Consider the following 70,382-nt stretch of genomic DNA (forward strand, 5'->3'; position numbering starts at 1 on the left):
TCAGATAAAAAAAAAACAGATAAAAACAACAGAAGAAATATAAAAACCACATCAATAAATACCACAAAAAACCAAAAATACAAACCATAAGGGAAGGGAGAATACAAATGGCCCCCTCAGCAATGCAGCCATCCAAGTAGGTCTCTGGTTCCCTGGGAGCCCCAGGCCTGATTACATAACCGGGTCTTGAGGGTCTTTCGGAATAGCAAAAGGGATGGCATTAATCTAATCTTGGGAGGAAAGATGCGCCATAAGGCAGGTGCCACAGCAGAGAAGGCACGTCTCCTGGGACCCACCAAATGCTGGTCCCTAGCCAATGGTACCCACAGCATGCCTTCTCTTTGAGATCTGATGGGGTGGGCTGATATAACTGGGGAGAGGCAGTCCCTCAAATAGCCCGGTCCCTTGCCATGAAGGGCTTTAAAGGTTAAAACCAGCACTTGAATTGGACCTGGAAGCAAACTGGTAGCCAATGCAGCTCATGGAGCAGAGCTGTAAAATATGCTGTTCTAGGTGAACACATAACTGCTCATGCCACTGCATTCTGAACCAGCTGAAGCTTCCAGATACTCTTCAAGGGCAGCCCCATGTAGAGCACATTGCAGTAGTCCAATCTGGAGGTGACTAGGGCGTGACTGTAAGTACAGCCTGCTGATCCAGGAATGGGCACAACTGGTGCACAAGACAGAGCTGTGCAAAGGCCCTCCTAGCCATGACTGCCACCTGCTCAAGGAGGAGTCGTGAGAGTAGGAGGGCCCCCAGATTGTGCACTGGGTCTGCTGGGGCACTGCAACCCCATCCAGCACCAAAGATAGCATGGTCCCAGAACCAGTAGGCCCCAAAATCCAGAGCCACTCAGTCTTGCCAGGGTTCAGCTGAAGCCTGTTGTTCTCCATCCAGACCCCCACAGCTTCCAGATACTGAGATAAGACATTCATGGTGTCGCTTAATTTGCCAGGGGTGGAGATACGTAATTAAGAATCATCAGCATACTGATAATACGTCACCCCATGGTGATGGATGAGCAAACCCAGTGGCCTCATGTAGATGTTAAAAAGGAGAGGAGAAAGCACTGGTCCTTGTGGTACCCCCCATAGTAGGGGCCAATGGCGCCCCCCCCCCCCCAAATCATATAGCAAAGCTTCAGTCAGGAGAAGATGGAAAAAGCAACTTGAACATCCAATCAGATAAATATGAAATTAGGTAGCCTCAGTTTTGGGCTGGGGCTGAAACAAAGGCTGTGTCATGAGGACTTGTTCAAGAGTGGTTAGCAAAGTATCTCAAGGTACTGATAAGAGGATCACTAGGAAAAACTAGGGGGTCCAAATCTCTCTTGGCCATGCAGATCATGTGACATGCTTGATCTAATTCCGAATGATAGTGACAAAGCAGAGGCAAATCCAGTATATTAATCTGAGCTCCTTTGAAAAGGATGGGATAAAAATATAATAATGAACTTCAAGAGTTTGAAGAGGGCTAATAGGGAGGAAAGCAGCAGAGAGGACTATCTTATATGTCCCCAGTCATTAATGATTAAGACTGGAATGCTGGGCACAAGGTCAGGGCATCAAATCCCAGAGGGCTCCCATATCATTCAAGTTAAATCATCATCATCATCATCATCATCATCATCATCATCATCATCATCATCATCACCACCACCACGGGTGCAATCCCAAAACATCTGGAGCACCATTTGAACGCCATCGGCACTGACAAAACTACCATCAGTCAATTGCAAAAGGGAGCTTTACTTGGAAGAGCTTCCATCCTGCAACAATACCTCTAACAACATCAAACAACATCTGCCTATCCCAGGTCCTTGGGAAGGACTCAATAGGTGGATAAAAATGCCAAACCCAGTCTAAACATCTGGCTGACTGTGCGACCAACAACAATAATAAAAATCTTATCCTGCCTCATTTCTGATCCTCCTCTTTCCTCCCCTAGAGCAGGGTTACAAAAATGTGGTGCAGTAAATCTCATTTCTGCCTTTTTTAAAAAAAAAAAATTGGGGGAGGGGGGAATTAAAGGTCTAATAGGTGTCTTAATCTCAGCAGGCCTTAAAATTCTGGCTCGCTACTTTTGGAGTGTAGCTCTTGGCAAGTTCTGCATGTTCACAATCTGATGGGAACTACACCTTCCTGCCTTAGCAGAAGGGAGATGGCTTTCTTCTAAGGCTCCCCCAAACTGCTCAAAAAGTTAAAGGAACGAGAGGCCCTTCTCAGCCACAAAACCTTGCAACGTAGCAGCTTCTTGCCAGTGAATCCTTCCTTTTCCAGATTCTTTCATTAGTTTTCTTTCCATTAGTTTTGTTTTTCTTTCTCAAAATCATTCAATATTCCAATACTCCTAACTCTCATTGAAGTGAGCAAATGAATACTTCATTATGAACAAAGGCATGGGGCAAATGCTGGAATTTTCCCCAGCCAACAGATAGAACTCAGCGTATGTGAATGGTTCAGTTCTATTTAAATAAGATTCTATAGTCAGAGAAGTGTGTGTGTGTGTGTGCATGTGTTTGTGTGTGTAAATATAGAGAACTGAACATGACTATATCTGCAAATACTTGAACAATCAAACTATGTGCCAAATACAAGTCAGCCTTTACTAAGAGAAATTAGATGATGAAGCAGATATACTAATCAATGGCTGCACTGGAAAAGGCATATAATGAAAAATCTTGCCGTAGCAAATAGTTTCGATGGAATGGAAATGTTTACCCTTGTGAAATGGGCTTCACACACACGAGCATAAGCATTATCTTTTCTCCTCCACACATTAGGATTTCAGAATTGTTAGAGGATCATTCATTGCGATAGCATTCATTGTTCATTCAAGAGCCTATCTGGAGAACATATTTATCTACAAGATAGATGCAAAGCAAACAAAACCTGCTCTGAGCTTGTATTTGGCACATTCAGACAGCCTGCTTGCAGGTGGGAACAATCCGGCCATACTCTTTTCTCCTTTAGGGCACATATATTTGCATGTGAAGCCAGAGCAGCACAAAATAATTCTATAACAAGTAATATTCTGCTCCCCTTTGTAAATGTAAGAAATGCCAATAAATACCTGCTGGTTTGTCACTGGCATGTCACTGTTTGACATACAATGCACAACCAGTATTTTCCAAGTTATGTTTAAAGCCTGAATGTACGAAAGGTGTATGGAAAAACAAGGATATTTAAGCTATTCTGTGAGCTTTCTATGATGATTCAGGATTGTACAACAGAAACAGGAAAATATATATAGTAGACGGATTTTGCACATTCCTGATAATAATTATGTGATAAATATAGACAAGAGATCATTAAGAAGATTTGAGTGGGAGCTTGTTACATACCTATATTATCATGAAATATTTGCAGCTACACAAAGTCTCCTATAAATTTGTTACCAAAAAATTATTCAGCACAGGAAATTACAGTAGGTGACCACATACTGGAAAAGAGGCACTTGGTGGCTAGATCCATGAACTGAGGCACTAAGTACAGTCCGGGTCTGCTCCTTCACTAATATTCTAACATTTGGACTTCTGAGGAAGTAATGGCAAACTGAAAATGGCTCCGCTGAGAGTGGAGCTGACAACAGTGGCAGAACAAGGAGCCGGCAAATGGATCAGTTTCTTGGAATTCCTCTCTGGACAAGGAGAGAACTTGGGATCGCCCACAAGCACTCCAGGCAATAGCTCTCCATGATGAGACTGTAAGACAGCAGTCTCTGGTGGGTTTAGAGCTCTGGGAGCCGAGGGATTGATATCTTTGCTGAAGCTGCAGTCAACGCCTTTATGGACACAGAGTTTGCATATGTCCTTTCTTAATCACTTCTGGAAATTACTTGTTATTGGTTTTTTGGATATTAAGAACCTTCAGAATGGCAAGTTTCATTATACGAGGTGAGTCTCCTTCATTCCTTGGCAAAAGAAGTTTAATGCAAGTTTAAAGACTTAAAAAATTCTTATTCTGGAATAAACAGCAAAAGGGTGATTAGAACATTGATTTTGGAAAGTTATAAATGGACTAAGGGGCCAGATGTATTTGAAATAAGGTTTTGAAATTAATTACAAGAATCCTTCCTGTGGGTTGTTTAGAATTCTATAAATATATATATGAGTATTTTGAAATTAAGTGTAAGAAACCTTCCTGTGGGAAAATGCTGTTGATTAGAAAAAAAACATGGTAAGATGGGTCTTTGAAGGTTGGACACTAGAGGGAACCAGAAAGAATTAAAGATTATAATTAAAGGAGAAGAGACCTACTAATACAAAATGGAGCAAAATAACTTTGGAAGAATTTAAAGATATTTGGGAACAATGCACTAAGAAGTTACTCTTATGATTGTCTGCTATCATAAAAATGGATTTAAAAGAGGTTATAGAAGAACAGGTTTTACTGGACAAGACTGAGGCTGAGGCTGATTTGAATGTGGATTTAAAAATGACAGGTTAAAAGAATCATTTCGAAAAAGATGTTATATTGGATTTACAAATGAAACTGGCTGATGTCTTAATAGTTAAAAGGAATATACAAATAACAAACCAGAAGGGTGACTTGGATAACTTTCTTATTTTGTATTGATAAAAAAGATGTGTTAAAGTTTTGGAGGAGTTTCTGAGAAGAAACAAAGAGAAAATGAAAAGAAATCAAGTTCTGGGACACTATTTGAAGGGATTAAAGATCAAGATTGTTAAAAGCAAAGGGAAGGAATATAAAATTGACTTTTTGATCAAGGTTAAAATATACATGTTGTTTCTGGTAACTCTTAATGGATTTTTGCTGACCAGGACCAAATGATGAGGCTTTAAAGATTTGTTTCTAGACAAGAGATGAGATGTGGGAAGAAGAGATCTTTTATTGTATTTTCAGAGAAAGTGATAAGTTACTGTGTTTAAAGTAAAGTAAAGGAATATGAAGTTGGTTTATTTGGTTAAGGTTAAAATATATATTTATTATTTCTGGTAATTCTTAATGGACTTTTGCAGATTAGGGCTGAATAATGAGGCTTTAAGAATTTGTTTATAGATACAAGATGAGATATAGGAAGAGATCTTTTGTTGTATTATCAGAGAAGGTGATAAATTACTGAAATTGTGTTTGTCATGAAGGGGAAAGTCATTTCTTTATATATCTTTTCTTTTTTCTTTGCTATATTTTTTCTTTTCTTTCTTTTTAAATTTTTTTCTCTGCACTTTTTCCTTCTTTTTATGTTTTTCTTTGGTTTTATTAGTTTTTTATCTTTGTATCTGTAAACTTCAATAAAAATTATTATATACATATTTAAAAAATTAATATTATAACATTTGATTCAACCATCTCATGAATGTCCTTTGGGTGGAAAGACAGGGTATATGTTGAATTATGGTAATCATTCAGGTTCAACTCTCATAAAAGGCCCCAAAGCGCACCTTGGGAACTGCAATTTAGTCCAGTGTAATAGTGCTCCTATTCTTTATCTAGGGTGTAAGACAGAACACAAGAACATAGATGCTCCATGAAAATAAGCCACAATAGAAGTTCAAAATGAAATGAAAATGAAAGGATCTCTAAGCTTTGGGTAGGCTTAGCTTTCATATCAAATATGTCATTTTATTTTATAGCTTTAGGCATGTGCTTTGAACTCGAGGAATGTCAGCTCTGAAAGGCATTCATAGCATGAAAGGATTGAACAAAGATTACCCTTAAATTGATGGGATCACCTGAATGGAATTTAAGAAGATAGATCATAAGTTGTAACACAGAACAATATTGGTGGATGACACATGAAATCATCAGGGAGGGATCACCAAGCACTAGTATAGCTAAATAATTTTAAATTTCTGGGCTTAATAGTTTTATTTGGGTTTTTTTTGTGGGGAGGGGGTTGCAAATATGCTTGGACGGTGGTGATGATGATGATGATGATGATATGTAATTATATTATTTAGCTAAGAAAGATTTGGATTCAGAATCTTTGAAAAATAAACAGTAGCGTCTAACTTCTGCAAAGTTGCTTGTATCTTATTCTTAAGATGTTTTAGGGAGATTAAGAGAGAGAAAGCTGGAAGAATCCTAGATGTGAGAACCCTGGTTTGTTCTATGATCCAAATCTCTGCAATGCTTCATATTGGTTTATTTATTCATAAGTGCATCTGCCAAGGTTTTTTCATAGAATATCTCTATATTCTCTGTCATTGCAAGAGACTAAAGAGGCTGGTGCTCATTACATGTATTTCAGTATAGTTATGGAACATTGTAGAGCTGAAGCCAACACAATTATCTTCCGAAGAATTTACCTCTTTATAAAGAGCACCTTTCAACATCTTTTCCCCACCCTCTTGAACAGAATAAACAAAATGTCAAACTGAGATTCTGAGACATCACTCTGATTAGATATGGTATTTTCAAAAGCTGTAAATCTGTCATACTTGTTAACGTTGCCCAAAATGTTGTTAATGCAGTATAATGCAAATGTAAAATACTTCCTCACATTTTAAGTACTGCTGGGAAGTGAGTTAACCTTCCGTGTGTATTTCTTTCCCCTTGAAATGTTTCCAGTCAAGTCTTACGCCACATTTCCAGGATCACAGGCACAAGGAAGTGGGCAGATGCTGAAGGGAGAAACCTCTTGATGTCTTTAGGGCTATTTTCCTCCATTTCTGTGGTACTCCTAAGCCTTCCTTTCACTAGCTTGCAACAGTTTGGCAGTTATACTAGCCCAATCCTTATGTCTGCCACTTCTACTTAAAGTAGAATTTGAAAGTGTTCTAGCAAAGAATAATCACAGATGCAACTCAGTAAGTAAAAATAACTTCCAATCAAGGTAGACCATTAGAATGGAAAACAGGGAAATATTTGAGGATGGCTATTCAGTTTATCAATTATAAATGTAGGAGGTCAAAAGCTGATTGAGTTCGAAAGAGCCAATCTACTTACACCACTGAGGGAAGATTTTTTGCTCAGCCCAGGCACTGATGCAGAAATGGAGAGAAGACCATACTCACAAGTAAACAAGGTCAATGACATCAGTAACCACATTACTTATTAATTAGAAATATTTATATACTCTTCCCCATAAATGAACTCAAAGTGAGTTGACAACTAATACAAAATATATACATTAAAATGGATGGGAGGAAAGACAAAGATTAATCTTCCTCTCCCATTTGCACAGGATGGAAGGATAGGTTTTCAGTGAGGGCCTGAATGATGTAATAGTAAGCAATGTCAGAGAGAAAAGATTTCTTGGTGAATCACTTAGAATCCATTGGTTGTGAACAAAAATGTTGAACTGATTTATGGTGTGATCATGCAAGGCATTTTATTTTTCAGTTCATAGACAGATGTGCATTCTCAGAATCATGAAATTCAGTTTAGTTAGTTCTTCATTAAGAGATCTTAGAATATTATATTGTACTGTAGTATTATATATAAAGAATTCACTAGTACAATACAGTATTATAAAGTACTGTAGTACAATATATAAAGAATACACAAAGATGGTTCTTTCAGTGTTCACACTTCATTAAACAGTTTTGGGAGTCCCTCACACTTATTGGAAGTTTCCCTCTATTTTTGCAGATCTTGGTATTCCTATAAACCTACTGGTAATCCAGCTTCATGTACGGATGTTACTTTGTCTATGCAAGAATAGTCACTCAGATACTCGAAGTTGTTATTAGATGTAAGGAACTAAATAAAACATTTCAGTATGATGTTCTACGGGTCATGATCTTCCATTCCACTGCATTGCCCTTTATTTGGAAATCTCTCTCTTTCCTCCATAGATATTCAGAATTTTGTATCTATTGAGCATGCTGAATCCTCTTAACTAGGTTGCAGATCCAAGAGAGCTCTGATTGTGGCCTTATTTCAAAATAACTAGGCATCTCACATCTTTATTTCTAAGCAGGGAGCAATTCACACAACTGTTGATCCATAGGCTGTAGCTGAAAATTCACATAATTCAGACACTGTGATTGTTAACTGGTCATATGCAAGTGCAATCACCACTATGCAAACATCACTGATTGGATGTTTGTATTGCCTTGTTTTGTATCATTAAAAAAAAATCCCTGAAGTAATTCACTGTTTTCAGATACTCAACAGCAATCTTGCTGTGTGTCATATTCATACTGCACATACTTAAGCCTGATCCATTCAAGAGGGACTTCAAACTTTTGGAGAAACTTTTGATCATATATGAGTAGAGGAAAGGGAGGAAGGTGTAGAACAGTGTTTTTCAAACTTGGCAACTTTAAGACATATAGACTTCAACTCCCAGAATTCTGTTGCCAAGGTTGAAAAACACTGATGTAGATCTTCCTTGGGTGATGTCAGATCTTATAGCCCACAACTGCATTTTTTCAAAGAATACTTAATAAGTCGATAGAGCGATCTCTGTTTAAACTTTCAAACAAATGTCCATAAAAGCAGATAAAGCTAATGTAAAAACCAACCATGTATCTACAACTTCAAAATGTCAGGCTGACCCCCCAGTACCCTCTTTTCTGTAAGACCTATCTCTATCAGTAACAGGAAAACTACAGCAGTTATCACTGTCTTCCAGGAACTTGCTTCAAGTTTTCACCAAAGAGTGAAATGTTCAAGGCTGAATTGAAAGAGAGAAACCTACTAATTTCTAAGGATGCCTAATGTGTTGATGTCAGACGTCTGAGTCATTTCCTGATTCACTTATCCCCATTGTTTTTCTTGTCTTTTCCCCTGCTGTAAGGATTCCACTTAGCAACTTCATTGGGTTGTCAATGAAAAAGGGAAGGTCGCCTTCTTAACTGCAAATAAGTCAATCAGCATCTTGGTAAATTTCAACAGGATAATCTGTGTTTGAATGTCAGTCCTTGCACATTCTTCAGAAACCAAATTAGGATCTTGCCCTCCTTCATAAAACTATTTCCCAAAATATATACAATAAAATGCACAGGATGTATGTCAGAAGGAAATACTCAAATGGGAACATGCCCTATCTGATCTTACAGTGAATTTTGAAAGTTCTTTACAATATAGTTGGTTCATTTTATAAAGGACTTCATATATATCATAAAGTTAATAGATTAATAAGCTTTCAGAAAATCCTGGACAAACTGATACTGAGATCAATACTGGTACTGCATGAGTCAATAAGTGTTATCAATCGTATACATTTCACAGCTGGAATAATACAAGGAAAAATCCCTGTATTAGCCTAGCTGTGAAATTTAATCTTTCACAAATTAAAGATGAATTTAATGGCAGTCACATGAACTGGGAAAGTGAGAGTAGGGTGGTCCTTACTACAATATTGACACCTCACTTAACAGTTATTTGAAGGAAAGACAGACAGACTGCAAGGAGTGCTCTCCTCAAAACTGCTTACTTAAGGAGACAAAATAGTATAGGTAAAGTTCTAGATTTCTCTGTAAAACTCTACCATCTTACAGATAAAAATAGCGAGTAGGCTGTCCAAATCTGGATCCTTATGTAGACATCAGATAGTAGTACTAGCAGCCTGGGAGGGGTCCAAGGTTTGTCAAAGTGCTAAGAAGAAGAAGAATATGGCTATAGCTAATGTTCTTGGTTGGAAAGGGAGAGAGGAAAAAAACAAGTACATTTTATAAAATAACATAAGTTACTTGTAACTGAAATCATTTCAAATGTATATATACTTTTACTGTCCTTATGGGCCATACATGGGCCTGATCACCTGAAGAAGGAGGGTTGTGTGGTGTAGAGCATTACTAAAACTATAGTACATTTGAAAATAAGGGGAAAAAGATAACTCAGTGAAAAATAAATGTTTTTCTTTAATACTCAAGTGAACATCAAAGTTCTGTAAACATTTTTACTTAACTAGTTTCCATCGATCGTTTATCAAAATTGTAAGTCAAAAACTAAATTTTAAAAGATTCTAATGACAAATGCATCTCAGTTAGAGGTTCCCTGGATTTGAGAGTGTGTTGAAATGTATCTTCCAATTTCCCCAAAGTTTTCTTCCCAGAAAGCTTGTTTTTTGCTCTTGCATTTTGCTTGCAAAATTCTTTTGAATTTTTTTTTTTTTGTGCTTTTGAACCAATTTTACTTTTGAACAGAAAGCGCAATTTTTTTCTGTTGCACATCATTCAACAGTAGGGATGAACAATTTGCAGCCCAAGGCTTCCACAACTTCCAAAGGTATCCACTGAAATTCAATGCCAAAATAGCAATTTTTGATGGCAAGGTTTTTTCCCATTTTCAATTTAAAGATAAAATTAATGTAAGCTTTACATTTTTTTATTTAAAGCTTTAAAATGGATGTTAAGCTTCTGGGAGACAATCCAGAGGGCTGAAGATTTCAGCCCCAATCTCTCCTATGTCAACACAGCCTTTTGTAATCCTTAAAAGTTGACCTTCAAATGGTTACCATTTTTTCGTGCTGGCTGCCCATGCTTCTGATATAAAAAAAGCCCTTTAAAAGATCTTCCATCATAATTTAAGTGCAATGTGGGAAGTGTGGGATGCTACGAACTGCTGTAAAGCTCTCTGCTAAATGAACATTTCACCAAATTTTTCTTCTTTGGAAATTATGAAAGTAATAAATTTTCTGAAAGTGATGAGAATGGTTGAAAAAAAAAATTTTTTTTTTCAGCCTAGCCCCATTAAACAGCTCACTAGAAACATGCACCAACTGACTGGATCCAAATTACCAAAGTAAGCATGGACTCTATTGAAATCAAGGGGAAAGTCCTGTTGATTTCAAAGGGAAACAAATTCAACTAATTCCATCAAGTTCAATTTAATTTCACCTGATTTTCAGAAATGTATATTTCTGCCTTTAACTTGGGCCTCTACTATAAATGTTCCATTTTATTTTTGAATGAAGAGTTATTAAAGGTTCTTACTTTAAAAATATTTAGTAACTCCCCATCCCAAAATAAATTCAATGTCTGTCTTGAACTGAAACAGAAGATACACAAGTTTCATATGGACTTAAATGAGTATGTGTGTAAATAAACATGACACGTTTCAATAATGAAAACTACATGAAGAAAACAAGGTATCAAAATCTATTTCTAAATGGGAAGGCAGGAAATGATATTTTGCATATGGATTTCCTCCTCCTGAGCACTGAAGGATAGCTCCATATTTCTGTATCTTGTTTTTATTCTCTTCCAGATGATCAGGAGTTGTACCCATTAGATAACAGCAACTGCAGAATCCCTGAGAAGATGATGCACTGTTTTTCTGGGTGGTATCACTAGCATTTGATAAATATCCAATCTTACCAAAAAATATTTTCTTGGTGGTTCAGCTGGAGTTGAACGTGCTGCTGCAGAGAAGAGCAGAAGAAACGTTGGGGAAAGGTTGAAAAGAGAGCTTGTCAAGCCCAGTTAAACCAGTTGAAGGCCAGAAATACAGAAAATAAGACAAAGCAAAAAGGACAGCCATTAGTCAACTGGAAATGTGGTAATTCCGGTATTTTGAGCTGCTTATCTTTCTTAGCAGCAAAATCTGTCATATATTTAATAGGTTTTGTTGACAGATATATCATCTGTGTGAATCTCTTATAAAATGGTAGAATATAATATTTCCAATGATAACGTTTTATGAGATTCACACGTAATACGTTTGAAAATTAAAACATATAGGCAGATCTTATTAAAAGAATTCCACATGTATACATCAACTTTTATAATATACTAGAAAAAACATAAATAGGTAAATGTTTACAAAGTTAATAGATTTTTATATTGCTCTTCAGTATATAATCAGAGTAGTCATAAAATAAAGCATTAGCAACATTTACAAACATATTGAAAATGGTAGATAAAAGAGGCAGCAAAATCCAAGACAGTTAAGGGCTTGAAGAAATGGAATAAAACCTACTTGTTTGTGACCACAAAAGATATCATGTGGGTGAGGTTTAGCAGGGAGAACAAAGATGGCCCTCATTTCAGAGGGAAAGGGATCCACAGAAGAGTATCTGAAGATCGGTTCAGAAGCAAACTGCACTTGACATCAACTCTTCCCAACCTGCTATCCTCCAGATGCATTAGGACTGCCACACACAGAATTCCCAATATATCTGGAGGGCACCCAGTTGGGAAATGCATTACATTTCTTGTTACAGGCAACTGATGCTACACTTTTTACTTTAAGACAAAAAATGTGTGGGATCTATAACTGGAATGGGAGTTTTGCATGCAAACGGAGATACCTTAAATATTTCCTTTCAAACTCTTTCCAAATTCCCCTACCCACATCCATTGGCATCAATAACCCAACCTGGATATAGGAGAGGATTGAAAAGTTTTTTTTTTAAAGTCCAGTATAAAAAAGCATACTTTCCAGTAATTCCATTGTTGAATAGCAGGCAAAAAAGTATTAAAGCTTTCCAGTCTCCTTCCTTTCCCCAACTTTTCCCTAGATATATTCTTCTTGCTTGAAATGTCAGGTCAATTCTACTGTGTTCCTCTCTTACTACAGCATTAAGTTTATTGTTTATTTGTATCATCAATAATAACCACAGAACCCTTAAAATTATAAATTCAACTAAAAATCTACTTAGAAGTCTCACATTGGGTAATTTTTATTAAAGATTATATAGTCAACATCCTGTATCTCTTTTCTGCACAATTATCATTTCATCTTGGAAGGTTTGCTTTGGGATTTAGAACCAGCTAAATGGAAACATGGATTAGCCCTATTAACTCTGTGTGGAAATGCTCAGACTTATGTAAAGTGAAAAAAGGAAAGCTTTTGCCTTCTCTTTTAAACAAAGTATACGTTTTCCTTATGTCTAACTTCAGAAATAGGTGAATTGTTTAAACTGTGGTTTATTGGAGCAAGTCAGATTCTGCAGAGTTTGATCCCATTCAAACAAGTGGTTCTCACTGTGCTTGATCGCTCTTGTGTGGCCCCTCTTTCTAACTGGAGCAGCAAAATAAAGGAGAGCTCTGCCCATAATTTATTTAGGTAATGTGTAAAGCAGAAACTCCAGCTTGTTTCTATTCTGAAAAGCTACAGCCATAAGCCATAAGTAAATCAGGTTTATGATTTTAGTTGGCACTAAATGCTAAACAAACCATGCAGGAAGAGGCGAGGAGCATCCAAGAATATTCTTTAAATAAGGAATATTTGGACAAGTATACAAGGGAGATGCTTGCCCAAGTTCAGGAAACAATGTATCATTAACTCTGAATTGATCTACAATGATTAAAGTAAATTCTAAACATTCTTAATCTTGAAAATAAAAAAGATAATTTCTCTTTGTTGTCTGAAACTATTGCCTTTTTAAGGGATTTTTTTTTTTTTAACCTTTGAGTCAGCCTTAACTCTTGGCAACTACATAGACCAGTCCATGTGGTTTTCTTGGCGGCATTTTCAGAAGTGGTTTGCCTTTGCCTTCTTTGTGGGGCTTTGAGAGTGAGTGACTGGCCCAAAGTCACCCAGCTGGCTTCATGACTGAAGCAGGACTAGAACTTACAATCTCCCAGTTTCTAGCCCGGTACCTTAACACTTTAGGCACTACAGCAAACAGGCTCTTGATAGTGCTACCGCGCTCGCTCGCTCGCTCTCTCTCTTTCTTTCCTTTCTTTCTCTCTCTCTCTCTCTCACACACATACACACACATTTTCTTTATTTTGCAGCAAGGAGACTTGGTAAGCTGTAAATTGTTCTGCAGTCTTTCAGCCTAAGTCTTTTTTCTTTTTAATAATTTGGGTGAGGAAAAGCATCAGTGACATTGCCAAGATACTACCTACTCCCTGGAACAGTAAAATATAAAGATCTGTTTTGGGATACAGGTCATTTGTCTGATAAAGCAGCGAAGTGGACACACACTGTGGGAAGCAGCCATGTACCAGAGGATTTAGTCTGATGGTTTTTCCCTGGGACCAGCCTTTGAATTTTTTTTGTTAACATGGTTAAAGGTTAACACTAAAAGATTATGTATTAAAAAAGATGGTACCAAATATCCCCAAGCGGCGATAAGTATACCACTGCTAGAAAAAATTATTTCTATATATCATTTATTGTTTTTCTGATAGAGTGTATTGTGAAAGGGATAGCTGGTCTTTGACCTTAAATAAAGTATAATTTCAAGTATGTCGCTGTTTCTCAGGTCAGATATTTAGCTTGCTCCTTTGTACAAACCTCACTCTAGCAGATGGATGAACATTACAAAAGTAAATACTTAATGATACCTACCATCCTAGGCAGAGTAACAATAAAAAGATGGAACCAGTAGCAGTAACTGAGCCTAAAATAACGATAGTCAAATGCTGCAGGGGGAATGATATATCTGAAAGAAAAAAAATTAAACAGCACTTACCATATGTAAAAACATGTAATAATGGAGCTCAGCAAATAACAGTCTGTAGCAATTTTATTTATATATATATAAACACACACACATATACACACTCTCTCTCTACAGTTATTGTTTTACTTTTCCCACGTTTTGCAGTGGGAATTGCCCTTTATCCTGCAATTTGCAGGGAGCCCTCTCACGCTGAACAAGCTGCAGAAGTCAAATGTAAGCAAGAGAATATTATCTGTACTGTATGTAACTCTTTACTCATCACTAAAAAAATAGGAAGAATATCAGAGGTGGTGGTGAAGCTAAACTGACAAGCAACATGCACAGAGATGTTGCTCTTTGCTCTGATACGCAGGACATCCGTTATGCACAGGATTAGATGCAACTACCTCCAAAAACAAAGAAATAACAACAACAGTGAGTCAAAGAACCTGAATAGTTTCTGAGGGACAGGAAAGTTCAGGAAGAGATAAGCAAATGAAGTTCAGGATCTGTAACCACCACCAAATTACAACTTGTACAAACTGTCCTCCATACAGAAAATGTATTCCAGCAATCCACAAAACACCTTTCCACTAACAATTTCATCCTCATCCCAATTTCAATCCTACATCAGTTGAGCTACTCCATTGCTTCTTACAACGTATGCTGTGCCTCTTAATAACATTTGTTAGTTGGAAAAGGCACCATCAGACTCCTACTGATTTCACGACACAACAGACTAACACATCTCTCCTCCTACAGTGTTCATTAAATGTGACACACCCTGGTCCATATTTAGTCAACTGAGAGGAAAACACTTGAGGATGAGGGGAACTGGTTTACAGAACAGAGTTCAGTTGACTGGGCTCACTCAACATATTCAACCACAAAACATCATTTGCAAACACTCAGGTTTATGCAACACTACACCCTAAATTAGAAAACCACATTTTCATTTAATGTGTTGTGTGGACCCAGCCTGTTGGTTAGTTTTGTGTCTGTACCCCAAAATGGACTAATTCAGTAACCAAGTTAAATGTGTTTGTGATCTCAACCACTGTCTTGCAAATAAACTTGGATTAGATAAGCAAATGATCAAACAGATAACTAAACCTAAATTAGTAAACAATAAAATACAAGATACTTTTGCATGCAAAAAAGGAAAGGGTATATATAGGTTATTCTCTTGCATATGTGCTTACATGTGGGGTTAAGAGTGCTAGGCACCAGATTTGTCTTTTGGTAGCAATGGAAAATAAACATCAGTAAATATAGAGGAAAACCTAGAAATGCTATGCAGGTTACATACTCAAAAGTTAAATCCTTTTAAAATTAAAATTGTTTTTAATTTTTTGAAATTAATTTCTAATTAATTAATTAAAATTAAAAGATAAACCCTTGTGCTCCCTTTTCAGGAGAAAGCCATCTTACTTCCCAGAAAACACTTTTTATTTACACTGCACAGATGGGCACCAAATCATGAGAAGTCTGTCACAGCTCTATGTAGTATTCAACTCAGAGGTGCAAAGTTGTGAAGTCAAAGAAGAAGGTGGAGGATTTTCCAGTTGAAAATAAAACAAACTTTAGGAACACTGACCTGAATGCAGGATTTACTTTCTTAATAAACTTAAATTTTGTTCATTACTTTAAGAACATGCAATGTATTTTGTACAACTGGGACTGTAGTCCTATGGTTCCTGTTGGGGCATCTTGGCATTTCTCTCCTCTGGATGCACACAGTACACTCCAGTTTGGAAGGCGGAGTGTATGAATCTGGAGATCCCTTTTCCAGGCTCTGCAAAGCTTCTGAGGCTGATTCATAGTTTTGGAAAGCGGGAAAAGAAGGCATGCTTGTGTGAGACTAGGCTGAAGCTGCCGTAACTAAAAATGAAGTAGGCACATAAGCAAAGAGGACAAAAATCCAGGAATCTTGTCTAAAAGATTCCTTCGGGGAGGTGGATAAAAAGGAAACAAGTTGTTAATGAAACAAAGGAAAAAACATCACCTGAACCAAAGGAAGTTGGGCATGAGCACATGGAAAAAAACCCAATCCCAGCTCATCAACAAAGCAAGAACTTTTGGGGATAAAAAGGGGTTCTGAAACCCACCCACTCCTTGAGTCGTCTTTGGATCCAGACTTGGCAGCTTCTGTCCCTCTAGCTGGTGCCTGGCAGCCTAGCTGAGAAGGATGTGGGTAAGTGTGGAATGTGCACATATACATGTGAGACAGAGCAAATGTAGAGTGTAACTAGTAAAGTTTTGCTCTTACTTTAAATTCACTGGGTTTCCGTGTATTTCAAAAAACCTGATGTGCCTCAGTGTTTGGTTGAAAGTGATTTGCGTGTGTCCCTAATTATTTCCCGGCTGTTGACCAGGGCTGTGTGCTTGTCTGCTCCAGCCGCACCTATCTGGAAAACTCAGGCAGAAAGCAAGGGGGCTTACAAGATCTGCGTGCCTCAACGTGTAAGTGCATGAGTGAGTGACCGTAAGCTGAATCTGGGACGTGTGTAACACCTGAAGCATGGCGGGGGGGCTTTTGATCCAATGCTACCTGGTTTCCCCAACAAGCCTTTCAACCAGCATTTAATCCAAAGAGTCAGCCTCACTGCATGCTAACAATGAGTGGGGCTGAAGAAAGCAAGGGTAAGGATAGAAGCAGGAATAGATGGTTCTTCCTTTCATCCTGACACTTTTTTCTCCCTTCCTCTACTTGCTTGAAGAGGTTTTTGAATTTAGGCTGAGCAGCACGTGAGCTTGCCCTTTGTCTAATCTATGTATTGAAAATGCTTCGTATTCTGCAGCTTTTGGAGGTGTTTTACCAGTATCAAATCATAGGAGTATAACTTGTTTAGAAATCTGTAACAGTGTTATTGTTGCTAATGCTTCTATCTCCTAAATCTAGATTTGCAACAGTGTGGAATGAAAATAAACTGCTATTCAAAGTACTACAGTTGACATTTTAGAAGAGAAAATATTTCATAAAAGAGCTGCTCCTGTCTTATTTACGCTTGTGTGTATCCTTGTGGAACTTTCTTTTTTTCCTATAATTTTGTCTCCCTGCCCCAACAGCCCAGCACTGGTTTTTCAAGTGAAAACCTACCTCTGATATGGGCCCATATTACACAGGACTGCGTTCTCATCTGAGGAAAAACAAACAAACATAAATGTGCATCACTTCTTTTCTTAATACATAAAGACTCTAATTCTCAATAGGGATGGGCAAATCTTCCAGTTTTAGGAGTGGGGTATTTCTTACTTTCTCATGTATCATCTTACATTTTTGTATCCATTTCCACAACTTAAATTTAAAACTTAAAAAAAAAAAAACTACTACAATATTTGCATGAGTTTCACCTAATGTATACATTTTTATATGGAACTGAGAGAGAGAGAGAGAGAGATCTTTCTGAAAATAATTTACTAAAATGCTGTTTTACACATTCATTTCTTCATCTTTTTGTAGGCAGTTTTCCTTAGCATACAGATTCATCAAAATGAAAATCAGAATTGATCTGATCCTTTGTTTTCAGCAGGGTGAATGGGCAGCAACTATACAATCCCAGATTTTAGAAGAGTGTTTGTGTGTGAAAGTACTGACCTAAATACTCCTCCATCAATCAATCAATCAATCAATCAATCAATCAATCAATCAAGTTTGAACACAGAATAGGGTGACTTGGAAAAAATGGAAAAAAGAGAAATGCCAGTAAAGGAAAGTTCTGTTTTAATTCAGGGCATAGATTGAATTTGGATATCTCATTTTAACTTGGTAGAGAATATATATGGTGCTATAGCTGACAGATTCCACTATAACAAACATTCAAAGAACTCTGTGAAATCTGTCTATAATGTTGACCATATTTCAGTCTAGTAAAAGAGATCAACTGCAAAATACGACATACAGGTAGTCCTCACTTACTGACCACAATTGGGACTGGCAAGTCTGTCGCTAAGTGATGCAGTCATTAAGTGAAAAGTCACGGGGCCAAGCCGACTTGTGACATCAGTTTCATTGCAGTCGTTAAGCAAATCGCGAGTTGTTAAGCATGACATCATGTGACTGCGACTTGTGACTTCCTGCCAGCTTCCCCATTGACTTTGCTTGTTAGAAGCCAGCTGCCAAGGTCACAAATGGCAATCACATGACCATGGAATGCTGCAACTGTCGTAAATGAGTGCTGGTTGCAAAGCACCCAAATGGCAATCACGTTAACGTAGGATGCTGCCACCATCATAAATGTGTGTTGGTTGTGAAGCACCCAAATGGTGATCACATGACTGCGGGGACACCGCAATGGCTGCAAGTTTGAGGACCAGTCGTAAACCTACTTTTTCAGTGCCGTCCTAACTTTGACTGGTCGCAGAACAAGGCAGTTGGTAAGTGAGGAGTACCTGTACCACCATAAATGTATTTGATTACTGAGCTTACCTTTTTTGTCTATATACAATAACTTTGGAAACAATCATACTTGATCACACATTATCAATATACAGAATCTTAAAACAGTTTGCATTACATTTAACCAAAATAGAGAAATAATACAAACTGGTCAACTCAATATCCCAATATATCAATACTGAGTTGACCAACTCAGTATCACCTGAATTTGACTTTTGGGAGCAGGGGGAGAGGTCTTATAAAATGGGGAGAAACATGGCCCTGCCCTTGTTCCCACATATGCCTGATGGGAAATATATTCAGAAACTTTTTTTTCAAATAATTTTATTAAGAACTCCAAATAGAAAGAATAAAAACTAATACAAATTACAAAAAGTACAGAAATAGAAAAAGAAAAAGAAAAAGAAAAAAACCCGAAACTTCTCCCTTCACCCCAGCAAGTAAAAACAATTTTAATACCTTATCACCGTCTCTTAATACAAGAAATATGCTCTTCACCCCATAACCCCATAATACAAGAAATACTCTCTTCACCCCATACATTCTTAACTAAAAAACTGAATCCAAAAGCCTTGTCATTCGTTCTTTATAATCAAAAGTCCATTAAGGGAAACCAGATATAACTAATTTTCTATTTTAACCTTGATCAAATAAGCCAACCCTGTACTCCTTCCTTGAATTTTTTTATGATCTTGATTTTAACCCCTTCAAATATAGACCTAGAACTTGTTTTCTATTCGTCTTTTTTTTAACCCAAGAATCTTCCAAAACTTTAAGAAACCTTCTTAGTACATCCAGTAAGTAAAATCTGTCTTTTTTGCGGGGGGGGGGGGGGTCACTTCTCATAAAAGTCCTTCCAAGACTTTAGCAGACCTCTTTTGTGGACCCAGTAAGAAAAAATTACTGAAATCACTTTTCTGGTTTAATAATTGTACATCTCCTTTAAGCAGTGAAACATCCATCAGTTCCATTTGTATCTCCATATCCTTCTCATTACTTTACACATTTAAATCCACATTCAAATTAATTTCAAACTCATCTGTTGTAGCTTGTTCTTCTACAACTTCATTGACACACTATCTATCATATGAAGTAATTTTAAAGACCAGAATTCAAAAACATCCATCAAAGATTTCTGCTCCACTCTTTCCTGACATTTCTTTCCTTTCCTCTTTCCTTTCATTTCTTTCATTTCATTCCAAAATGAATTATTCTCTAGCTCCCTCTAGTGTCCAAACCTCAAGGTCCCATTAACATGTTTCCTCTTAAAAAAGCCCAAACAATCGCCATTTCCCACAGGAAAAATTCTTCTAATTAATTCAAAGCTAAAAATCCAAATACACCTGGATCCTTAATCCGTTGTTAACTTTCTAAAATCCATATTCTAAGCACCCTTTTAATCCAAAAATTTTTTTCCCAGAACTTTAAAAATTGTATTTAAAAACTTATTTCTCCAAGGACAAGGCAACTCACACTATGAATGCAGTAAAACTTTGTCGATCCAAAGGGTCTTAATGTTTCCAAAACAATAAAAAAAATTAATCCAAAAAGTGATTAAGAAATTAGGCTCAATCAAGCTTTATGCCCTTAAAAGGCTGCATTACGAGTATGAGCTTGATGTTGTCCCTCGACTCCCAGCTACTTAACTTATAAGCCGACCACAAAACAAAGATTGCTGCATTCTGTTCACGAGGAGCGGCTGTCTATGGTCATGTGGGTTATCTCAATGATCTCTCCTTCCTCTGGAGAGATTTTGCTGGTCCGGATCCTGCACCTAGCCGCAATTTTCCTCGTAAATGCAATCCCATGAAGTCATTCGAAATATATTCAGAATCTTAAGGAACCTGGGATTGGAGGTTTGATTGGTGATCCATTTGGTAATTATACTCTAATTACTGATTTTTTTAAAGGGGGGCTGAGCTGATATCATTCTTCAATTGAATTGACATCTCTCTTGATCTTATTTCAGAGCCAGATAAATATCTTTCTACATTCTCAGACTTTCTTATCCTCTGTACATTTTGATGCTGTTTTTAATTCTGCTAACTGCTGTTTTACTCTTTTTCACATTGTTGTGTTTGAAAGCCTTTGTTTTCAATTTATTTTATTACCAAGTTCTATTTTGTAAGCTGCCCAGGAACCTGTTGAAATGCAAACATAAATTAAGCAAAAGAATGGGAAGAATTTTAACAGTATTCTTACCCCATTCCATTTGCTGATAGTCCTCAATACAATGCAATATTCTTTTCTTGGTTTCAAGGGAGCATTGTAAAATCCCCCATAATATAGTCGGTCTCCAAGGACAAAGTTCAACCTGTTCTCAGGAATGCCCTTGGCTGAGAATTCAGCTGTCACATAGCTATCAGATTCTGAATCTTTGCTGAAGTAGGTTAGGTTAGTCAAGGAATAGCAATTAAAGTTGCAGAGTGGAATCCCAGGAATGACAATCACTTGGTAAGAACTAGAAAGAAAAAGAAAAGCATCAAGTCATGTTTAAAGCTGTTTTTATTCCTATTGAATTTTGCTACCTACACTGATTTTCTTCAAAATGCTGCTTTCAATGTTGGTGCTCAGGTGGCCACCATTACATGGTTTGTATACAAGTGACCCTCCTTATTTGCAGGAGCTCCATTCTAGCTCTAGTCATCAGAGATATCAATACCCTGACTGAATGTACTTTATGCGCGTGCAAACCACCTGCTTTTTGTGCATGTGTGAAGTAACAAAAAACAAGCCAAAACCTGTGAATATGCAAAAACCTCGACTGTTGACACCAGGTCTTGTTCTCTTTTTCACAACTGTGGATATGTAAAACTGCAGGTGATAGAACAGTAAATAATGTTTTAATAAAGCAACCTGAAATCTTAAGCAATTGAGCAATACCAATGAAAACCAATTAAGGATTTGCAAAGAACAAACAATTGCAGAACTTTTATTTCTGAAAGACACTGGGCTACAGAGGAAGCTCATATATTATCAAATATACATACATTTTGGGTATGTAAAGCGTCTCTATGTCATCCACATAGAGATATGTGCTGTCTCTCTGTTCTAAAGGCTTGCTCTTAGCTGAAGGCTGGGGTACTCAGGGTCCATCAGTCATGCTTACATGCAATAGCTACAATTTTGAACTAGGACTGGGGAGATCCAGGATCAAATCAATTGTGAACCTCCCTGGATTATTTCAAAAAACAAAGGTTAAACTTCCTAAATTCACTTTTCCAAGAAGCAAACTTGCCCTTAATCTAGTAGCCAGCACTGCTAATGATAAGCATTGTTGAGTTAATGTTACCAGATTACCCATTTCAACCATAACCTCACAGAAATCAGCCCCGCTCTTTCCAAACACTGCCCAGACTGCATGTAATTACTCTGAGGCCAGACAGCCCATATCCAAGGCCTCCACATGGAACTATGAATGGGGAGGCACCCCCTCCCTTTCCAAGACAAACAGCTTACTTAATACAAATTAAATGACCCTCATTACTCCTTCTCTTCAAAAACCTCTCAAAATCAATGTTTGTGGATATGGTGAAATGAAAATTCATATCTGTCTCTGTACAAAACTCAAGAGTGATACAACTTCTGAGTTAATTAACAAAAATGATCAGGTAAGCATCCCTGGACTTTAAACAGCAATCTATATGCAAGAGGAACAAATCTGGATATGTACTTCCTTAAGTGATAGTAATATTTGAAAGGATAGGAAACAAAATAATCAGAGCAAGTAACATTAAAAAACAAAACAATTACATGGAAGTAAGTGTTCTTGGGTGTCTGAAATATGTAGCGTAAAAGCCAGAGACCTGATTGGACCATTTCTTCCTTCTGCTTTCACAAAGCTCAATAACGGTATAAAGCCTTGTGCTGACATGAATTCTACTTCTGGGGATGGTGGATCTAAAAAAGAAACAGGCAGTCCCCATTACGATAGCATTTAAAAAAAAATTTTGTTCAGCATTCATTCAGTACTCATTCATTTATTCATTCTTTTTAAAATTTCACACTCTTCTTCATTAGGAATCCAAAATAACTTGCAAGCACCAAAATCAAATCCATACTGAAAATGACAACAATAAAACAGAACAAAAATACTGTAAACAGAAAACTCAACCTTATTTAAACAAAAGCAGCATATAGATTTTTTTTCCTGAACTGGTGTTGTCCCAAATGTAGCAGCAGTAATAACAGCAATAAATAAAAATAAGATTAGTCCACACCAAAAGCTTTTTTTTAAAGTCATTTTTTACCTGTTGGCTAAAAAAGCTTAGCCTGCCAGCACTTTTGGCAACTTCTGCCCATTCTCCCAAGATGCCCTCATACAGCCCCCAAACCTCCACTCTTAATCTCTGTGTGAAGGAAAAAGTAACAAAAATTTCTCCCTGGCAGGAATTTTCCCATTGCTGCAAGACTTAAAAATAACCCAAATGGACATAAATTAAGGCTGTTTTAAAAAACACACTATCAGAGAGAGAGAGAGAGAGAGAGAGAGAGAGAGAGAGAGAGAGCGCGATCAGTAATGTTTTATATAGTTATTTTTCATGTGTAAAATGCTGCCTGTATGCATTTTATCATATTTGGTCCTTGTCCTACAAATGAACTACTGACCACCATTACTTCTTTTATATATTTATGATAAGGCACAACCTTAGCACACTCTAGAAAGACTCAGTATACCTGATGGATTCAGCAAGATTCCAGATGGCACTTGAGGAGTTTCCCAATGACCTGGGGGGAATATTATTTTAATTTTAAATTGTTTTCACTAGCAGATACATGTTAGGGATGAGCAAAACTCACTGATTCAGAAACAGAATATTGTGTAGAACTCTGGAATGCTCTGTTCCCCCTTTGGACCAATCTGAACTCCTCCTGAATCACATAGCAGTTTGCCTAACCTGAGGTCCTCCAGATGTTTTCGAATTCAACTCCTATAATTGTGGCTGGGAATTCTGGAAGGGGAAGTCCAACATATCTGGACAACTCCAGGTCGGGAAAAGCTGCTGTACAGTTAAAAATAGTAGTGTAGTGATTTTTTTTTAAGTTTAAGGATTTTGATATAGTAAGCTTTTAAAGAAAACAATAGCTCTCAAGATGTTGAAAAACATTTATCTGCTGAAGACAAAGAGCTTCACCTAGTGGATGATTGCAGATTGGGAGAATAACAAAAAGATGTGCCAAGGCTGCTTTCTGTGTGGCAGGCGTGCTCATTAATAAGGGATGAAGAGCCACTGGAGGAAGGAGGGTTCAACAGTTATTTCCACTTTTATTAACTTTTAAAGATCTTCTACCTTGCTTCCTATATACAGTCATGACTTGTAGGGGGAACAAGTCATGTTTTAGGTCATATTTATGCAGAAATATTGATAATTCGACTGCATATAAAGTTATTTCATCAGACAAGGGAGTAGGGCTCTGAAGAATGTGAAGTATCTATAGTTATTGTACATTCTCATACTGAAGGAATAACCTTGGGTAAGAAAAACAAGAAAAAAATGTAAATCAAGGCATTACCTGCTAATGGGATGCTCAAATGGATGAGGATGCTATGATTTATGTCAGCAGTGGAAATGTTTACTGTGTAATTGCTGCCTGAAGATAAATTGAGGCACAATTCTGGATTCCAAGAATCTGTGGTGAAGTTAAAAATCATCTCATGACTGAATTCCTTCTGATACCAGCGTAGACCCTCTAGGTGAATCTGTAACAAGAAATGCATAATTAAACATATCTGACACTTGAATTATGCTGTGAATTAAACATATCTGACATTAATGGACAGTCTAAATGTAAGTGTACCAAAAAAATGTATAATTTGAGAGAAAAAAAATGATATACAATGCATGGTATATGTCTCCAAGAAGCTTTTCCTAAGCTGGTGGCTTTCTGATATGCTGGGACTACAATTCCCAGCCAACATGGATCATTCCAAAACATCTGGAAGGTACGGGATTGGGGAAGGCTGGGCTAAATGTACACAGTGGCAGAAAAGGAAATGCCGAACTAGATGATAAATAATCCATGCCCTGAGCCTTATTTCAAAACTCTTTGCAGTGATTTGTTCAGACTTCTGGCAAGAGTTAAGCCGACTTTGAGCGGGCCACCGGGCAGAGAGGAAAAGGGAAGAAAAGAGAGATCAACTCCACAATCCATGGTATGCACACATAAGCAAGCTAAATGCTGCATCTGCAAATCATTCACCAGATCAAGGAAATACATGAGCCCAGCCCACCCCCACCTCCCATTCTTCTACATGAGGAGGCAGATTTCCTTGTCCTTTAGGTTTATAAAGGCTAGCTGGTGCTACTGGGAACTGTAGTTCTGCAGCATCTGAAGGGCCCCTTACAGGCCTATTCAAATCTTGACATAGTCTACCACAACCTATAAAAAGAAAAGGGAATGCCTTCTTCAGAACAGGCATAAGAATACTTGTAATTCTATACTACCTGACAAAAACTGTTAAGTGAGAACGACATGACATTCTTTTCTTACATAAACTAGTCCCACTTTGACTTCTGAATAGGTATCTAAAGGGTTATCAAAATCAGCAAAGCCTATGAATCTGAAGAGATAATGGATCTGCCTACGTATTTCAGACAACAACAATGCAATGTTTGCAGCACCATCAAAAAGAAGTGTGAAAAAAGTGTTTCTCAAAGCCTTTCCATTACTTTCCATTCAATTGTGCCTAACTTACTAGGTACGTTTCCTCAGACTGTGTTCTTGCTGGGACTCTCTGCCATTTAATACAGGTGTCATTAAATATGGAGATGTTGTTGAATACAACTGTCTTTTCTGGAAAGAAAAAGGGGAAGGGGAAGACACTGGACTAAATGCTCACAAATCTTATTTTTATTGGAATTATTTATTAATAAAAATATTGAATTAATATATAAAAGCAGAGGCCTAGGGCCAAAAAAACTGATTGGTTAGAGCAATTCATCACATGAAACTACAGTCTACTCTTCTCCTTAATTCTCATAGATCTTTTCAGATCTAAATGTTGCAGTGCCAGAGAAGACCTTACTGATACAGTGGGGCAAAAAAGTATTTAGTCACCCACCAATTGTGCAAGTTCTCCCACTTAAAAAGATGAGAGAGGCCTGTAATTTCCATCATAGGTATACCTCAACTATGAGAGACAAAATGAGAAAAAAAATCCAGAAAATCACACTGTCTGATTTTTAAAGAATTTATTTGCAAATCATGGTGGAAAATAAGTATTTGGTCACCTACAAACAACCAAAATGTCTGGCTCTCACAGACCTATAACTACTTCTTTAAGAGGCTCCTCTCTCCTCCACTTGTTACCTGTAGTAATGGCACCTGTTTGACCTTGTTATCAGTATAAAAGACACCTGTCCACAACCTCAAACAGTCACACTCCAAACTCCACTATGGCCAAGACCAAAGAGCTGTCGAAGGACACCAGAAACAAAATTGTAGACCTGCACCAGGCTGGGAAGACTGAATCTGCAATAGGCAAGCAGCTTGGTGTGAAGAAATCAACTGTAGGAGCAATCATTAGAAAATGGAAGACATACAAGACCACTGATAATCTCCCTCGATCTGAGGCTCCATGCAAGATCTCACCCCATGGGGTCAAAATGATCACAAGAACGGTGAGCAAAAATCCCAGAACCACATGGGGGGACCTAGTGAATGCCCTGCAGAGAGCTGGGACCAAAGTAACAAAGGCTACCATCAGTAACACACTACGCCGCCAGGGACTCAAATCCTGCAGTGCCAGACGTGTCCCCCTGCTTAAGCCAGTACATGTCCGGGCCCGTCTGAAGTTTGCTAGAGAGCATTTGGATGATCCAGAAGAGGATTGGGAGAATATCATATGGTCAGGTGAAACCAAAGTAGAATGTTTTGGTCTCAACTCAACTCGTTGTGTTTGGAGGAGAGAGAATGCTGAGTTGCATCCAAAGAACACCATACCTACTGTGAAGCATGGGGGTGGAAACATCATGCTTTGGGGCTGTTTTTCTGCAAAGGGACCAGGACGACTGATCCGTGTAAAGGAAAGAATGAATGGGGCCATGTATTGTGAGATTTTGAGTGAACACCTCCTTCCATCAGCAAGGGCACTGAAGATGAAACGTGGCTGGGTCTTTCAGCATGACAATGATCCCAAACACACCGCCCGGGCAACGAAGGAGTGGCTTCGTAAGAAGCATTTCAAGGTCCTGGAGTGGCCTAGCCAGTCTCCAGATCTCAACCCCATGGAAAACCTTTGGAGGGAGTTGAAAGTCCGTGTTGCCCAGCGACAGCCCAAAAACATCACTGCTCTAGAGGAGATCTGCATGGAAGAATGGGCCAAAGTACCAGCAACAGTGTGTGAAAACCTTGTGAAGACTTACAGAAAACGTTTGACCTCTGTCATTGCCAACAAAGGATATATAACAAAGTATTGAGATGAACTTTTGATATTGACCAAATACTTATTTTCCACCATGATTTGCGAATAAATTCTTTAAAAATCAGACAATGTGATTTTCTGGATTTTTTCCCCCATTTTGTCTCTCATAGTTGAGGTATACCTATGACGAAAATTACAGGCCTCTCTCATCTTTTTAAGTGGGAGAACTTGCACAATTGGTGGCTGACTAAATACTTTTTTGCCCCACTGTATATAATTTCCAAGATTCTAGCCAAGCCATTCCCTATTAACTCCTTGTCTTGCCTGATGACTTCTGAATCAAAAGAAACTGCCCTTCCTGTCCCTAAACACCACATACACTTATCCTCCAGTCCTACTTGCTCTTTTATTCTACACCTTTCTCAATCTTTCTATGACTTTGTATGCTCTTTTATTTCTTCAGCAGTCTATTTTATAAGCCTAAGTATACTTTGGTCCAGTATTTGAAATGCTCTTCTCCCCCTCTGAATCATACAGAATATTCTGTTTCCTAATTGTAAGTATTACCTATTTTATTTAATAACTTCTATTACACTGACCTCTTCTTGTTCAGCTTCATTATTGTTGTGCACAGTGCTTTATCTTCCCAATCTCTCAAGATTTCTTCTCAATTCACAGCCATTCCAAGTGACATTTTAATCCTAGTTCCATTGGTAATTTTCACATTGGTAACTGACCACAAATTTTAGTTCTTACATCAAATTAAATCAACCACTGAGTGACAATTCACCATTCAATAGAAGAAAATATATGTAGCTCAGGGTTGAACTGTGGAGTCCTTGGTGCTCTCTGAGCCTGGTTGTTTGCTTCCAGATGTTTCATTACCCTACCAGGTAACATCACCAGTGCTACTGAGTGTGGGGTTTGCTCCCTGTTTAGGTATGCGTGCAGAGAGAATAGTTGTTCCTTAGTGGAGATTTGCCTACAGGCAAATGTTTCCCATTTGCATGCTTTCTGCAAGCAAACAACCAGGCTCAGAGAGCACCAAGGACTCTACAGTTCAACCCTGAGCTACACATATTTTCTTCTATTAGAACCACATATGGGCGTCAAACGCTTCAGAAAGCATGCAAATGAAGTAGCAATAAAGAAACCATCAGACATGCTGAACCTCCACTCATTATTTAGAAACACATTCTTTGTTGCTGTAGGTATGTAAGAAAATCAAATCTGGGATCACCTTTATACATACAAGTTTAAGAGCATGGGTTCTGCTACGTCCCAGGTTGGTTCTATACCGGTTTGCTTCTAAACCAGTTTGTGTCACTGTATGTATATTTCAGAATCATGTTTCCATATAATACAAACAAAATATCTCCCTGGAAGAAGTATCAACATCTGTGCAATCTGCTAAAAAAAACTGAATTTCTCTTTCTTTCATCATCAAAAGGTCTGGAAGAGTAGTCTGTGTTCCACAATAACATTTTTAAGGCAAATTATCTATTTATTATTGACGTTAATATTTTCTAGAAGTACAGAACCTACCAATCACTGGATGGTATATTCTGAGCCGTAAAAGCAAATTGATGGAGTCTGCAATAATTTTCACAGTGTAATTTGTGTGTTGATGTAATTGCAAACACACATTTACTGCCATCTCAGTGGCAGGAGGTTTGATCAACATATCTGTCATTTCCTTTGATTCATTCCCTAGCATCCACACAGTAACCTGTAAGCAAGATAAAAGAGAAATAAATTCTAAAAAGCAAGAGTCCAAGGTCTATCTCTAGAATATAAATTGTTTTAAATTTTAATTCCAACTCTCCAGAGAATTCTAGAGATTATAGTTCTGCAAGACTAGCATTACTATACAGGTTCCCAAATCTTTGAAGGGAAAAGTTATGGCAATTGGTTAAATTACAATGACACCGAGTTGGACTCAACTTCTGGTACATACATGGATGAAAGCTCACCATCTCTTTCTGCAATCTGCTTAATCCCATCCATCTGCTATCTTCCCTTTTCTCAAATTCCCTCAGCCTTGTCCAGCATAGTCACTATTTTCTCATCTAACATCACCTTGCATCATACGCCCAAAAATCCACTATGGATTTACTTCATACTTCCCCTTTTAATCCTATAAACAAGGGTAACTCTGTCAGCTCATACGCCTGCTGACGCTGCTCTTAGAGCTACCCTCATGTCAGTGAACCCTCTTACCATGTCAAAGTGGTAATCCTCTGGGAGGGCATGGCAATTAAACTGGCAAAACATTAAAGGGTTTTATAGTGAGATATATTCTTATACCTCTGAAGACAGCAAGAAACTAGACCAAGATAATAAATCTGCATTAAAAATGGTTTTGTTTTACCAAAACCTTCTGGGTAATAAAGAAGCAGTTCTACACAAGTACAATTGTTTCCAGAAATTTTACCATGAATCCAGAACAATTCTGTCCATTGTCCAGCAAGAGGAAATTATAGCCATCCAAATAACTTTATTTCAAAAATCACTTGCCTTTATTACCAGCATTTTAATAATGCTTATACACTCATACCTACAGTAGACAGTCTGCCTGTACTAGGTAACAAAGATGATTTTATCTTTCAAAGACAGAAGACATCAAATGTCTCACGAACTTGATAGGTTTCATTTACTCCAGCACTTCCGTAATGTCTCTTCCATGACACACAAGGGTCTTTCCATGTAACATTAACAAAGTCTTGCACTTCTACAAAAGAAGACAAAAAAAATCAATCACATACACATTATCCAGCAAAACTTTTAAGAAAAAGGCATTTATCAAGCTAATTTATTTTTATCATGTACTGCTAATCAGTTGTAAATTAAAATGGTAAGAGTGTAAGAAGAGCTCTCAAAGCCTTATCTAGTCCAGTATTGTTATTATTGTTATTGTTGTTAATTAGGCTTTTCCATGACCATCAACCAGATGCCTATCAAAAGCTCAAAAGTTAAATATGAGCATAACCCCACTTTTCCACTTGTGTTCCCTATACTAGTATTAAGAGCCATGCTGAACTCAATAAGATATTAATATAAAGTCATAATGACTAACAATGTAGCTGGAAGCGGAGTAGAAAATAAAGGTCTAAATCAGAAGGCAGAATTATAAATTAACTGATTGGTATTAGGTTTCCTCAGGCACAGCTGAAAATCCAGACACTGACCCCTTATTCTGGAACTGATTTACTCAGCAGAAGACTCCCAGACACAGCTCAGCTAAATCAGCTGCTTTGTTGCTGACTTGAATGAAGCCATATATAAGAGAACTGCCTTCTGCAGTTTACAACAATCAAAGCCACTCAGGACCAATCAGCTTGAATTCTTCCCAGTTAACAGGGCTCAGATGTGCCTCAGTCACTTCAATCTGCCCAGCTCAAGTCCAACTTTGCTCAAAGTTGAGCAACTTTGTCTAACAGATGTCATGAATATTCTTCCCAGTGGCCTTGTAGGAGTTCTCCCAGCTCCTCTTTACCCAGGAGGGACCTGATTACCTGAAAAAGGGCTGCCGGGCAGTTATCTGCAGATGTAGTATGTTGACAGAGTAGTTCTCATGACCTGGGAACCAATGGCTCTTTTCAACTTGATTCCTAGTATCACTTCCTCCCTATTTTCTCCTTCCCCTTTTCCTCTTGAATATGGAAGCGTCAGAGGATTCTCCCCTTTCTTCTCTTGCTGTAGACAGCCATACAGTAGGTCATTGTGCCTCATTTTTTAATTCCATCTCTTTGTTGATGTGCTGCCCCAAGTTAGCCATGAACACACACCAAGGAGTTTAGTTGCAAGACTTTGGGCTTGTGCATTTACAAGCAAAGACAAGCGGGGGGTGTGCAAGTCCCAATCCCTAGAGAACTTGCCTGCAAAGGATTCTAAATGGCCGGAGTCCAAGTGGGGGAAGCAAAAGCACAGTCCGGTCATGGTCCACGAGTCCAAATGCAGGATGCTGGGCAGGCTAGGTTTCAAGAATTTTCACAGGCAACGGGTTCAGGAGACAGTGTTCTGGTAAGCAGAATGGTTGTTTCCAACGGAGGATTTCTGGTGATATAGTTCTTATATAGTACTTGCTGCAGGTGCAGGCAATCAAGGGCCTTTGAACTGCTTGATGTTCTGCACACCATGCTGTAGGGCTGTGGGAAGGCCCTGAATCCTATCTATCACCTGATTCTGCCAGCTGCCCTGCATGGTTCCTGGCTCCATTAGGTTCAGGTGCCTGATTGCTCAGCTTTTCTGGGGCCTCTAGAGGAGTGCCCTCCAGCAATTCCTGGCATTTGGCCAGCATGTCCAAAGCAGCTTCTTCCAGTTACAACTCTTCTGAATCCAGGCTGGCCATTATATTTGGCTGGAGCTGACAAGTTGTTTCCCCATCCTCTCTATCCCTCCCTTTTCTTGCCTGAGAACAATGGAGAATTTCCATTTCTTTTTCAGCCAAAGCCAATGAGATCTCCCTCATTTCAGCACTCTCTATCCCTCCCTCCTTCCAATATTAGACAGGTGGAGGGCATCCATTCTGCTTCTTTGTCAAGAACTCCTCCTCTTTCAGAACTCCCCCATATGTTCAGGTGTGGCTGTCTCCATCTCTCTTTCATCAGTTGTAGAAATGCCTGCTTGTCTCTCCTTATACAAGTCCTACTCCCCTCAGCCTAACTCTGCAGTTAATCTGGCAACTTTAGTTTGTAAGGATATTGCAAATAGAATTGGTGAAGATGTAATGTGTGTAACTGCACTGTTGACTGCCACAAAAATTGAGCAACCAGATAAATTAGTCTGTCCCTCCTGTGCCAAGAGCCCAAAATAAGAATATAAGAACATAAACATTATCCTGCTGGATTGGACCCCTGGCCCATCTAGTCCAGCAGCCTGTTCTCACAGTGGCCAACCAACTGCATGAGGAAGCCCACTAGTCTCCCAGCAGATGGCCTTCAGAGGCAGTTGCACTGCCATCAAGGCTAATAGCAATTGATCCCCACTTCTCCACTTCAAATTCATCCTACACACATCAAGAAGAGAGAGTGGGGCAGAGGTTATGCAAGGACAAAGAGGGGTGCTCTGAGATCAGGAGGGAATGGTGGACAACTGGATGCATTTTTAATATGCCTGGAAGCTGCAGGCAAAAGATGACAGGACTGACCTCTATAATTACAATGAATGGTCCGAGGGGAGGGGAGGGGAGAAATCTGGTAAAAAACCAATCATGGTCTCCAACAGTGGAGAAGAGGGCTTTGTGGGGATGATGGTCAACAGATCACTTGTAGGAGATCTAGGTATGATGCAGTTGATCCTTGAGATACTGTACGGCTTGAAATTCTGGGAAAAAATGCCTCCAAAATAAAGGGCCAGGAAGCATTCAGTAAAATGGTAATATCTGACGAGGCATGAACTATTATTATAAGTGAACTCAGCTATAGGTAAATGATCAAGCCAACTCTCTTGCTGGTAGTTTACATAATCATCAAGATGGTATTTGTTATTTCTGTTTTTCCATCTGACTGTCAATGATGGCAGAGAACAAGTGGAATTTTACATCCAATAACAAATAGAACTTTCTGAAAATGTACCATGAATTGTGGACCCCTTTTAGAAGTGAGATAATGAGGCAAACCATGGTTCTGGAAACTGTGACAGAAAATGAAATGAGCCATCTTTAAAAAGAGAGAGAGAGAGAGTGAAATGACCTCCCTATTTTCTCCTTCCCCTTGTCCTCTTAAGTTTGGAAGTGTCAAATGACTAGCATCTAGGCCCCTGTCATGTAGTAGGTCAGTTACAAAGCCCAAGGAACATATCCCTGGATTTCTATGAAGAAGGGAGGAAATAGGAGGGGATGCAATAGCCCAAATAATTTGAGGTCTAACATAGCAACATGTTGCAAGAACACAAGTTCACCAAAAGTCAGAGATGAGTAGTTTTAAAAATTCCAAAATGCCCAACTAGCTGACTGTCACAGCACAGCTGTAATTTGTCTGCCCTCAAGCTAGGAGGGAAGTATTATGTCATTGTAGAGCAGTTCTACCCATTTGCTAGAAAGGAAATGGGAGGAAAGGAGAGTCTTCCCGAATGTCATCGATCTGATACCACACTTATGGGTCCTGCTCTTGTTGAGTACACACTGAGTCCATTAAGGAGGTCTCCCTTCTGGCCCCAAGAGTTGCACAGGGTTGGCCAGGTGCTGGAAGAGGGAGGCAAAGTTTTCTAAGAGCTGAATTTCTTATACTTTTAAAATGTATTAATTATTCATAACAAATGAACCTATTCCAATTTTATTTTTTTCTTTCTCCAAAAGCTGATACTTTACCAAAAGTAGAGAGAAAAATGTTTTGTCATGTTAATTTTTAAGCCAGGTTCACATCTCAGTTTGAGAATGTACTATATACTATATTTTTATATTAAAATAAAAACTAAATATTTTACACCCCATCTAATTTTAAATGCCACAGATGTGATGACAGGAAAACTGTATCCACAGCCAAACAGGGAAGCATAAACACATAGCATTTTCCTTCTCCCCTTTACCACTCACATAAGAAATAAGCCTTAGATGCTGCAAGAGTTTGGAAACCACTTCAGATTATTTCCCACACCTAGGAATATAAAGTTCAAGTGTACTTTACTACGGATCAAAAACCAGATTAAACAAAAATTCAGTAAAGATGAATTTATAACACCGATTAGTAGTATTTCAATGCAACATGTATTAAATACATAATTTAAAAACACATTCTGCTCGAGTTTATAAATAAAGAATTTATTCTTACCTTCCAAATCACTAATCCAATTCATGTTACCAAATTCAACAATTTCTTTTGGATCAAAAAGAAGCTCCAATAATCTCAGGTATATGACAAAATGGAAGCTTCACTTTTTCCCACCCACAATGAACTTGAACCAAAAGGTTTGCTCTGTGCATTATTGAAAATGAAGCTCTTGCAGGACACGGGAGCTCCAGAAGACTAATATTTTCTTAACTTCACATTATGTCTCTGTGCCAAGTTTAGTTTCAATCTGCATTACTAGATTTGCCATATCCATGCTGTTAATAAAAAAGCCACTGGATGCCAGTACTGTTCTATTAAAATGCAAGTCCTCAAAACTGAACCATAAAAACTTCACAACCCTTCTTTTCAAACCAGTCCTAAAAACGGAGTAAGGATGACTGGTTGAGACAAAATCAAAAATTTGGGATGGCAAATGGGTCATAGATAATAGACTTCATTTTGCTGTAGTTTGACTTAGTTGTCCAATCTGTATCACACTGTAATCAATCTCAGCAGTAAAAACTAGGAACTAAGGGACAACCCTGTCCTTAGGATATCATTATTTAAAAGTTTACACCCAATGCTATAATTAACTGCTAGCTATATAGGGTTTTTTTTTAAAAAAAAGTTAATTATAGCCTAATCTGATAGCCATTCTTGTCAAAGATTATGGTATATATCATTCAATATATAGCATCAGACTATGGGGAGGACTGTTCTAAATATTCACCTCTAGTTCTATTGTGTTTGTCAAGAATCTTTTTTATTGATAGAATTGTCTGGATTAGCTACCATTTCATTATGCATGTCAATTTGAGATTGTATAGGCCTCCCTTTCCTAAACAGCCCATCAACTCACCACCCTGAGAATATTCGAAAGAAAAGATAAAGATGTCCTCAAGTCAAACTCAATGCTTGATGACTATATGGACTCATCCATGCATTTTTCTTGGCAAAATCCAAGATTTCTTTTCTATTTCATAGTCTGGCCTCCCAAACCCTGGAATTCCCTGGTGATTTTCCATCAAAGTACTAACCAGGCCTGATCCCAGCTTAGCTTCTGAATCTAGAAAAGATCAGCCAAGTGCTCACTCTCTCTCACAAACAGAAGTGGGAGACCTCTTAGAAAATTTGAAATTGTAGCTCAGTTATTTGGGGAAGCACTGCATCTGGGGAATTCAAACAGATCTCTTCAGCTCAGGAATCAGATCAGGAAATATTTATAATATTGCTCTCAATCTGTTTTCAGTGATATTCCCACTATAACATTATAAATGCAACAATAAAATAAATATTAACACAACTTCTACAACAATCACACTGAGGATTCCATTAAGCACTTACTTTTACATCTTAAATCCAACATTTCCCAAGATCCGTTTCTGGTGCAAACAGAATGACTTTTTGTGCCTGTGGAATAGAAACCTTTCATGCAGTTGTATTTTACGGTGCTTCCTAGTTGAGAAGTCCCATTCCATATCATGTTTGAGAAAGACAGTACAGGAGGCTGGCCACAGGTTATTTCTAAATGGGATGAGAAGGAATTTTGATTAAGAAATACACCTGGCAATACTACACAATGAGGGTTTATCCCTTTATTTTAAATGAATTCTTTAAAAATACAATTTTTAGACTGTGTTCTATTGTCCTGAAATCCCAGTAATTGTGGTAGGCAGGGTGAAGTGGGGAGACTGCTAATGTAAAACTCCCTTTTATTTCCTAATTGGAGGATGCTAGGCAGCTTTGGCTAAGAATAAACTTCCCACTTTGGGATTGTTTTTTAAGGATAAAGTGGGATCAAAACAAATTTAAGTAAAATGAGTAATATCACTCAAAGGTTCACAATTGTCTGGAATTTTACAACCCGGATCTGGTGGCTCTAATATTAGCCTCATTTAGACATTCATTATCTGGAGCCTTCAGGAACTCCAAATAAACTCTCCCCAACCAGTGTTATTTCAGTGACATACGTACATTTAGCATAAATGTCTGCAGCACTGAAGCCACATTGGCTTTCACGTGAAGGGATGAAGAACACAATGTATGAACAGTTGTATACAGTGGGGCAAAAAAGTATTTAGTCAGCCACCAATTGTGCAAGTTCTCCCACTTAAAAAGATGAGAGAGGCCTGTAATTTTCGTCATAGGTATACCTCAACTATGAGAGACAAAATGGGGGAAAAAATCCAGAAAATCACATTGTCTGATTTTTAAAGAATTTATTTGCAAATCATGGTGGAAAATAAGTATTTGGTCAGTATCAAAAGTTCATCTCAATACTTTGTTATATATCCTTTGTTGGCAATGACAGAGGTCAAACGTTTTCTGTAAGTCTTCACAAGGTTTTCACACACTGTTGCTGGTACTTTGGCCCATTCTTCCATGCAGATCTCCTCTAGAGCAGTGATGTTTTTGGGCTGTCGCTGGGCAACACGGACTTTCAACTCCCTCCAAAGGTTTTCCATGGGGTTGAGATCTGGAGACTGGCTAGGCCACTCCAGGACCTTGAAATGCTTCTTACGAAGCCACTCCTTCATTGCCCAGGCGGTGTGTTTGGGATCATTGTCATGCTGAAAGACCCAGCCACGTTTCATCTTCAATGCCCTTGCTGATGGAAGGAGGTGTTCACTCAAAATCTCACGATACATGGCCCCATTCATTCTTTCCTTTACACGGATCAGTCGTCCTGGTCCCTTTGCAGAAAAACAGCCCCAAAGCATGATGTTCCCACCCCCATGCTTCACAGTAGATATGGTGTTCTTTGGATGCAACTCAGCATTCTCTCTCCTCCAAACACAACGAGTTGAGTTGAGACCAAAACATTCTACTTTGGTTTCATCTGACCATATGACATTCTCCCAATCCTCTTCTGGATCATCCAAATGCTCTCTAGCAAACTTCAGACGGGCCTGGACATGTACTGGCTTAAGCAGGGGGACACATCTGGCACTGCAGGATTTGAGTCCCTGGTGGCATAGTGTGTTACTGATGGTAGCCTTTGTTACTTTGGTCCCAGCTCTCTGCAGGTCATTCACTAGGTCCTCCCGTGTGGTTCTGGGATTTTTGCTCACCGTTCTTGTGATCATTTTGACCCCACAGGGTAAGATCTTGTGTGGAGCCCCAGATCAAGGGAGATTATCAGTGGTCTTGTATGTCTTCCATTTTCTAATTATTGCTCTCACAGTTGATTTCTTCACACCAAGCTGCTTGCCTATTGCAGATTCAGTCTTCCCAGCCTGGTGCAGGTCTACAATTTTGTTTCTGGTGTCCTTCGACAGCTCTTTGGTCTTGGCCATAGTGGAGTTTGGAGTGTGACTGTTTGAGGTTGTGGACAGGTGTCTTTTATACTGATAACAAGGTCAAACAGGTGCCATTACTACAGGTAATGAGTGGAGGACAGAGGAGCCTCTTAAAGAAGTAGTTACAGGTCTGTGAGAGCCAGACATCTTGGTTGTTTGTAGGTGACCAAATACTTATTTTCCACCATGATTTGCAAATAAATAAATGATTTTCTGGATTTTTTCCCCCATTTTGTCTCTCATAGTTGAGGTATACCTATGATGAAAATTACAGGCCTCTCTCATCTTTTTAAGTGGGAGAACTTGCACAACTGGTGGCTGGCTAAATACTTTTTTGCCCCACTGTATGTGAAGGTTTCCATGCTGCAAACACATATATTCAATGTGTAGATGGCTGCAACAGCCTGTATCATTAAAGTAATACTGGCAGGAGAACATGGCTGTCTGGATAAGGAACATCTGAATGGGACTCTGCCCACAATCAAAAATAAATGGAAACTAAGAATCAGCCATTAGAATGGATGGGACAAGTCATCTACCCAAAATGTACTTTTCATATAACCATTCTGATTCTAAACTAGTACTGGTCGCTGTTATCAGGAATTAACAACTTGACAATTGTCATGAGACTTTTTCTCCAGAAAGAGAATTTTATTTATGATGCTGGAAGCAAACTTCTGGTACCATGACAATGGACAGGATGTGGGCAAGGTCACATCAGTATCTAGCTGGGGAATGAATTTTCTATTTTTTCCTACTGAGGGGGAGGGTGTTTTTATATGTTCAAAGTATTAACTCTATTTTAGGATATATGCTACAGTATTTCAACATTCCTGCCTCAAAATGACAGGAAATTATGTCACCAATTTTAGGCAGCTGTGGTAAGAAGGGACTCCAGAGGTTAAAGAAAAGGTTCAGGGATAAGATCTATCTATATACTACTAAAACCCTCATGTCTGGGCAACTGAGCAAAACAGTATGTCATAGGGCAACCATTTTTGAAGCAAGGTACCTCAAACGGGCTAACTTACAGAATGCATCCAAAATCCAGGACCCATTACTCCTGTGGGATTGAAATTTGGGAAAGTTGTGGCTGCTTCAGCACTGCTGTGCTGCTGTGGTCAGCCCAGGTCCCACCTTCCTCTGTCCCCTGCGCCCAACAGGCTGGTAGCAAGGCCTGACAGGCAAGTGGTGATTGGCTGCTTTGGAAATGAGGCAGAAATCTGAAATCTCTTAATGGCAATTGGCATGGAGGGAAGGATGAGGGAGTGACTTGGATGCCTGCTGGTGAGGTAGGGCTGGCTGGAGGATGCTGGTGGTCAACGGGGTGAGCTCTCTTCCTCCCTCAAGAGAGGGAGCCCTTGTGGACATGCCAGAATGGGGAGCGGGGGTGCAGTTTTCCTCATGGTCTGCCAGCTCCCTTTCTTCCACCTTCCTCCAGCAAAGTGGGAGGCAGTTTCACTGGTCAGCTGAGGAGGTGGCAGCTTCACAGGGGCTCTCCTGAAGGTTGTGAGAGGCCAAACGGTGCAAGCCTATGCTATATGTGGAGAGGGAGGGAGGGAAGGAAGATTTCAGACGCCCTCTGCCAGCTTCCCACAAGCAAAGTCAATGGGGAAGCCAGCAGCAAGTTGCAAGTCGCTCACACTCGCACTGCTTTTTTGCCCTTGGTCATTCTGTTTAGGTAAGGAAATATCTCTGAAATGATGACCCACAGGTCACAGGTTATCTAGTATGGTCCTGGACTTGGAGCTGATATTTGATTTTATTCACTCATAAGGAGTATTTGAATGAAAGTTATAGACAGTATATTTACCCTTGCATTCAAAAGTAATGTTTTCCCATTTGCGAGATATTTTACATTGTGAAAAATTAGGTTCTCCAAAAGACTGAAATCCATCTTTGCATTTATAGTATATTGTGCTCCCTAAAGTTGTGCTGTTATCCCAGATAATGTCTGTATTTGGTATCCATGGTGGTTTTCCACAGTCTATTTCTAAAGGAACAGGAAACAAACAAACAAAAAAGATGAGTGTTGAAAGTTGAACATACATTAAATAGTTTAATAAGTAGCTACATGTTACATTGATTTACATCATTAATGACACATAAATAGACCTCTGCTGGTGCAGTGGGACTTCTTTTTTCCACCTCTTGCTTCCCAAAACTGCTCAGGAAGATCTGGGTTATAGAGAATGCTAAAGGGAGGTATTTCACCAGCATTATCCATGCTACCGATAAACAAATACCAATGGATATAAATGTTTGTTTACTCATTGTGTTCATTTAAGAAAAGGCAGTAGCTGCTTTCCAACTGATATAATTTCCAATATATCATTTTCAATTTTCAAAAAAAAAAGATGATTCCAATTGATATAATTTCCAATATATCATTTATCAGAACCCTCAACTGTGACTTTGGGCCACTGTTGTATCACTTTTTTTTTTTAATACATACATTCTCTTTTTAAAAATTCTTTTTAACAGAGATAGTAAAGAGAAGTGCACACACAGAAGTTACTTTTATTTCTAGCTTCTGAGTTCAGTGGAATAAGCTCTTCTCCATGCTGGACATCTTTGCCTGTTCAGCCAGCAGGAGACGTCTCAAAGGACAAGATGTGAGACTGAGACTGTCATGCAGTCAATGGGAACCACTGACCTGTTTGAATTCCAGAACTTAGAAATTCAAACCCAGATAGAACTTAAAAGAACGTATGGAAGAAAACATTTAAAAATTGGAATTGGAGATCTTAAAAAATTGAATTGGGAAAGAGAGAAGAAATGAAGCCGGAATTTAAAAGACTGAAGACAGAATAAACAGCATGTTTATCAGTTAGAAAGGGAGAGGCTGAACTGCTGAATGTCTTCTACTACAACCAATCCAACACTCCCAGAGCTCCTGTAGAAAGGTAGAGGTTTCCAGAATATAGGGAGAGTGAGAGTTCCTGGACAATTTGTAAAGGACTTGTCACAACTACAAAGGTGGAGGAGCAGGACAGATGGTCCAGATGCCTTGCGTTACAGCAGTATAACTTTAAGTATATTTAAGGGAAGACAAACAGAGTGTTAATGTATTGTCCAGAGGCCTTTTGAAGAAGCCAGTTGTCCATAAAAACTGCGAGGTAAAGTAGATCCAGTAATGGAGGGACAGTATCTACCACACATGTATATATGTTCCTCTATTGGCATATTCTCTGAATAATGTATTCAGTGTCAAGTCTAAGCATGATTGTCTACTTCACAGGTACTCCTAAAAGACATACAGCAGTCTCAAGCTGTCAGAAAGAAATACTCTTTGTGCAGTATTCTAATTGAAATTTCTTTAAGTATAATCACATCTGCATTGTTAATCTTCAGTCTGGTAGTAAAATAATGCTGCAAAACCTGATCTCTGGTCTTCTTTCTGACAAACGGCACAAGAATATCCCTTGGTCCATTTCTTAATTTTGCAAATTGCATATTAATTCAATAAACATTATCAATTCCTGCCTCCATATCATCTTCATCCAATTCCAGAAAGTTTGTTAGATTGTTCACAACCTTTTCTCTAGTGTCTTCTTCAGGATCTTCTGGAACTGCTCTAAGTCTTAAGCAGAATTATTTTTCTCTCAATTCCAGTAACACCAGATTGTCTAAGTCCCTTTCCATCTCTGTTTATTATTTCTGTTTTACTCCTAAAAATTCCACTTTGTCATTAATTTAACTTCTCCTGTAAGATGCCCTATAGATTCTTCAAATTTTTTTGTAACTTCTTCTTTCATCTCTTCTTTCATCTTTGCAAACCTTTTTTCCATTCTCTCTTCAAATGCAATCAGCTCACTTTTAACAGATTTGACAGATCCCGATGCTTTCCCTTCTCTTCAAACAATTTTTGTAATATTTCTGGAGTGATTCCTTTTTCTGTCAGTTGCTCTAACGAACCTCTTCTTCCTTTACGCTGCTTTGCAGCTTTTCTGGTAGTCACCATTTTTTTTTTTTATTAATAATCCAAAAGTAGAAGTAAATCAATTACAAAGCTAAAGGTAAAAAGCAGGCTTCTCTTTTTTTCCCCCTCATTCACTTTCTTTATACCATTAAGGGTTTAGTCCATTCTGTCTTTCTGTAGTTTTAATGACACAGTCCACCTCCTTGTTGTTACATTTATCTCCTGGTCCTGTAAATCGCACCAATTATCTTTTCCCTTTGATGTCAGACAGTCAATATTCCCAGGAAAGTCTGATCTGTTTATTTAATTAATTCCATAGAATGCCAAAAGCACTTTTGCCAAAATCTTTATCTTTCAAATTAATATTCTCCCTTTTATCCGTTTATAACCTTCTTAGTTAACATCTTGATTAAGTTCTTTGCTGTTGTTTTAAAGTCTTTTAAAAGTATTATTTTCCTCTGTATTTTACTTTCTGTAATTTGGAAGGAAAGCTGACTCACCAAGAAGTTTTCTTTATCCCGCTGTTTTAAAAGATCTCTTTTCAACTGTAGATTATATCACAAAGTGATTAAGAAAGTGAGGATTGGTCGAACTTAGTGTCCTTTAAAAGACTGTGTATTGCATGCGTGAGTGAGATGTTTCTCCCATGGCCCCCAGCTGCTCTACTCACAAGAAAACTGCAAGACTTCCATCCTGCAGTCTCCTCCCAAGGAGCAGCTGTCCGGGGTGCAGGTGGACAATTTCTCATTCTCTTCTTTATCTGTAAAAACTTTTGTTGGCCAGAAATCATTGCTGGCCGATGTTCACTTTGCTGCGCTTCTCTGCTACTTCAGAGACATCTAGTCTGCCACAGAATCTCACCTGGAAGCTTCACTGATCATTTTAAAACTTGAGGCAGAAGCAGAGCAGAGCATGGAGTAAGAAGTTGGATACCAGGACTAGGAAAAAGACAGAACTGCACAGTTTTTCTGAGATTTTGACTGAAGTACATGGAAACAAGCAGAATTTTGCTTCAGATAAACAAGTCTAGGCAGAAAATTGCATTAAAATGTTATCACTTTGTGTGTTGCTCATTGGCCCTTATTGTCTCTTCTGCTTATTTCTTATAGAAATAGGGAATTTTAAGTAAATTCAGCTTTTGTTTTTATTCCTACCTCAGGCTGTGAACAAGATGATTGTTTTATCCATTATCATTTTGTGAGCTGAAATATAATCTAGAAGTTGTGTCTCTTCTAACCCTCTCGTTATACCATCTTGTCTGCCTGGAATATGACATGTATTTTTGTAATCTGCTTTTAAATTAAGAGCTGTATGAACAGCATCCTATCCGTTTTCTTTAATAAGCTCTGATTTTATTTATCCCTTGTGAGCTTAGTCACTCTCCAAAATGGGCAGGGTTGGGGTTGGGGGAGAAGGAAGGGCTGAAGCCTCTAGTTACACGCAAAAAGGATAGGAGGTTACACTGCAGGAATTCTTTCATTTTTTCCATTTTTACCTTTTAGTTACCAAAAAAGGCAGCACCGAAAATGAGAGCTCTCTCACACAACAGGTTTAGAGGGAGGGTGCCAGGATAGGCACACCGTAGAATAGAAGTAGTGGCAGTGTGAACTACCTAGTAACCAAGGGCTGCAAGCAGGACTAGGATGTGAAGACCCAGAAGATTTCTGAAAAAGGAGATTTGACTCCAAGAGCTCAGTTGTGCTGTTATACCCATTACTTCAATAAAAATAGTATAAAGGGTTTCAGAAAGCTACATGAAATATTTTGGAAGTAGCTTAGCACTAGCAATATTCAGATATCATGATATGAAATACCCATAGGCTCTTGCATGTTCTATTACTCTTCTCTCTTCTAATATAGCTATAATTAGGAATTTGGAAAATTCACTTCTGCTTTGCTTAACCACAGCTTGTATAAGAATTGGTTCTCAGACTGATAGGCATTCAAGTGACTATTAAGTAAACAGCCAGCTGCAGAGTTCCCTGTTATCGAGAAAGAGAGCCACCACGCCTTCAGTTCACAATAAGGTCGTGAGAAAGAAATGCAAAACGTCTTTGCCCTAATGTACACTGAAAGAAACTGGTTCCACACTGAAAATTAGTTCACTTGCTGGAATTCTTATATCCCTATTCCTTTCGTCTGAATAAGTCTTGCTAAAGAGAACTCTATAAGAATTACGTTTGGAAAAGAATCACTTTCAGTTCAAGCAGCTGCTCAACAGCCTGACAATTTGTCATATTGACTGGATCAATAAGCCGTTAACTATTGTTAAAAGTTAATATTGTGAACTATTATCTATCAAAACAAAGGTAGCATCTAAATTTTAACTGAACTGCACATAAAACATGGAATAAAACAACTATTTTGCCTAAAGCAACAAATCAGATCAAAAGACATGTTCATATGACAATAAAGTTTTTTGCCATTACTTCTTACATTTCAAGTTCCTGTTTTGCTAACATCCTGTAATAAAGTTCGTACGGAGTATGTATTTGGGAAAGGAACTAATCCTCGGTAAACCGAAAAACACTTAACAAAACAAAAATCGAGGTTGCCATTTTGCAGAGATTAGGAGTTGACAACATCCTGGGTCTTTCAGTAAAAACAAGTTTCAAAAAGGCCACAGTATAGTTGTGTAACAACAATATCCCTGTAGAAGGTATGCTGTAGGCATATTTACTTATTTTTTTCATCTGCATTCCATTTTTCAAAAAAATCAAAACAGCCATTTTAATATCCCTTCAGGGTGAGCAAAGACCTTTTTTCCCCTTAAGCTTTCTAGATACAGTTTTAATCCTATTAACTATTTTATGCAGCTTTTGTGCTTTATAGGCTTAGCTATTTTTCATATACATTAAATTTTTTTACTTAGTGAAAACCACCATGAGAATATAATTGAAGTGCAATATAAAAACAGTATATAAACAAACAAGCCTGGATCAGTAAGTCAGCGCAAAAGAGTAAACTGTAAGGCATTTATGAAAATTAATTTAAAAATAACACAGTAAAAGTTGTTTTTAAAAATAAATACAATAGATAGAACTGATGCTATCATTAGGCAGAGTGAGGTGATCGCCTCAAGGGTCCAATGCTGGGAGAAGAAGGAAAAGGAGCGATCACATAAAATACTTTCTCTGCCCTGCAGAGCCAGCACAGTGACCCTATTTCAACCCTGCCAATGGGGTAGGTTCCTGTCCTATGTGGGAAGGTGAAAGTCTGTACCGCAGCTTGTGCTACTGTTCCATCGCGGAGAGATGCTGTTTAACGGCCAGCACTCATCTAAAAGTCAACTACCAAATCATTCTGCTTCTCTAACAAGAACGCTTTGAGAAATCATCTCTCCTTCCCATTGTATTTTTAGGCTAGCCTAGGCAGCAGACAACTGAACAACAGCAACACGCTGAGATTAGTGCAATATCTTAAAACGTCCACTGAAAAAGTGCTGTCTTTCTGGTGTGAATGCATGTTTTGTTTATAATGTCTACTCCTACTATAGATTAATAGGAAGAATTGAGAATTGAGAGCCGGTTTGGTGTAGTGGTTAAGGTGCTGGCTTAGAAAGCAGGAGACTGCGAGTTCTAGTCCCGCCTGAGGGCTGAAAGCCGGCTGGGTGACTGTGGGCCAGTCTCTCTCTCTCAGCCTAACCCACCTCACAGGGTTGTTGTTATGGATAAAACAGGAGGAGGAAGAAGTACAAAGTTTGTTTGCTGCCTTGAGTTATTTATAAAAAAGGTGGGATAAAAATCTAATAATAATAGGTAAACTTTTTTTAAAAATCTAGGGGACTTGGGGAGCATGGTATGATTTTCCTGGGCAGGCACAATACAGAGGATCTTGGAATTGCATGAATTTGGCTTTGATTTCTATGAAATTTAAGGAAGCCATTTTTTTTTCAAATATGCTGACAAATGACCACTCTCACTGGAATAACTACATTTATCAGTAGAGTTCTCAAATGTTTTCTTTACCTTTGCATACCACATCTGCACCTTCCCATTGTCCTCTGGTATTGCAAACTGCAGTTGAGTTTCCACTTTCAAGGACGTAATTAGGCTGACAAGTATAAAGAACTTGGTTTCCATAAGTGGTTTTATCTGCAGGAACTGAAAGAGTGTTTGGGATAGAAGGTGGAGGTCCACAATCCACAACTGCAGCAAAGTGAAAGGGAAGAAAAAGTTCAAGACGCTTCTCCCCCAAATCCTTTGATTTCCCCAGATCTATGACCTGGAGAGGGAAGTGTTCCTTGAGAGGAAATATAAAGCCCCAAGTCTCATTTTCCTCAGAATCAAATCCTTGGAATGCCCCCAAGTGTACTAAACCAGAAGAACCAGAGAATCCCACCTGCTTAAGGAGAAAAGCAACTTTGAAGGGAATGGCTTTCCCTCCCATTTTTCTACTTATTACCCATATGAACAGTTATCTCCCCAACAGGGTTCAAATCTGTGGCAGACTGGGAGTTATTTTGAGAAACGTGGCCATGTGTTTAAATTACTGTTTTCTTGGTAATACAGTATAAGAAAAGTTAAATTAAAAATTAAATTGATTTTTTTAAGAAACAGCATTTTCTGCTGTTTTAAATCAATATACTCTAACCTGATATGTTCAAGTAACTGATAATTAGTAAATATAAGAAATATGATGTTAATACCACATGTGGTATACAAACCTTAAGAACAGAAAGAAGATGAACTGATAATGGGAAAAGAGATGAACATACTTGGACTGGTTTATTCTGACAAATCCAAAGAATAAACAAGTAATATACTAATTTTAGCAGACCTAAGTATTGTGTCATAAGGATGATCCATACGATAACAATACTATACAATACCAATCTATTTTACTGGTACCATTAAATATTGCAGATGTAAATTTAACTTGCACTGCATTCACTGTATAATCAATTAATTATATGAGATTTTAAGAGAATGAGACACAAATGCATCATGCTCAGAAAGTTTAAAGTATACACAATGAAGTGAAAACAGTCCACAGCTGAAAACTAAAACTGACTGTAACAAGTTCTCTTTAAATGAAATTAAAACAGAAAAACATTAATGATTTATTGTTGGGGTACTTACCTATACATTTTGTGCCATCATTAGGAATAAATATTTTGTGTTTATTGGAAGCCTGGAAGCCTACATGGCAAACACAGTAATAGCCTCCTTGTGTGTTATGGCATGAAGCATGCTCTCCGCAAATGCCAGAAAGACATTCGTTTTTATCTGATAATGCATTTAAAATACATGACAGAGATTAATCAAATTAACAAAGAATACAAATAATATTATGTTCTACCACCATAATAAAGGATGAAAATATCCTGAGTGTCTGTCAGTATACTGCATATACACCTCAGTTGGAGGGAAGCAGGTAACAGCATTTTGTTATAATTAACATGAATTAACAAATAAAAAAAATATGTATATTGTGAAACTGCAAAACTAACTGAAAAAGGGTTTTTTTAATAGATCTGAATAAAGGTAGTCTGATTTTCTGAAGTGGAATTGACGAACACGTTCAGGGAAGTGAAAGTTTAAGCTTAATTATGAACGAAAGGGCTAACAAGTATGTTAGATATTATAAACTAGCATCATCTGGGTTGTTGTAGGTAAGTATCCACAGGTTGATGAATGGAAGACTCATATATGAGTTTGGGGGAAAATTGTGGAACATTCTTAATGAATATGATCCAGGGAAAAATTATTGTTAGGTGAAGCAAATGTATGGAAACATGGGTTGGGACAACTGGATACCCAAGGTCAAGATTGGTAACTGATGAACATCTTTTAAAAAGATCTGTTTGTTTCAAACACAGCTACAGGGGGAAGTGTCAAAAAAGATGGCAGAAGTTCTGTTGTGATACAAACCTCAGCCCTTTTACACGTGCACATAGGTTAGACAGGTTTATGATACAAATAAAATAAATACAGTGCATTCGGAAAGTATTCAGACCCCCTTCACTTTTTTCAATTTTGTTATGTTGCAGCCTGATACTACAATCATTCAAATTCATTTTTTTCTCATTAATCTACACTCAGTACCCCATAAAGACAAAGTGAAAACAGAATTTTAGAAATGTCTGTAAATTTATTAAAAAGGAAAAACTGAAATATCACATTAGTGTAAGTATTCAGATTCTTTGCAACAACACTTGAAATTTAGCTCAGGTGCCTCCCATTTCTCTTGATCACTGCTGAGCTGTTTCTACACCTTGACTGGAGTCCACCTGTGGTAAATTAAATTGATTGGACATGATTTGGAAAGGCACACACCTCTCTACAGAAGGCCTCACAGCTGACAATGCAAATTGTATCAGAGCAAAAGCCATGAGGTCAAAGGAACTGCCTGCAGACCTCAGAGACAGGATTATTGCAAGGGACAGATCTGGAGAAGGCTACAAAAATTTCTGCTGCACTGAAGGTTTCCAAGAGCACAGTGGCCTCCATCATTCTCAAACAGAAAAAGTTTGGCATAACCAGGACCCTTCCAAGAGCTGGTTGCCCAGCCAAACTGAGCAACTGGGGGAGAAGAGCCATAGTAAGAGAGGTGACCAAGAACCCGATGGTCACTCTGACTGAGCTCCAGAGATCCTGTGTGGAGATGGGACAAAGTTCCAGAAGGACAACCATCACTGCAGCCCTCCACTGATCTGGGCTTTATGGCAGAGTGGCTAGATGGAAGCCTCTCCTCAGTGCAAAACACATGAAAGCCTGCTTGGAGTTTGCAAAAAAGCACCTGAAGGACTCTCAGACTGTGAGGAACAAGATTCTCTGGTCTGATGAAACCAAGATTGAATTATTTGGCCTCAATTCTAAATGTTATGTCTGGAAAAAACCAGGCATCCCTCATCACCTGCCCAATACCATCCCAACAGTGAAGCATGGTGGTGGCAGCAGCATCATGCTGTGGGGGTGTTTTTCAGCAGCAGGGACTGGGAGACTGGTCAGGGAAAGCTGAATGGAGCAAAGTACAGAGATCTCCTCAATGAAAACCTGTTCCAGAGTGCTCAGGACCTCAGACTGGGCCGAAGGTTCACCTTCCAACATGACGACAGTCCTAAGCACGCAGCCAAGACAACACAGGAATGGCTTAGGGACAACCCTGTGAATGTCCTAGAGTGGCCCAGCCAGAGCCTGACTTGAACCCTATTGAACATCTCTGGAGAGACCTGAAAATGGCTGTCCACCGACGGTCCCCATCCAACCTGACTGAGCTTGAGAGGATTTGCAAAGAATGGCCGACAATTCCCCAATCCAGGTGTGCAAAGTTTATTGCGTCATACCGAAAAAGACTCGAAGCTGTAATTGCTGCCAAAGGTGCTTCAACAAAGTACCAAGTAAAGGGTCTGAATACTTATGCCAATGTGATATTTGAGTTTTTCCTTTTTAATAAATTTACAAACATTTCTAAAATTCTGTTTTCACTTTGTCATTATGGGGTACTGAGTGTAGATTAATGAGTACAAAAATGAATTTGAACGATTGTAGCATCAGGCTGCAACATAACAAAATTGGAAAAAGTGAAGGGGGTCTGAATACTTTCTGAATGCACGGTATATCAAAGAACAAGGCAATTGTGTTTGACAGGGGAAATATGTTGCCTTGGCTGCAAAGCTCTGAGTGACCACTAGATGGCAGCAAGGAGATAGAGTTTTCTACATCTGATGGCTGGTGTGGGTCTTCCGGGCTGTGTGGCCGTGTTCTGGAAGTTTTGTTTCCTAACGTTTCACCAGCACGTTTCACCAGCACTCTGACCGGCATCTTCAGAGTGCAGGAGCACAGACAGGAGCAGTTCTCTCTGTGCCCAGGGTGAGCCTTCGACAATACATTTTCTACATCTCTTTGTTGCCATCTTGGGATCACTTGGCTCTTGCAGTTCAGATAAGGTATGTCTATTCTAATCCCTTCTGGGTTAGTAAACTAAGTGATCTTGGACAACTCATCATCTCAGTCTAACTTACTTCTCAGACTGGTGCGAATAAAAGAGTGTCTCTATGTATATGTGTGCATGAGGGTATCATCAGCACCAGCAATAAGCCCCATTCACTGACTTTACAGAGACTCTTTCAGCCTCTTTAAGATCCTGACCACAAAGCATGACAGAATGGTTCAGAAATTTTGCCACATCAAAAGCCTGACTTACAACTTATTTTTAAATCCATATTGTATTAACTTGTCTGTATTAACTAACGAAGAGGCTCTTTCAGGCAGTGATGGCATAGTGAAGTAAAAGAACTGAAACAAAAGAACTGAAAGCTGCATGCCAGGAATGATTACCATGCAATTTGTTCAACAAAAATTATCTTAAGGTTGGGAATATGGTGAAGCAATATTTTATGAACAATTGCTGAGAAGAGCAGTGTTGAAGTCCTGGACCAGACCTGGAGATCATCAAAACCCTACCAAAGCCCCAGGCCTTTGGTGAGGGCCAGTGAGACCCTTCCCTTAGTTCTACCTGTCTGTTGCACTTGCCATCTTTTGCCTTCTACCTTTATCTTTTATGTTTTATTGATATTATTGTAATTTCTTCAATTGTGAACTGCCCAGAATTGATTAGAGTTGGACAGCATACACGTTTAATAAATTATTATTATTTTAGAAACCATTTGGTGCTGTTGTGTGAAATGTTCAAAAGAGCTTCACAGTGTGACACAAGGAAGTGCAAACAAAGCACCTCTCTTCAAATTGTTAAAGTAGCCACTTTCTTCCCAAGTTCACATGGCAGCTTGAGAAGCTGTTCCTAGCTGTCTCTGCTTGCATATCCATGCACAGCCTCTGATCTACAGGGAAAAAAAGGAAAGCCAAGTGAGTGTGCATGAATAGGCACACAGAGATCCATGGGAGCAGCTTCTGAAGCAGTCATGCAAACTTAGAAAATGTGGCTGCTTTGATGAGTCAAAGAGAGGTGTTTTGTTAGGACCTGTGCACACTATAAGATGCTTCTTCTGAAGGATTTGCAAAGCCCTCCTAGGATGCAACCAACCAGCTCTTTGGAAAGGGCCTAGGCTGTAGTGCAGCCAGACACTTAACTTGTCAGATATAAAATCAGCCCTGTAAGGCAGAGGATCACATCATTACCTCCTAGCCTCCCAAAGATTTATAGTTGAGTGGTAGAGCAAATGTCTTGAAAAAGGACATGTTATCTCCAATATAACTAGCTCAGGCTAGAAAAACTCTAGCCATCAGAGCTGGAAAGCAAATTACCCTTGCAGTCCTCAGTGCCTGGACAAAAAAAAAAAAAAATCAGCCCTTGTTTTTGGCTTAGGAAGGTATGGGAGGGGGAGTTAAGGGAAAATGGGTGAAGAGGCTTAAAGGATCAATTCCAACTTTTAAACAACAACAATGACCACCTCCAGTTTCAGGTTGGGCTCATTCTTACTGTTTGCTGGGAGTTTACATAACAAAGTGGGTACATTAAGCTAAAGGTTTAAAGCATGCTTTTTGCCTATTAGCCCCACACCGCATGGTGATGCTGGCCATGCCTATGGTCATCCCTGGGAGGCCAAAATTGCAGTATTGTGGTCCCTGGTTGCAAAACAGCTGTCTATGCCTGCATGATTTGACTTACATTTTCAATGTAATTGAAAGCATATTGCTGTAGAACTGCCAAAGTTGGATACAGTTTGTAAATATTCACCTACCATGACAGAAAGTCCTCCCATTTCCAATAAATCCATAATTGCATTCACAGGTGTCTTTGCCATCTTTTTGTACGCATGTGGCATTTGCGTGGCAAGTGGCACAAACATCAAGAAGTACATCTCTGGTGTTTTCTGTTAAAAAAAAAAAAAAAGTAATTTAAGATGGGGAGATAATCTGTTTAATTTAGGCCATGTTTTTCAAACTGTGCCACAGAACCTTGGGATTCTGTGAAAGCTTAAGAGCAAAAAAAACCAAAACAAAACAAAAAACCATTCAGTCGAACACAGCTAATTTTCTATCACTAGAAATTTGCTTCTCGATCATGGGTTCCAGGGTTTTTTGTTTTTTTTTAACTTACAGGTTCTGTGGACTGAAAAAGTTTGAAAACCTTTGCACTGGACAGCTAGCATTTATAGTGCTTTTATTCTCCCAGCATGTCCTTATAATCTAGACAACTAAGCACAAGAAACATTGGACTTATATTGAATTCTGGACCCAACAGCTCATAAATATCTGAATCCACAGGGTATAGGATCACAAAAGACCTATGCTGGTCTATGATGGTAATAAAGATTTGATTGACTGACAGACATAACAACATCAGCATTCTCTTCAACTGACATGTCTGGGTGGACCCACTCTCACAAAGACCTGGGAAATTGCCACAACATTAGTATTTTTTAAGGGAGTCTAAAGTAGACTCTAAGCAACAGAGGCTTATGGACAACTTGTCCAAAAGGAGGGCATCCAGGTGAGCTGTTGTGCTAACTTCTATACTTATGATGCTGCCAGGCATCCAACTGAGTAAATTTGAGGCAAACATACTATCCTAAAATTATTCTACTGATCTGTAGGGCTCTTTGACACAAAGAGAAGCTTTCCTCCAGTCCCAATGCATCCCGCAGCTTCAGAAAAGCTCTTTTCTTTAGGACACCAGCAAGGGAGGAAAGGTTTAACTCTCCCTCCTGACCTTCTGTAGTCCTGATCATATCCCCTTCCATCCTTCTAACATTGTTTGTATTAGAAAAAGCTCAAAAATGTCTCATTTGACTCTAACTGCACTTACTGAGCATAAAGTTCTGGAAGTTGCCATAACGTAAAGAGTATTTGCAAAAGAACATTAATCCTCTTTGACATGACCCACAATGGAGGAATGATGATGGAACTTGCCGAGATGGCAAAATTGACATTTTTGATCAGAGAAAAGACATTAACTAAGTTTAACACTGATTGGAAACCCCTTAAAGACTTTTTGTGTGAAGCAGAAAAAAATGAACGTTTGATATATGGTTTTGATTATTAGAAAAAAAACAATAGATTATAGAAAAAATGAAAGTTATGCTATAACCCTAGAGTAAGAGGTTAATTTACATGTATACTTATAACTGCTGTAAAAGAAAGTCAGAAGTTACTTCTTTATATTTTATTTTTTTCTGCAATTTTGTCTTTGTCTTTCTTTACTTCTTTCTTTATTCTAAATATTAGTTTCTGTTGGTTTTCATCTTTCTTGTTTAAAATCCTAATAAAGTTATTTTTTTTAATGTCTCATTTGACTCTAACTGCACATTTTGTGCATAAGGTTCTGGACGTTGCCATAATGTAAAGAGTGTCTGCAAAAGAACATTAATCCTCTTTGCTTCCAGAAGGCCTACACAGAAGTAGGACAAACAAGTTCTGCTCAGAGTTTACCGGCAAGAAATTTTGTTCTGAGGTTTGCAGTCACAAAATGTAACAATAGTACAATGGCATAAAGAAAATACCAGAGCTCTCCATCTTGATGATCATACATGATAGACCTCTGGACACAGTAATTAACTGACTGTACCTGAAAAGCAGGGTGAACTCTGAAAGAGTAGCAAAGAAGAGAAAATCATGTATACATTTCAAAATGCATTAAAATAAAATGTTTTAAATTATTAGAATTTTGAGTGTTCTGTAGACTGCCTAGGGTTCCTGAATGAAAGGCACGATTTAAATCTAGTAAATAAATAAGAGAAATGTACTTGGTGCTCAATATGTAATTAGTAGTCTGTACTGACACACAAGGGACATTGTCAGATTAGGACTGGGGAGAACTAGGTTCAATCCCTCATGGGCCAGTTGCTTTGTCTCAAACTATGTTATCTCACATGGTTTTTGTGAGAATAAATCATGTCATGCTAGTGACAATTTGCAACAATTCAATGCACTGAATTATGATCCTTACAATCTACAGTCAGCACACCAATGGATTAACTGGCTATCAATACTGAGTTGTAGTGCAACACATTTGGAAGAAGCATGATCTACACCAGTGTTACACAGCCTTGGCAATTTCCAGGTATGTGGACCAACTCCCAGAATTCCCCATCCAGCATATCTGTTGCTGAGAATTCTGGGAGTTGAAATCTACATATTCCGAAATTGCTAAGATTGGGAAATACTACAAGCTTAAAATGTGTGCACAGGAGGAATCATTAGAATCATCTGAAGAAACAAGGGAGAAAGGGAATTTTGGCATCCTCTGGGTATTATTGAACTGCAACTCCCAGTATCCTTCACTGCTAGGTAAGCTGGCTGGGCCTGTTGGAAACTCCCTGTATAAGTCTTCCAGATTGGGGAAGGCTTGCGTAACATATCTAGAAGAAAATTTTGCAACTTGGCATGAAGGGCTGGATGGCTTCCACCTACTTTTTAGCATGTAGAAAATAGCATGCAACACTTGTTACAGGACAACATCCTCATTTTGGAGGTGTTGGGCAAGCCCAGTGGCACACAAACATCTCTCCCTCCACCTAGTTTGCTGTTGCTCATATTTGGTGTTTCTTTCTGTCAAGATTAGCGCCAGCCTTGTCAAAAGCTAGACACAGCTTAAGTGACTATTACATTTTTTTAACAGTGGTTTTACATCACTGAACATAAGGACGCTTGAAAGTCAGGGGAAAAAATAGAATGAATAAGGTGGAAAACCTTATGAAAAAGCAGAATTCATTCTTAAAGTGCTGGGCTGTATTTATCATATCCCACCCAGATGTGTTTCCCCTCCAAAACAACAGACACGTGATGCATGCTAAAGCCATCTGTCCACGTGCATTCTACACATGACCAGAGATACTCTCTCAGCACTATTCACAGCGGAACAGCAAAGGAGCGAGCAGATGACTGGCATCCGCAAAACATCTGGAGGGCAACATGTCGGCTGCTTTATCATGTTGCTGTAGGGACTCGCTGGAGCCCTGCTTTGCGTTTTGCCATCTTGAGATTACTTGCCTCAGCCTTTCTGCGCTATGTTGACTTTCGGGGGGAAAAAAATCCGCAATCGTTAACCGCGTAATACTTCTATTACCCTTAACCGTCCAAGCTTTCGAGTTCTCCGGGGCTCTCCGTCCGGCAAGACGTTTCAAAGAGCAGCGGGGGAAGGAGGGAGGCAGAGAGAAGCCGTCAGCGTTTTGCCGAAATCCACCCTGGCTCCGCCTGTAATTAACCGCCTAACCCTCCGCCAAATCCGGCCCCGGCTGCTTCGCAAGCCAAGATCGCGGGGCCGGAGCGCTGCCCCGGGTTAAGCGCTAGGCCGAGCCGAAAGGCTGGGTTCAGCCTGGGGCCTCCCGCGACGGACACTTACCCCGTTTCTTCTCTTCCTCCGAATAGCGGGGGAGAAGCAGCAGCGCCCACAGGAGCAGCAGCGGGAACCGGGGACGCGGGCGGGCCTGCGTCGCTCCAGCGGGCCCCGGGTTCATGTCTCCCGCAGCCTCAGTTCGCCTCAGCCCAGAGAGGCCCTGGCGCGGCAGAGGAGTTTAGCCCAGGCGCGCTCGCGCTCCGCGGCCTCCTCCCTCAGCGCCAGTCATCGCTCCCTTCCTCCCGCCGCCCTTGCGGGTCGCAGGAAGGAAGCGCCCAGCCTCGCCGGGTGCGAAGGGGTTTGGCTCGACCCTTCCTGCCTTCTCCGTCGGGCAGCAGCGCCCGTCTGCGCCCTGAGCCTCCCGTCATCTGAATTGCTTCCCATCGCCACCCAAGTACCCCTCGCAGTCACTCTTCCGCCTCCATTTTACGGCCTTCTTTCTTGAACCACGAAGGCGCGTAATGTTTGTTTGCTACACGTGCATGTACAATAAAAGCGTTTGCTGTGTAGTTTGCGGTACTGAAGATACAGGACGGTGGACCCGTGTCCGCACTGCTCATGGTGGAAGTGGAAAGCAGATACAGTAGTACGGTAGGAATTGGCCTTGTCTTTTTTTAGTAGGGTCGATTTGCCAGGCTTTTTAGATTCAAAGACTTTTGAGGAGTCCATCAATACCGTTTCTAAAGTGAGATTATTGGAGCAGAGACTATTGGAAATTCACCTCTCACCAGAATTGATCTGCTGGAAAAATAAGGACAAAGATCTCTGAAAGAAAGTTGCAGATACAAAATTAGTTGCTGTTATGTAAATTCCCCACCGAGCCCAGCTAAGGGTTTAAACAAAAAAACACATCTTGATCTTTCAGTCCTGAACTATTTTTCGATAGCGGTCATCCTGTCCAAGTGGCTGTCCTGATAAGGAGATCAGTTGACTTTACAAGCGAGTAGTTACTGTACTCTCAACTGGCAGCCAGAAAGGAGATAGTAGCCTGGTTGCTGTATGATTTCATACATTTCATTCCTGCATGATTTTCTTTTTCTAGTGGGTAAAGCCTTTTTTTTTTTCTTGTTTAGATGGAGAGTCACACTTCAAAAAAGAAATGTTAACAGAGTCAGGGACTTTTAAAGGTTTGAGTAGTATTTCTATCCTCCTCATCCCTTTCTCTAGAACATGCAACTGATAAAGTATGATTTAGAGCAGAGTTTTCAAACTGCGGTCTCTGCGGAACCCATGAGAACTTGAGTAGTAGCCATGGTTATCTATGGAAATTGTTCCAAGGTACAGAGAAAAAGCCAGGGCTTGTTAGCTGACATTCAGAAGCTCCCTCCCCCCTTGATGCTTGTGTTTATGGCTGATTCTTTTGCGTCTTGATCAAGAGTTTTTGGGTTTTGTTTCAAATAAGATCTGCCGCCTGAAAAAGTTTGAGTTTGAAAATCCTTGATTTAGAGCAAGAAAACAGCATATGCTGCCTTGTGTGTTAAAAAAGCACCTTCAATATTGCAGTTCCAATCCAGTGAAAGGGGGTGAGGGATTCTGATGTAAAACAAATAAACAACTTTGAGATGTTCAGACATCTGATGTAATTTGCTCATGGATCTCTTGTATCGTGCGTTTGGTGACCTTCTCTACCTTCACTAGTGTGGAAACAGCTTTTGCATCCACTTTTTACAATCAGTTCCTAGGTATAGCTCATGTTGACAATGAATAGCCATTACCTGTAAGTATAGAGGCGATGTCAACCCCACTAGGTAGACTAGACCAGAAAATCAACTCCACAAGTAAAATAGAATTACACTTTATTGAGATAGGCTGTAATAACACAATCTTGCAAGTCTGATTGTGCTGTACCTCCCCCCCCAGGAATCAGGGAAGGGAAGAAATCAGGGAGGCATTACCTAAGCCACTTCTGAATATTATCTTGTTTCCCAGATCTTAAAGAATGCTTCAGCCCCCTTGACTAGGTAACGGTTCCTACATATTTCTGTCAAGGTCACCTTCCTTACTCTCTACAGGTAGGTACCCGAGGAGTGGCTGTCCAATAAGGATCTACCTACAATCAGTCTTTGCAGGGCTATGCCATCACTTCCTGTGCAGCTAGGATTTGCTCCTGAGTGTCAAAATCCAAGAGGTCCCCAAATAACAGAGTGTGTGAGATGAGGGAATAACAAATGGACTCTCTAATCTGGCCTTACATGTTAATATGTTAATATGTTAGTTGGTCAGGTGGCCAATAAATGATAGATTTCAGATAAATCTATAAATTACAGCTTGCTTTCTTACTTGCTTATGTGCCATCAAGTCAGCGTCAACTCTTAGCGACCACATAGATTTATTTTCTCCAGGAGAATCTGTTCTCCACTTGATCCTTGTTCCCACGGTGCACCTATCTCCACTGTAGCTGAGTCCATCCACTTTGCTGTTGGTTGTCCTCTTCTCTTTTCTTTCACATCTCCCAGCATTATAGACTTCTCCAGAGAGCTAGGTCTTTGCATAATGTGTCTGAGGTATGAGACTTCTGAACTATGATAGCTCTGGGCTGATTTGTTCGATGATCTGTTTGTTTTCTTGGCTATCCAAGGTACTATCAGGAGTCTTCTCCAACACCAAAGTTCAAAAGCATCAACACTCTTTCTATCCTGCGTCTTCAGTGTCCAACTTTCACTTCGAGTGTCCAGGGAAAAAATATGGATTACAGATTCCCATTTTACTTTGAGTTGTTTTTTCTAAACCCAAATACTACTCCAGTGTGAGCACTGGGGAGCATAATCAGACTCCCTTTTACTCCTGTAGTTTTGGATTTGTCCTACTACACCTTGAGCACAGAAGTGGTTATAACATGGGATGGAGGAAGGGGAGAGAGAAGAGAAACGTTAGAAGTGGGCTTAAAAGTAAAAGCAATAAAATGGCAGAGTGAAGAGGCTCTTACAAAACCACTAGATCTAGGGTCTAAGATTACTAGATGGAAGGACTGATTTCTATACTGGAAGAGAAGCAGTACACTAGGGGGAGGAAATATGGGTTGCCCTGATTGCTCAACTACAACTCTCAGCATCCTCAGCCAGCATGGCTACCATTAAGAGATGTTAAGTGTGGCAATTTAGTAACCTTAGGAGGTTCACATAATGCCAGGAAATGGCCATAAAACTGGGCTTGATGGTTGAAATCAGTTGTTATGAATCTCAAACTGCCCCCTCAAGTTTTTTTGTTTTGCCCAGAAAGAAACTGTAAGATCCACATGCCAAAAACTAGCTAACAGCTTTTGCAGACCCATCCTAGCAAAGAGAAAAATTCCTGGATGGGCTCCTTTTCAGAAGCCACAATTTAGAAACATGTTAAGGGGTACAAGTGGCAAAGAAGTTATATGCTGTCACGGGGGGGGGGGCAGGAATGTTTCGCTTGGGGGTGGTTTTTGTGTATCTTGCTTTTAAGGAGTTTGTGAGAATTGACCTCGGGGCAACAACACTGCTCTCCAGCAAGGGTGGAAGTAAGGGCAGGAATTGCTGTGGTGGGAGATGGGGTGGGGGAGAATCTCTGCTTGGGAGGTGGCAGTGAAAAGTCAGGAGTCCCCTTCCTTGCTTCTTGAGACCTTGACTTTCTTGACAGTAGAAACCACCTCCCCACCTGCCTTATTTTTGAGATACAGCAAAAGGAGCAGTTTTCCCTTCTTCTTTTAGCATTATTACATATTCTGTTTTCCCTTTATTTTTCTACCAACTAAATCCCCCCAGTTTCAGTAGAACATTTCGTAAATCCTTCATATCCTTAGTTAATACTGTTAGAAATGAAAGACAACTCTCCTGCATCGTGCCATGACATATTGCACTGGAGCAGAATTATTTTTCCTTGCTTATGCGAACTTGGAGGTGCCTGTATATGTCACTCCCTCACCTAATTAACAAAAATGTCTGGCCAGTGAAAGGTTCAATCTAACCTTCTCTCTGAGATACAGGCAGAAAGGTTCCTGTGATGCTTGTCCCCATCAATAAACACTGGTGATTTTGAAATTAGTCTTAGAAGAGCTTCAGCACTGAAATCTGCAGAACACTTTTTGTTCAAACATTATCACAGTCTCGTCTTTAAAAGAATAATAGAGTTTAACAATATCTCTTGCGCCCTTCAACATTTTACGTTCTTCCAGGCAAAAACAAACAACAAAACTAAACAAAAAAGACATAAATCCCTGAATTGCAAGCTCCCAAATAAATATGAAAAGACATGAATGGCTCGGGCAGCAGTTGCCTTTTTTTTTTATAATGCAATAAAAATTATTCTTCTCTAACTTAGATAAATGGAAGTGAGCCCAGAGCCTCAGTGAATCCAGATTACCCATTCACAATGGGACTTACATTTATTTTTATACGCTTTGCTGTCAGTTGCTTCCTGCTGAATGGCTGAGATGAGAACAGTGTAGCATGATGGAGGGCTATCATTGTGCACATGAAATAGAGAGCAAATACTGTCCTGGCTTGTTTGTAATCAGATTAATTAACAATTGCCTCCTGGTTTGATGATTAGACAACCAGGCAAGCATAAGCAATAAAGTGTGCTGGAGCAGATAGAACTGAAAAAAAAAGAGAGAATGAAAAGAAAGAGGGGAAAAAGGGAACCGCCTGGAGTCTCTGGTTCCCATCAAAATGCTTCAGTGGTTATTGTGATGCTTGAGTGTTTTTCCTGTAATAACATTCACTGCGAAGGGAATAGGGCATCCCTTATGATGTTAAGCAACAACATCTCTCTTCCGTGGACTAGGCTCTGTTGCTTGCCACGCAGCTGTTGTGCTAAACCGAACTTAAACTGTAGAAATGGCAGTCAACTGAAACCAGCAGACTACAGGAAAAGGGAGGCTATTCATGCTATATAAGAACATAAAGCAAAGCCAGACGCAACAGCAGAGCTATTAAGAACCTTCTCTTGTGGTCTAAGACAAGGACACATGGTTAAAGTTAGTATCTAAACATTCCATGTCCAATAAAAAACCTGGGACAGCTGGACATAGCATTCCGTAAGCGTATTTCAAATTTCCTCTTCTCCATTTTCACCAGATTTTTTTTTTTATGATGCTGATGCGGGAACTGTAATGATAGAGATCTCCAACAGCCTCCCCCAATGTGAATTGTCTTTCAGTCTCTAGAATTAAAAAGCATTTAATTTTTAAACTGCCATTTTCCCTCAGTGTTGCTATACCTGCTATATGGAGGACCCCACTGTCTGTTCTGGAGACGCTAGTGTTACCCAAGCCTCACACAGCTAGTCTCTTTTTATTACCATTAGTTTTAAAGGTATATTTTAATATGGCCATGTGCATCTATATTTTTCTACTCTTAGTTTAGCTTAAAATTAATTAAAAAAAGAAATTATGAAACATTAACCATTGATGCTTGAGTTTTCATTCTCAACCCCCATCATTCATTCCTTTTGTGTCATATTTTTCTAGATTATAAGCCTGAGAGCAGAAATTGCTGGCTTTTTGTTATATTGTAAGCTGCTCTGGAATCCTTTCAGAAGGATGGAAATTCTGGGAGTTGAAGTTTAGCTGATCTGGGGATGGCTGCCCTCCCCAGTGGTTACACGTGAATATAGGGGAGAAAAGAGGAAAGGTACCCTTGCTATTTTTAATGTGCCTGTCTTACATTTAGATTCACTAGATTTTTCCCCATTTCCTCAGTTAATCTCATACACACACACACATAATTTTTATTAAAGATTTTTTAAAAAATGAAGATAAAAACTAATACAAACTAATATAAATTAAGAAAAAGAAAAAGAAATGAAAGAGAAAGCTAAAAGTGCAAGAAATAAAAAAAAAAGAAAAAAGATACAAAGAAGTAGCTTCTGATCTTCTTTATAGCAGTTATCAGTACAATTATAAATTTACCTCTTACTCTATTGTTACAACATAACTCTTCTTTCTACAATCTATCCTGTCTAATCATCAAAACCATAAATCACAAATTCATTTTTTTCTGTTTCACACAAAAAGTCTATAGGGGTTTCCAGTCAGCAATAAACATAGATATTCTCTTTTTTCTGATCAAAGAAGTCAATTTAGCCATCTCAGCAAATTCCATCATCTTCACAAATCATTCCTCCATTGTGGGTAGTGCCGAAACTTTCCATCTTTGTGCATACAACAGTCTTGCTGCAATTATCACGTACAAAGTTCCATAACTTTTTTCCCAACTGTTTGTCCATCAATCCCCACAAAGTCCTGTGCTCTCAGTTGTATATTAATCTTTAAAATCCTTTGAATCAGTGTATGTATTTGAATCCAGAATTTTCTAGCTTTTTTACACGTCCACCAAACATGATAAAAAGTCCCTTCTTGTCATTCACATTTCCAACATAAATTTGAAGTGCCTTTATACGTTCTAGACAATTTCTCTGGTGACATATACCAACAGTTCACCATTTTATAAAAATTCTCTTTAAGATTATAACAAAGTGTAAATTTCAATCCTTTCAGCCACATATTTTCCCATTGTTTCATCTGTATATTAGAACCAAATTTTTTAGCCCACTTTATCATGCATCCTTTCACTTGGTCTTCTGTTTCAAATTTCAGTAAAAGTTTATACATTTTAGCAATTACATGTTCATCATTTGTACATAATTCTATTTCAATTTCTATTTCAACTCAATCTAAAAATGTTCAAAACTATACATTCTTTTGTCTAGTTTAAAACTTTCTAATAATTGTAAATAAAAGAACCATTGACCTTGTATAATCTTTTTCTCACCCTCAGTGCCAAGAACAAGTCTGTCCCTCTTCATTTATCAGTTGATTAACCCTTTTAATTCTCAGTTTATAGGCCTCACAATAATTCTGTTTAATGTTTCTGATTTCTTGTACTATTTCTTCCTTTTCCATTGATCCCGTTTTATGTTTAATTAAGTCCATTTTAGCTTTAGTATCTTTTTTTCTTTTTTTTTTTGCGGGAATTTCTGCAGCTCTTCTTCCAGTTTTTTATAGTCATCCTCAATAGTTTAAAGATCTTTTTCTGCATTGTGTTTCTCGTATAATTTATTATCTTGATAAACCTTTATTGAGTCAAAGGATTCTTTATCTTTGTTCTTGCCAAAAATAAGAAGAAGAAAAAAAAAGCAAGAGGAGAAAAAAAAAAAAGAAGAGGAGGGAAAAGACTAAGTCTCTTTAAAAAAAATCCAACTGAGGGGGGAATGGAGAGCAAAGCAGAGCTTCTAGCAGAAAGAAGAGCTACTGCCACTAATCAGGGCTCTTGTGACAAGCTCAAACTTTCCATCTTGATATTTTCAAAATCGCTTTCAACTCCACTTTCTTGTTTATAGTTACGGATGGCACCTGTATAAACATGCACATCCCACTATCTTTTTAGAAAGCACAGGGTCTTTGAGCATGCGTCACAATAGAAGAAAAAAAGCACTATGTCGAGCCTCTAGATGGCAGTGCAACTTTCTTTCATTTACTTTCTCTTAACTCCACTTTCCCCATTTCAAAATCAAAAAGTATAAATTTCTTATAACAATAAAGAAATCTTAGTCAAAAAAAAGGCTTAAGATAAAGAGTTATTGAGTATTAAAAAGAAAAAGCCAATCCAGTTAAAAATATATTTTTTTAAGAGAAAAACATCTTGCCAATTCCACTAAAAAGGGAAAGTTGAAAAGAAAATTCTCAATATGGCATGTCTAATATAATGATTTTTAAAATCCACATTAACCTTAACTTTATCGTACCACAAATATCAAATCAGGTAAACCCAATCCTCTTCTTTCCTTTGCATCTTGTAATACCTTACATTTAACTCGTGGGTTTTTCCCCCCGCCACACAAATTTAGATATATCCTTCTGCAAAACAGGTATTGTCTGAAACAAAAACATCATTTTAGGCAAGACATTCATTTTTATCACAGAAACTCTCCCCAGCAATGACAGTTGTAGTTTCTCCCATCTTAATGTATCTTTTTTAACTTCATTCCATGTCTTAATGTAGTTATTTTGAAATAACATATAATACATATTTGTCATAGTGATACCCAGATATTTTACCTTCTTCTCAATCTTAAAACCGCTTTATTCATCAGTTCTGTTTGATCTTCTATTTTCATATTTTTGTTAACAAATTTGTCTTCTGTTTATTAATCTTGAAACCTGCTAATGCACCAAATTCTTTTAATTTACCCATTAATATTTCAATTCCCTTTAAAGGAACTTCCAGAACCAACACCAAGTTATCAGCAAAAGCTCTTAACTTATAAATTTCTTTTATAATCTTTACTCCCACAGTCCTCTCATCTTGTCTCATATCTCTATTCAATATTTCAAGAACCAAAATAAACAAGAGAGAAGACAGTGGGCATCCCTGTCTTGTTCCTTTTTGTATCCCATAGGGTTTGTGCTTTCTGTGAAGTGTAAATCGATCTTCCCCATTTTATAAAGTTCTCTCCAATATTCATAACTTCCAACACCTTGAACAAGAAAGCCCAGTTCAAATTGTTAAAGGTCTTCTCTGCATCTAAGAAAATCAAAGCGGCTTGTTTTTCATTATGTTGCTCCAAATATTCCAAAATGTCCAGCACATTTCTAACATTGTCCTGTAAATGTCTTTTTAAGTAAAAACCCAAATTGATCCTCATGAATAAATTCTTGCAAAATTATTTTCAGTCTATCAGCTAGAATCATTGTGAACAACTTGTGATTATTTAATAATGATATCGGCCTATAATTCCTTCTTAAAGTCAAATCTTGTCCCTCTTTAGGTGTTAATGCTATACTGGCCTCTTTGCAACTTTCTGGCATTTTCCTCCCTGTAGAATAGAGTTCATTGTGTTTTGTAAAGGTTGTAAAAATTCATCCTCAAAACATTTATAATAAGAACCTGGTAATCCATCTGGTCCAGGCACCTTTCCTGGTTTAATCTTTTTTATAGCTTCAGAAACATCCCTTATTGTTATAGGATGGTTCATAATCTACCTCTGTTTCTCTGTAATCCTTAGTAAATTTTGTTTCTTTAGATATTCATCTATTTTCTCTAAAGAGATGTCACTTCCTTTATACAAATTGGAATAATATTGATGAAATGCTTTTGTATGGCTGCATTGTCCATTAATATAGTATCTCCCTCCTGTAATTTCAATATCATTTTCTTTTCTTTTTCTTTTTGTAATTTATATTCTTTCCATTCCTCTTACTGTTAGCATAGTTAATTGTCATTGTAAAAGCTTAATTTGTTGAGAAATACTTATCTTCTCTGGAAATGTATTTAATTCTTCTTCTTTTCTCTTTATTTTATCCACAATAGCTTGCTTTTTCTCTTGACTCTTCTTTTTAAGTTCACTATTATGTTGTATAAAATAACCTCTAATAAAAGCTTTATTTGCATCCCAAACTATTCTTAAATCAATGCCTTTACTTATGTTATTTAAAAAAATTTTTTTCCCCTTTTTACAGTCCTCCACTATTGCTTCTTTCTCTAGCAACCTTTTGTTTAGTCTCCATCTAAAAAAATTAGATTTTCTTTTATAAACCAAACTCACAGGATTATGATCCAAAAAAGTGTTTGGTAATATCTCTACTTTAGAAACCTTAATAGCCAAGTTCTTTAAAATCCTGGTCATGCCTATTCTTGAAAAGGATCTATGTCCTTCAGAAAAGCAGGTATACTCTCTTGAATTGCCATTTTTCTGTCTCAATATATCAACTAGCCCTAAATAGTCCATCAAATCAAAGAAAACTTTTGGTAATTTGCCTTGAGTGATTTTAATATTTTTCTCAGAAGTTCTGTCCAATTGTGGGGAGATCACTCCATTCCAATCCCTCATCAAACAACAATTTTTGTAAGAGAAATCTATTAATCTCTCCATAAGTTGTTTATAAAATGATACTTTGTCCTCATTTGGGCATAAATTCCCAGTATCAAAGTCTTAGCCCCATGCAAATTAACTTCCACCCCAACAAATTTACATGCTCATCAGTCAATATAAGTTCTGGTTTTAGTTGGGGATTTATATACAAAATAACTCCTTTCCTTTTCCTTTTGTTCCTGCTGAAATAAATTCTTCACCCAATAAAATCAAATCTTTTATGTTCTTTTTTCTAATATGTGTCTTTTGTAGGCAAATTATATCTTGTATTATTTTTTTCAAATAATGATTTTTTTCTCTTGAGAAGAATTTGCTCCATTTATATTCCACGTTCAGCATTAGTAATCTATAATCAAGGCAAAAATTTAGAAAAATTGATATTGTAGTATCTAGTTCAGTATTATCCCTTTCAGTTTCCTGTTGCACCTGTTGGAGCTTTTGTGTAGTCTCCTCTGACACCTCCATTTGAATCTCCTCCAATTCCTCTTTGAAATTTTCTAGAAATTCCCTCACCATCTGGACAGAATGTAATTGAAATCTCTGCTGTTTAAAAGTAAAAATCACACCATGTTCCAATGGGATTTTTTTTTGCTTTAATCTCTGTCAAAAAAGAATACTCTTTTCTCTTATACAAAATTCTAATAGAAATTTCTTTAAGAACAATTACATCTGTGTTATTTTCAATCTTGTATTAAAATGCTGCTGCAAAACTTGATCTCTTGTCGAAATATCCCTTGGAACATTTCTCTTCTTGCAAATCTTATTCTATTTACTTTATCAATTTCTGCCTCTGTATCCTCCTCATCCCAATCCAAAAAATTTGCTAAGACTTTAATAAACTTTTCTCTAACATCTTCACAAGAATTCTCTGGAATTGCTCTGAATCTCAAACAAAATTAGTTCTCTTTCCAACTCTCTGTCTATAACTTCTTACTCTCCAAGATTTCCACTTTGTCATTAATTAGTTTTATATCTCCAGACACTTGTTTTACAGAACTTTCCATCTTCTTAACTTCTTCTTTCATCTCCTCTTTCATCTTTACAAGTCTTTCATTCTTTTTTCAAAAGCGGTCAATTTAGTATCAAGTGATTCAGGTAACTTACTGGCCAGTTGCTCAAACATTTTCTGAAGCAAATCAGACTCAATTAATCATTGTTGAAGGCTCTTTTCAACCTGCCATATGTTGTGCTCATTATGTTTATGGTCACATGCATTTCTTTTTGTAAAAGTGTCTTCCAGTGACTAGAAAATGGGAGTGAGGTTTTAAAAAGAAGTCTTTTTAAGTAGGTGTTCACCCTAGTATAATTTTCCAAACCTTCCACACCACAGAAGTTTGAATAGTATTACACTAAAGTAAGATCCATGTCCCTCCCATAATTAATATGTGAAACAGTAAATGATTTAACATATAAGACACAACATGCTTGATCTGCAGTGTTGACTTTAATTGTATAAAAGCAATCTCCCTTGACTCAGTCAAGATCTGTCACCAAGACTGTGAGCTAAAAAAGGCATTTCCTATTATTTACTTTCTTTGAGCAATTTGACCTTCATGTCAAGCACTAGATTAGTGAGCTTTCAGGATACAAGAAAACTCTGAACAGTAGTCCTTCTCACCTAAATCTATGTTTTTATAATATCTGAATCAGGAGAAACCACATACAGAGGAAATACAGAGGAATTTTGATACATATACAGGTGGTCCTTGTTTAATGACCACTTGTTCAGAGACTGAACAGTGCTGAATGAGTGATACTTACGACTGGTCCTCATACTTACGATTGTCATGGTGGGCTCAGATTCAGAGTCAGAGGAGACTGACAAGCAGTTGGTTTCAGAAGTGCCCACAATCAGCCATCAGCTCCAGAGGCACTGGACAGACTGCTGGCTAAGCAGGCAGAGGAGGTGGGGCTGGCCAGTAATCAGCAGACACAGCTGTCCCTGCTCTCTAAAGATGAAGGAACGGGTTTGTCTTGCCTTCCCAAAGCAAGAGTTCAGCAGGTGGCAAAGAGCACAGGTGCTCTGTGAGATTACTTGTGAGGAAGAACCCTGCTAAATGAGCTACACTGGTGCTGCTCCTATTAAAATGGAGCAGCAAGTTCAACTTCTCTGTTGATGACAACTGTCTGTTAACCCCTGTTCTGTGCACCTTGATTTTGAACCTGTGATCCTCAAGACCTCAACTTTAGACCCAGACGAATCTTGTACCCAGTTTTGACCTTTGGACTTCGCCTGACTGCTCTCTCTCTGCCTGCTACTTTGGACTATACTTGCTAAGGCAAGCTTGCTAAGCATTGGGACTTGTTACTTTACTATGTGTGTGTGTTTGCACTTGTATTTACTTTACCAAGTCATTTCTAGTAAAGTGTTGTAACCACCTCTTCATGTGCATGTGTGTGTTGCCCAGGAACAGGACAATGATGGTTGCAGTGTCCCCAGAATCATGTGATTGCAATCTGGATGCTTGGCACCGGATTGCAATTATGATGTTGCAGCGTCCCGCAGCCATGCGATCGCCACTTGTGATCTTTACTGCCAGCTTCCTACAAGCAAAGTTAATGGGGAAGCTGGTAGGAGGTTGCAAATGGTGACTGCATGACATTCCCACTTAAAGGCCCGTGGTAATTTGCTTAACACCAGGAATTTGAAGTGCCAGAATTTCCATTGCTAAGCATGGTCATGTGACATCATGCTTTACAACTGCATTGCTTAGTGATGGAAATTCTGATCCCAATTACTGTTAAGTGAGGACTATCTGTAATGTGGGTGAATGGAGAAGTGGTATAAAAATTATTCTGATAAAGTAACAAATAGATGTGCAAATAGATACAGATTGAAGTTTCCTCTTTTCACTACTCCCAGCTTCAGAATGCCCTATTGTAGCAGTTGGGTCTCTTCATTTCAGTTATGGAGAAGACCTGCAGAACAAACAAAGCTTTCATCCTATTGAGCAAATAAGAGTTTGCTATTCAACATAAGCTGCAATCAATTATTTCGTTTTTGTCCAGATTAATTCTGTTTTTCACTACATGTGCTTTTGAAGGCTCTAGTCTGACCTCATTTGGAGTACAGTGTCCAGTTTGGGGCATCATAGTTTAGAAAAGACAGTGACAAATTAGAGCAAGTTCAGAAGAGAGTTACCAAAATAGGAAGGGTCTGGAGACAAAAAGGATCCGGATATGTTTAGCTTACAAGGTCAGGCTAGACATCAGGAGGAACGTTCTGGCTGTATGAGATGTCAGCCAACAGAACAGGCTGCCACATGGAGTGGTAAATTCTCCTTTGCTAGAAATCTTCAAAGGCTTGATTGTCATCAGTCAGAGATGCTCTAGGGAATCCTGCACTGAGAGGGGGCACAATTAAATGATCTCTAAGGTAGCTTCCAACTCTATAATTTTATGATTCCTGTAAATTTTTCCACTCATCATTCATATAGTAAAATGAATAGATTGCATTTATTTTGTATTAAAAATAACTGATACAAATATTCAATGAATACTATAATTACAATAATTTAATATATGTGTTTATGCAATTACTATGCAAACACTAATAAGCAGGGTATGGGTGACTGACACAGTGAAGTGTTTTAAAAGTTTTCTTGACTTTTGGAGGGTTTTTCCTTAGTTATTGTATGAAATATTCTCCTTTCCTTGTATCTAATAGTCTTAGCAGGTGATAACAACTTAGCTGACCATGGTTGTTATCAAAATAGCTAAGCAGAGTCATACCAGATTAATACTTGGATTGGAATCCACCAGAAATCCTAGGCTGTAGGTTAGACTGAGAAGAAGCAACAAAACTGGAAAGTTCGGAAAGGCACCAATGGAAAAACACTTCCATATTGTTGCTAAGGAAACAACACAAAAGTGTCCATGTAGTCCCAGGAGCAAGGTGCAACTTGAAGGAGACATTGACTTGTGTGTCCAATAACTAGAATCAATACTGTTCTTCCTTTACTCCTGGAGTAAGAAATCTGTTATTCTCCAAATGTGGCTGAACTATTGTCCCCAGCATCTTGCACCATTTGGCCACAATGATCGGAGTTGCTGGGAATTGTAATAGTTCAGCAACATCTGGAAGTTCACAAATACCTCACCTCTGCTAAAATAGGATTTTGACATTTTTTTTCCCGCACAACAGAGCATGCCACCATAATTATTTAGAAAAATAATGCCAACACACAAAATATGACATTTCTTCAGTCTTGAAATCCAACTATATTCAGTGCAGTTTATATATACATATGCAAATTCGATATCTTTTCAGAGTCATCATCCACTAATATTAACTTGAATGTAGACTGCAACTACACATCTTCAACAATTGCTACTCAGTCAGGTGTCTAAATTCTTTAAAATGAATTCTGAATCCATGAAATATTGTTAAGCCTGCACTATTAGTGAAAAGATAAATTATCTGGATTACTGAGAAGACTAATTTGACATACTGTTAAATATATAGTTCATCTCTACACATTAGAACTCAAAGATCCAAACATTCAAAGTTCTTTTTTAGTTATATAAACAGGGGCTTGGGCTAAAAACAGGGCTTTCTTCAGGGCTGCTGAAGGATCATATATGTCAACTGAGAAGGAGCTCAAATGTGAGCAAAGAAAGTCACTACCTTGATGAAAAAGACATTGGATTTTCCCATACTAAGCCATAATGTTGGTTTGAGTTTGGCTGTATGTGTATTTTGATTTCTAAACCAAGCCAGTGTAGCTTGTCTAACAAACAGTGGCTTAGTATGATAACCCTAACCTTATAAACTGGCTTATTTTGTGTTTTATTACATAAAAATTGCGATCTCTATATCTATGTGTCAATGTTGTGCTAATAAGAATGTGCAGAACTGTCTGTTCAATCTAATTTAATTAAAATGGTCAATTCAATTCACATTGCTATTTGAATAGTCAGATTGATTCATTGATGTGCAGGTGCATGCACATACGTCTATTGAAACCAATTGATTCAGAGGCTCTCAGTTCAGTTCATTGAACTGATTAAATTGAGTGGCCTTTGATTCAAATCTGCAGCAGAGCCATAGTATAAATGTTATTTTTCTTAAGAATATCCAGAACCATGTCATAAACAATTTGACACAATCCATTTGGCTCAGTGTCATTTGGACATCTTTTTGTAGAGGGGGCTTTATGGCTGGAAATTTAGATAAATAAAATCAGAAAGCCAAGGGAAATTTTAAAGAATGCCACTCCTGTATGTTCACTAGGATGTCTTTTACCTCTTGCTCTCTGAAGGCAACACCAATATTGATCTTTTGTGCTTGGTGAAACTGAAGGCGGCAGGCAAGCAGATGCTGATCAAGAGCAGGCAGAACAGAACATATGGCTTCAATAGATCATTGCTACTGCAACAGAGGTAATCATCAGTCATGCTAAATATAGAAATATTCCTTATACACAGGATTCAGCATTCTCAGAGATGATGCCTTGTCTCTCTGGAGGTTTTTAAAAGTGATATTGGGGCAGAGGGCTTGTAGGTAATGCAAGATCCCTTTACTTTTCACATGTGCACAAAAAGAAGATAATTCTATCTGCTTATATGTGCTGGAAGTGCAAAAACATTTATAGTAATTTATGAAGGTTTGAACAGCTGGAACTAAAACAGGAATGATAATTTTGCTCCTCTTCTCAAAAATGGTGTGCAATCAACTCAGCTATTACCAGAACAAGGGCTATATTGCAGAAGTCCCCAGTTCACTGTCTCCCCTCATCTTCTGCCAACCCAAACCACCTCACTCAGGAAAGGGTCTCGCTATCTAGAAAACACTGATGCACCTGAAATTCCCACTTCCTCTTTAACTGACTATAGCCCAGGCTAAGTGCCTCTTTCCCAGCTGTCCCTGCAAGTAAGTGGGGGACCAACATTAAAGGGAACATTACTATGCCAGAATAGTGGATGCATCCAATTTGGATGACCCAACGCTGCCATTTCATCCCCACGCCCGTTTTTAATATAACATCCTAGTACACCATTGGAAGTTAGAGAACGTTGACAAAAGGGAAATAGAAGTCCCTTCCCATTTCCTCTTTTACACTTAGCATATCTTCCACAGCTTTCCCACATGTTCAAGGAGCTGGAACATACTGAAAGTGGGAAGGTTACAAAAGCAGGATGTGGTTGCTACATCACTGCAGCTCTAATTGGGAACCACCTGGGTGCAGTTATTATTGCCCCATCATACTTCAACTTACTTTTTCCTCCATAATTAATATTCAGAGTGCAAGAGCTGGAAATGAACACGGCCCAGCACAACCCCAAATTTCCCATT

The 70,382-nt window shown here is 38.5% G+C and overlaps 1 protein-coding gene across 5 annotated transcripts; it reads right to left on the bottom strand.

The window, feature by feature from the left end:
- Positions 1–8,185: 8,185 nt before the first annotated feature.
- On the bottom strand, positions 8,186–54,547 carry SUSD1 (sushi domain containing 1). 5 transcript variants are annotated; one of them, XM_025166050.2, is made up of 16 exons: positions 54,257–54,547; positions 50,655–50,786; positions 46,090–46,236; positions 44,977–45,156; positions 38,900–39,079; positions 35,132–35,311; positions 29,657–29,748; positions 28,563–28,746; positions 25,350–25,447; positions 24,167–24,353; positions 23,330–23,380; positions 22,459–22,552; positions 20,855–21,113; positions 17,354–17,393; positions 14,160–14,253; positions 8,186–11,280 (listed from the first exon to the last, which is right to left on the bottom strand). In XM_025166050.2, exons 1-16 carry the CDS (start codon positions 54,369–54,371, stop codon positions 11,259–11,261), a joined length of 2,055 nt encoding a protein of 684 aa, XP_025021818.1. In that variant the 5' UTR covers positions 54,372–54,547; the 3' UTR covers positions 8,186–11,258. The 5 variants fall into 5 exon arrangements, with proteins under 5 accessions (XP_025021818.1, XP_087985920.1, XP_007427281.1 ...); XM_088129794.1 differs by lacking the exon at positions 54,257–54,547 and adding an exon at positions 52,416–52,443; XM_007427219.3 differs by lacking the exon at positions 23,330–23,380.
- Between the last annotated feature and the right edge of the window lie 15,835 nt (positions 54,548–70,382).

This window comes from Python bivittatus, unplaced genomic scaffold (genome assembly GCF_059951505.1).
Source record: "Python bivittatus isolate LINGU-HERP-01145 unplaced genomic scaffold, Pbiv_v1 ctg000850_np1212, whole genome shotgun sequence".
In the NCBI taxonomy this organism is placed as follows: domain Eukaryota; kingdom Metazoa; phylum Chordata; class Lepidosauria; order Squamata; family Pythonidae; genus Python; species Python bivittatus.

What these genes read in the sequence shown, in the direction of transcription:
- SUSD1 (XM_025166050.2), bottom strand. Translation starts at nt 54,371, where the DNA reads ATGAACCCGGGGCCCGCTGGAGCGACGCAGGCCCGCCCGCGTCCCCGG. An exon ending in TGATGGCACAAAATGTATAG is followed by an intron (nt 45,157 to 46,089) that starts GTAAGTACCCCA and finishes ACTTTGCTGCAG; the next exon opens with TTGTGGATTGTGGACCTCCA. An exon ending in GAGTAAATGAAACCTATCAA is followed by an intron (nt 28,747 to 29,656) that starts GTTCGTGAGACA and finishes TCTTGCTTACAG; the next exon opens with GTTACTGTGTGGATGCTAGG.